General features: G+C 34.2%; 4 protein-coding genes across 4 annotated transcripts; 2 read left to right on the top strand and 2 right to left on the bottom strand.

Annotated features, from left to right (window-relative positions):
- The first annotated feature begins 18,766 nt into the window (after positions 1 to 18,766).
- Positions 18,767 to 22,517, top strand: LOC139903913 (nucleosome assembly protein 1;2-like). Its single transcript, XM_071885837.1, is given in 12 exon segments — positions 18,767 to 18,931; positions 19,023 to 19,066; positions 19,176 to 19,271; positions 19,535 to 19,627; positions 20,178 to 20,259; positions 20,337 to 20,398; positions 20,499 to 20,683; positions 20,774 to 20,951; positions 21,328 to 21,371; positions 21,517 to 21,531; positions 21,533 to 21,731; positions 22,213 to 22,517. Coding segments are annotated over 12 exon segments (1,140 nt in total). The 5' UTR covers positions 18,767 to 18,861; the 3' UTR covers positions 22,285 to 22,517.
- Positions 22,518 to 29,502: 6,985 nt separating this feature from the next.
- LOC139842943 (ubiquitin-ribosomal protein eL40 fusion protein-like) lies at positions 29,503 to 47,428 on the bottom strand. The gene is made up of 7 exons (XM_071833040.1): positions 47,254 to 47,428; positions 46,929 to 47,161; positions 37,990 to 38,097; positions 37,771 to 37,857; positions 37,085 to 37,196; positions 29,678 to 29,735; positions 29,503 to 29,541 (listed from the first exon to the last, which is right to left on the bottom strand). Exons 2-7 carry the CDS (start codon positions 46,987 to 46,989, stop codon positions 29,503 to 29,505), a joined length of 465 nt encoding a protein of 154 aa, XP_071689141.1. The 5' UTR covers positions 46,990 to 47,161; positions 47,254 to 47,428.
- LOC139904665 (uncharacterized) lies at positions 43,204 to 45,635 on the top strand. Its single transcript, XM_071886597.1, has 3 exons — positions 43,204 to 44,187; positions 44,260 to 44,418; positions 45,618 to 45,635. Exons 1-3 carry the CDS (start codon positions 43,204 to 43,206, stop codon positions 45,633 to 45,635), a joined length of 1,161 nt encoding a protein of 386 aa, XP_071742698.1.
- Positions 47,429 to 47,571: 143 nt separating the features above from the next.
- LOC139842942 (uncharacterized) lies at positions 47,572 to 50,878 on the bottom strand. Its single transcript, XM_071833039.1, has 5 exons — positions 50,595 to 50,878; positions 49,205 to 50,089; positions 48,504 to 48,875; positions 48,113 to 48,268; positions 47,572 to 47,967 (listed from the first exon to the last, which is right to left on the bottom strand). Exons 1-5 carry the CDS (start codon positions 50,607 to 50,609, stop codon positions 47,728 to 47,730), a joined length of 1,668 nt encoding a protein of 555 aa, XP_071689140.1. The 5' UTR covers positions 50,610 to 50,878; the 3' UTR covers positions 47,572 to 47,727.
- Between the last annotated feature and the right edge of the window lie 21,211 nt (positions 50,879 to 72,089).

Below are 72,089 nucleotides of genomic sequence, written 5' to 3'. Positions count from 1 at the left end.
AAAGAGTGAAACATTACGTTTTAGGTTACTTTTGGGGAATTTTAAAAATTTTTATGGCCTAATTCGTGATTTCAAAGAAGCCAAAATTGTTTCACATGTTCATTATCATTGGACATGAAATCCTACTAGTTCAAAGAACTCAATAGTAGGTCACCTGTACCAAAACGGGTGTAAACCATGAGAGAGCGGTGATTGCATAGCGTGATTGTGACCGAATCACGTGCCAGATCAAAAACTTTTGGTTACTTGGTATAGCAGACTTCCGAAACTATATCATTTTATTATTGCATCATCTAATGGTGTGATACTGTGGGAAGAGGAGCCTCGAGCTTCACCAGTGCTGTCCTTTTTAGGAGCAATAGCTACGTGCTTGTGTTTGCTTAGACAACACAACCCATAGCCAAAAGCTATGGAACCCGAAGGTTTTCGGGATTTTTCAAAACCGGTGTCAATTGAAACAGATTGGCACTTTCGAGTGACTCGGATCCACTCATTAAGGAAGTAAAGTCTTCCGACCATTCCACTTGGTACGTATACCTCTTAAGCGTGTCATTTCATTACCCATCATATCACGATGAGGTACTGTTAGAGGAGAAAGTCTTGAACTTTCAAAACATGTTCATTATTTTGAATGTGAAATCCTACATGAACATAAAAGTTCGTACGTAGGTCACTTGTACAAAAACGGGTGTCAACCGTATGAACGGTGATTGGATCGTGTGGTCGAAGCCGGGCCATACGTTAGATCAAAAACTTTTATAGGGCGATCCTCATTGTTTCTCCTAACAAGGACAATGTTGCGTCCGACCACCTAATATAACCACACAGGATGTATCCAGTCCATCCTAAAGGGAGTCAACTCTCCCGAACGACACACTTGCTGATTTATTTCAGAAGTTGTAGTCCAGACCAGTTGTAGGGTGACGAAAAATCTTGAAAAGTCATTGCTAAAATCGACTGGAAATCTACCAGGCCTCAACATCAAACAGGAAAACTGGTAGTCGAAGCTTATCTCAATGAGGGAGATTTGCTAGCCAAATGGGAAGCGCACCATGATACACAAAATGTCAGTGATTGATCAGATTCCCAGTGGATAACCTCCGGAAAGGTAAGATATCAGCTTTTAAGCCTGATGAACCTCAATCTTTATGGTTGACTTAACAGATTAGATGATTACCTCATAATTATCGATGATATCCGGACGTAATGTGTATCCTGTGATGACCCGGAAATTTCCGATCAAATTTAAACTTTAATCTTTATATGTTCCCGACACGATGAGCAAAAATATGTAATGTTGAGTCTCGAAATTTTGAAAACTATATTCATATAATCAATTACCCTTTGACCATGCCTAGCGATTCACGAACAATTATATATACATATACATATGTGTGATTATTAAATTGAGATATATTATATAAAACATCGAACGGATTAGTGGATATGATTATAAGCTATGAGATCTATTTTATGAACCTGGAAGTACTATTAAGGTATTGAATAGATAATACTTTACATGAATATATTTGTTCGATGTAAGTTTATCGACGAGATTAAAAGATAATATCAAATGATTGAATTATCAGATACATTGAATTATGATTAAGAGTATCTGTTAGGAGGTCCACTTTGAATTAGGTAACCCTTATTATTAACCGTATTCGAAAAATGGTAAAGTGAGTTATAAGTAAAGACAAATGTGTCAATTAACGAGAACTAGCCAAATGTTAGTGGAGTTTTCTGTTCGACTTTCTATATAAACGTTAACTAGTTAACCTTCCTATTATTTAGAGTGAAAGTGAAACTTTGGGAATATAGTTATATTATTTAGAAAGTTTAAGGAAAACAAACTAAACGTTGACGCATAAGGAAATTATATTTTTTTTAAAGTATAAACGTTATAGGATATAATATTATAAACGATCTTCAAATATACTTTGAAATATAATTAAAATCTAAATATTTTATTAAAGTATTTCAAACCTATATATTATAAATATATTTTAATTTATTCAAAAGACGTTTTGGTTTAAGTTAATGTTATTAAGTATACTTTGATAACTAACGAGGGTATGAATTATAAAAGTAAATGACCAAAACACTCAAAAGATTAAGTTACACTCCGAGTGGGTTAGTTTTTAATTAATTTAAGTCTAGTTATTAATAAAGGTACATGTCACAAAACGTTTAATTTAAAATAAAATATTTTGACAAACAACGAGACTTGGATTTATAGAAGGAAATGACCACAACGCTCAACTTTATAAGTTATATTTTTATAAAGGTAATTTATTGTTATGTAAGTCTAATTTTTGTAAAAGGTACACGTCACGTAATATAAAGGGCTAGTTTTCTAAACGTACGAAAGTGCGCCCGAAAAACGGAAAGTGGTACATGAGTCGTGAGACCATGACCGTGTCATTTTTGTAAAAATTATATTTTTATCATGAGCGTAAATATAATATAATATTTAATTAATTCTAAAGATTAAATATATTATATATAAAATATATATAAAGTTATAAGTGATACGTAATATGTAAAATAGGGTGTCGGCAAGATTAAAACAACGGATGCAAGCTGTAAGGCAATATGAGATGGCAAACTTCTATAAATGCACAAGTTCATTCTCATTCACTTCATAATACTACGTATCATTTAGATTAATTATATTATTATTATTATTATTATTATTATTATTATTATTAATATATTTATTATTATTATTATTATTATTATTATTATTATTATTATTATTAGTGTTATTATTAGTATTTATACCTAAAATACTACGACGAGGTCATGAGCGGGTCATTTCAAGACAAGTTTTATGAGTAGGATAGGGCTAAGGAAATTATGAGTTATGGCTATGGAGGTGATGGGTATTGTTCATGGGTATGCTTGTGAGGTTAAACTAGTGTTTGTCATCTCCATTGCGTCTACGTACCTTTCCTCCAATATTGAACCTCAATATTGATACGTGAGTACTCCTAATTTAATTTTTACATACTAATAGTGTATCCCTGACTAGTGCTCGAGAAAATAGGATTATGCTTATTTGTACATTTGATATTACCCTTAGATAGGTTATGTTGAATCTTAAAGGTTGTTATACTAGGGATGAAATAAGGTATAAGATATGCATGTCATTGGAAAGCTAGCGAAAAATTAAGAACTTTTCATTTAGATATCGAATGAATTCGATGAACGGTTAGAAAGTTATGAATTAAACAATTAATTTCGTAATTAAAAATGCTGTTAATAATTAGTGAACTAATTTTCTGGGTAATAAAAAGTGGTTATTTGGATTCTACTCGTCGAGTAGATGAATTTTCATATAAAGCACGTCTCGTTTCGTTGAACGGTTGTCAAGTTATGGATAAAAGAAGTTTTGTAAATTTTGATGAAACGTCGATACGGAAACTGAAATTCTCGATGATCTGCGTTGTTTCAGATTAAAACAAAAATACCACTGAATTCTTTGCTGTAAGGTCTAACAAACGACTCTGGCCGTTTGTCAATTTGAGTCTCGACGATTTTTCTAAAAATCGTCAATGTTGACTGTTTGATCACATTTTAAAATTCTAAAAAGAGCTGAAACTTTTTATTAAAAATGTCAGTTTTGTATCAGTTGTCATGGTCGGCCTGATGTATGTTTACTTTTACCAAAAATCATGTTATATCTTTGTGGTAACGAGAATTTGAAGGCTTTGACCGTTTGTCAATCCGAGTTTCGAGGAATTTTCTAAAAATCTCCAAAGTAGGCTACTCGGTCACTTTTGTAAATTTTATTAAAGCTGAAAAATTAACTTTGAAACGCCGAAACCGCGTTGGCAACTACGAGTTGTCTAGTTTTAGTTTACTTCTGTAAAATTTATGCTTAATCTTTTTGGTAATGTGTAACTTTTATCCTTGGACCGTTTATCAATCGGAGTTCCGATAATTTTTCTAAAAATCGCTGAAGTGGTCGTTTAGTCATGTTTGACCGAAAAATCTTTTTTTTGTATAAGTTATTGTATTTTTGCATGCGACCTCGTTTTTACTTTAACCTTTGACTTTTGACCTAACTGAGCATGGGTAATATAACATGTTACTATACTGTTGAGTCAGACTCGAGCATTAGGATTGTGGTACACTATGACTTGGCCTAAATTGTTAGACAAATATTGACCGTCATATAAATATATATAATTAATATAGGTTCGTGAATCCGAGGCCAACCCTACACTTGTTCAATGATGTTATATGTATTTTTACTACAAAATACAGTATGGTGAGTTTCATTTGCCTTTTTACCCTTTATATTTTTGGGCTGAGAATACATGCGCAATTTTTATAAATGATTTACAAAATAGACACAAGTACGTGAAACTACATTCTATGGTTGAATTATCGAAATCGAATATGCCCCTTTTTATTTAGTCTGGTAATCTAAGAATTAGGGAACAGACACCCTAATTGACGCGAATCCTAAAGATAGATCTATCGGGCCCAACAAGCCCCATCCAAAGTACCGGATGCTTTAGTACTTCGAAATTTATATCATGTCCGAAGGAGGATCCCGGAATGATGGGGATATTCTATATGCATATTGTTAATGTCGGTTACCAGGTGTTCAATCCATATGAATGATATTTTTGTCTCTATGCATGGGACGTTTATTTATGAGAATTGGAAATATGAAATCTTGTGGTCTATTAAAATGATGAAAATGAAATGATTACTATAAACTGATGAACTCACCAACCTTTTGGTTGACACTTGAAAGCATGTTTATTCTCAGGTTTGAAAGAGATCTTCCGCTGTGCATTAGCTCATTTTAAAGATATTACTTGGAGTCATTCATGACATATTTCAAAAGACGTTGCATTCGAGTCGTTGAAGTTCATTAAAGATTATTATTAAGTAAATGACAGATTAGGTCATTTATAGTTTGGATATTATGAAATGGTATGCATACATGTCAACTTTCGATGTAATGAAAGATTGTCTTTTAAAAATGAATGCAATGTTTGTAAAATGTATCATTTAGAGGTCAAGTACCTCGCGATGTAATCATATGTTATTGTATTCGTCCCTATGGATTGGGTCGGGTCGTCTCATGTGGTATCAGAGCGGTGGTCTTAGCGAACCAGGTCTGCATTAGTTTGTCTAACTGATAAGTCGTTAGGATGCATTAGTGAGTCTGGACTTCGACCGTGTCTGCATGTCAAAAGTTTTGCTTATCATATTGTGTCGAAAATTATCTTCTTATCATCTGTAGGAAATTACCTGCTTATCATTCTTAAGTCTAGACGCGTTTTTCTGCATTTATTGCATAATAGTGTATAGACGAAATCCTATCTTCACATATCTGTTACTGTGAACTTTGACTGACATTTTTCAAAGATTCCTCCGTAATTTATGGGATTTTGGTAATATATATACATATGTAAATTATGTATTGAAGAATACTAAATCTAATTCCTATAATCTATTTCATATCAAAAATTCATTCCCTTGATCATACGAGATGGAGCCCTCAACCAGTTCGAACTCCTCAGATTACGACAGCTATTCCGATATGGAGTTTCATTCGAGCTCTGACAACAGTGTGACCGGAATGGACCAACCAATCAGCCATCATCTATTCTGGATGAAATGGGGATGGGTTCGTAGTCTCCTCAATCATTGGCGACAAGAAGAAGGTGATCCCTTTCATCCACCAAATTGCCCTCTTGGCAATGAACCTGAAGCACTTACCGGCGAACCTATTCGAGAAACTATTTTCTCTCTCATTTCCAGAGTATCTCGCCACGATTATATACTACACCAAATTTGAGATTATATTTATCCGCTCGTCCGAACCGACCATCACCCCGGTGTGATAGAAGAAGTCAACGAGCTTCGTGCTCGGGTGGTGGCTTTGGAAAATACGGTGCGGAGGTTACAAACATCATCAGCAGCACCAGCAGCATAACCGGTACCACCAGTAACATCCACATCGCAAGCCTCAAAACCATAAGCTCCAGCAGCATCACCGGCATCAACAGCACCACCATCAACAACAGGATCATTACCACCACCAACAATCACATCCGCATCACACACCTCAATATCCCAATCTATATATCGGATATCAACGTCACACGCACCAAAGATACCAAGGAGTACCAACAACAACAAATGATGAAGTATTGATTCATAACTTCATCAGAGAAACATTCTGTGGTGATTATGTAATCTCTAAAGTTTTAGAGATTATCTATCTCAGCCTTAATCAAAAACTAGATGAGTGGACAGAGATGATAGAGAGAAGAACCGAAACCCTAACAAGACTAGTGCGTAAGGTACAAGCTAGACTTGTTTTACCAACAACATCAGCAGTACCAATAGCCTCACCAACACAGTCAAATGCTGTCAACATCGTGAGAATCGTCAACACCTCCAACCTCACAAGCTTCGCCAGTTCAAGAATCACTGTGGAAATCATTACGAATTAATAACGAGTATATTGTATCAACGAGTTATGAAGTATTAACTCAGTTCCTCCAAAGAATTTATATGTATATCCTATATATATATATAAAAAAAATAAATAAATAAAAAAAAAAAAAATTTTTTAACCATAATAAATCTTTCTGTACTAAGCTATTATGTATGGAACTTAACTATCCGGTTAATTCATATTACTAATATGCTATGATGTACAGTCTTCATTAACAATTTAATCATTGTTAACCACAATCTCTGCTTCAATTCAACGAATTCCGTCTCATAATAAGTCAAGTGTATCATTCAATAACATGTTTGATTTTACACTTTCATCTTCGATGCACTCGAAACTTACTGGAAAACAACATTCGTACCTTGCGAAGTTAGCAAGAGTTCTATTAGCATCAGCATGATTCACTAAGGAAATACCTATAAATATTGAAGTATTGACTACATTAGTGAAATACTCCGCAAAGATTATGAAATCTCTAATGTTTTAGAGAAAATTCATTTCTAATTCAAGCCGAAAATCAAAGGAGCTTAGTATGATATTAACTCATTGAATCTGTATTACATCTGAAGAAAATATACTCACATATATTTTCATAAAGATTGTAATGAAAATTCTTGTTCAAAATATTATTTGAGAAATTTTTTTTTAACGGGTAGGTAATACCCGAGAGATATATAAAATCACAATTAATATGTTATGTTCTTCAATTCTGATTTGACAATCATCAACTATACCAATATACATTCTTTTATAAAAATCAAAACAACCATACTCATTCGAATCTAATTACATATTCTGATTTTTGGGAATTTCAGAATTCAACTCGAGATACAACTAAAATCATCACTCTTAGATCCTTACAATTTTTCAAAGCTATACCTTGACTTCAAAACTGTGATAGAACATCACTTTTAATCGTAACACTCAGATGAATATGAAAATCATTCGGGATTCAAGACGATTTCATCATTTAGATATTGACTATGACAATCTGCAATTAAAACCCTTCGAAATTCTAGAAGACACTTCAAATAATAAACAATTGAGATGATGATCCAACCACACGTTACCCGAAGTTTTGTACCTGAAAAACTCTCGAAACCAAAGTCATAATCTAACATGTACCCACGTCGAATTCTTTATCATTTATTAGCAAAAACAACATTTCGATTCCTTTTCAAAGTAGCCAATTTTGTCACAGCTCCAGCAAGTCAACTTCGATTTTTCAGTCGGACCAGTCTTATTATAACCTTGATAGATACGTTGCCCTTTCGTCATTATTACTGGGGAATCTTTCATATTCCACCCTATTACCACCAGCGTTTAATCATCTAAAACACGATTCTTCTGAACCCACCTCGGATTGCTAACCAAAGATTCAGATATTAGCATTAAATGCAGAGGAAACATAAAAATTGTAGATGGTTTAAACGGTCAAAAGTTTGATGATAAAAGATAGTGAGATGGTAAAGCTCAGAAAAAGAAAGGATTTGGTACTGAAAAACGGATTGAGCAAAGTATGAAGGAAGCCGTGGACAAATCACAGAGACTGAATCTGCCTTCAAAGGATCCAAATGATTCAGTGCCTGCTAAACTCGTTAGCAAACACCTTACTTCTTATTCTAAACCTTCACAGACAGATATTCTTCATCATTATCATATCTTAAATGTTATAAGATATCTTCGTATCTTCCATTATACATATTCTCCATATATTTGGAGATATTTTCACAACTATTCTTATCAAGTATCATTTATCTCTCCGTAATATCTGCAAACATAAAAGAAACCGTGTTAGTTTCTAAATTCTGAAAAATTCGAATATGAATGTTTTTGAAGTAGTGTTGGGAACTGATGCATGAGTTAGTATAATATAATGACACTTGATCAACGTCATTATATTACAGTAATTCATGCTGAGTTTCTAATGGATGTGATGATTCACAGGACATACCGTCATCATGTACCATTTACACGACTCTTACATTCTATCTAATCTCTAAATATATCAAGAAAATATTTCTTAATGATTCGGTCTTTTTCAGGGTATTTTGGTAATTTAACAAATCAGGATTTACCATTACCCTTTCCTTCTTAGAACAATTACTATATTCCTTCTTAAATCCATACATATGAATTCCGGACCATTACAAGAGCTATTTAATCGCAAGAAGAAGAAACGAAAGGACAAAGCTTCGAAATGGAAATGTGGGGTATAAACCGCAGCAAATAGAAGAGAGCATTAACTGGGGATGACGATGACTATAGAAGACGGAAGCAGGGACATCGAAATATAAGGGAAGGTGTAAAATCTAACAACAACCCGGAAATTACAACCCGTATATATCAATGCATATAGCAATGTAAAGACATGGAAGAACTAGAAACACTATAAACCCAAGAGTATAGTAGAAGTAAATAGATTCTTCCGGTGGCAGATTAAAAAGAAGAATGAAAGATATGAAGGTTAGGAGTATATCAAGGATCAGGATAGGATGGAGCATAATTAATGAATACTTTAAAGTATGAATTGAGGAAGGAAGAATAGGAGATGTGAGTTGTAAGGAAATGGAGAGGGTGGATTTATAGAATAATATTCGACAAAGAAAATCAAAGCAGATTATCGCGTTTAACCAAAGAAGATCTGAATCTCCTTAATTACCGAAGAACCAAATCTTATTACGAAGATTTTCTTTAAATCCCTTAAATTCCGGAAATCAATCATGACTACGTCATCAGTTAAAACGCTTCTATATTTACTCATTCCACTCTTTGCTAGCTTCACTTATAATCTTCGCATAATCAAATTGGGTTATCTATATTACTCGATGATGATAAAACTCTATGTATCAGCTTACATTCGTCATAATAACATCCTTACTGTTAGTCATGACGAACTCTATCAAATTTCGGGACGAAATTTCTTTTAACGGGTAGGTACTGTGATGACCCGGAAATTTCCGATCAAATTTAAACTTTAATCTTTATATGTTCCCGACACGATGAGCAAAAATATGTAATGTTGAGTCTCGAAATTTTGAAAACTATATTCATATAATCAATTACCCTTTGACCATGCCTAGCGATTCACGAACAATTATATATACATATACATATGTGTGATTATTAAATTGAGATATATTATATAAAACATCGAACGGATTAGTGGATATGATTATAAGCTATGAGATCTATTTTATGAACCTGGAAGTACTATTAAGGTATTGAATAGATAATACTTTACATGAATATATTTGTTCGATGTAAGTTTATCGACGAGATTAAAAGATAATATCAAATGATTGAATTATCAGATACATTGAATTATGATTAAGAGTATCTGTTAGGAGGTCCACTTTGAATTAGGTAACCCTTATTATTAACCGTATTCGAAAAATGGTAAAGTGAGTTATAAGTAAAGACAAATGTGTCAATTAACGAGAACTAGCCAAATGTTAGTGGAGTTTTCTGTTCGACTTTCTATATAAACGTTAACTAGTTAACCTTCCTATTATTTAGAGTGAAAGTGAAACTTTGGGAATATAGTTATATTATTTAGAAAGTTTAAGGAAAACAAACTAAACGTTGACGCATAAGGAAATTATATTTTTTTTAAAGTATAAACGTTATAGGATATAATATTATAAACGATCTTCAAATATACTTTGAAATATAATTAAAATCTAAATATTTTATTAAAGTATTTCAAACCTATATATTATAAATATATTTTAATTTATTCAAAAGACGTTTTGGTTTAAGTTAATGTTATTAAGTATACTTTGATAACTAACGAGGGTATGAATTATAAAAGTAAATGACCAAAACACTCAAAAGATTAAGTTACACTCCGAGTGGGTTAGTTTTTAATTAATTTAAGTCTAGTTATTAATAAAGGTACATGTCACAAAACGTTTAATTTAAAATAAAATATTTTGACAAACAACGAGACTTGGATTTATAGAAGGAAATGACCACAACGCTCAACTTTATAAGTTATATTTTTATAAAGGTAATTTATTGTTATGTAAGTCTAATTTTTGTAAAAGGTACACGTCACGTAATATAAAGGGCTAGTTTTCTAAACGTACGAAAGTGCGCCCGAAAAACGGAAAGTGGTACATGAGTCGTGAGACCATGACCGTGTCATTTTTGTAAAAATTATATTTTTATCATGAGCGTAAATATAATATAATATTTAATTAATTCTAAAGATTAAATATATTATATATAAAATATATATAAAGTTATAAGTGATACGTAATATGTAAAATAGGGTGTCGGCAAGATTAAAACAACGGATGCAAGCTGTAAGGCAATATGAGATGGCAAACTTCTATAAATGCACAAGTTCATTCTCATTCACTTCATAATACTACGTATCATTTAGATTAATTATATTATTATTATTATTATTATTATTATTATTATTATTAATATATTTATTATTATTATTATTATTATTATTATTATTATTATTATTATTATTAGTGTTATTATTAGTATTTATACCTAAAATACTACGACGAGGTCATGAGCGGGTCATTTCAAGACAAGTTTTATGAGTAGGATAGGGCTAAGGAAATTATGAGTTATGGCTATGGAGGTGATGGGTATTGTTCATGGGTATGCTTGTGAGGTTAAACTAGTGTTTGTCATCTCCATTGCGTCTACGTACCTTTCCTCCAATATTGAACCTCAATATTGATACGTGAGTACTCCTAATTTAATTTTTACATACTAATAGTGTATCCCTGACTAGTGCTCGAGAAAATAGGATTATGCTTATTTGTACATTTGATATTGCCCTTAGATAGGTTATGTTGAATCTTAAAGGTTGTTATACTAGGGATGAAATAAGGTATAAGATATGCATGTCATTGGAAAGCTAGCGAAAAATTAAGAACTTTTCATTTAGATATCGAATGAATTCGATGAACGGTTAGAAAGTTATGAATTAAACAATTAATTTCGTAATTAAAAATGCTGTTAATAATTAGTGAACTAATTTTCTGGGTAATAAAAAGTGGTTATTTGGATTCTACTCGTCGAGTAGATGAATTTTCATATAAAGCACGTCTCGTTTCGTTGAACGGTTGTCAAGTTATGGATAAAAGAAGTTTTGTAAATTTTGATGAAACGTCGATACGGAAACTGAAATTCTCGATGATCTGCGTTGTTTCAGATTAAAACAAAAATACCACTGAATTCTTTGCTGTAAGGTCTAACAAACGACTCTGGCCGTTTGTCAATTTGAGTCTCGACGATTTTTCTAAAAATCGTCAATGTTGACTGTTTGATCACATTTTAAAATTCTAAAAAGAGCTGAAACTTTTTATTAAAAATGTCAGTTTTGTATCAGTTGTCATGGTCGGCCTGATGTATGTTTACTTTTACCAAAAATCATGTTATATCTTTGTGGTAACGAGAATTTGAAGGCTTTGACCGTTTGTCAATCCGAGTTTCGAGGAATTTTCTAAAAATCTCCAAAGTAGGCTACTCGGTCACTTTTGTAAATTTTATTAAAGCTGAAAAATTAACTTTGAAACGCCGAAACCGCGTTGGCAACTACGAGTTGTCTAGTTTTAGTTTACTTCTGTAAAATTTATGCTTAATCTTTTTGGTAATGTGTAACTTTTATCCTTGGACCGTTTATCAATCGGAGTTCCGATAATTTTTCTAAAAATCGCTGAAGTGGTCGTTTAGTCATGTTTGACCGAAAAATCTTTTTTTTGTATAAGTTATTGTATTTTTGCATGCGACCTCGTTTTTACTTTAACCTTTGACTTTTGACCTAACTGAGCATGGGTAATATAACATGTTACTATACTGTTGAGTCAGACTCGAGCATTAGGATTGTGGTACACTATGACTTGGCCTAAATTGTTAGACAAATATTGACCGTCATATAAATATATATATAATTAATATAGGTTCGTGAATCCGAGGCCAACCCTACACTTGTTCAATGATGTTATATGTATTTTTACTACAAAATACAGTATGGTGAGTTTCATTTGCCTTTTTACCCTTTATATTTTTGGGCTGAGAATACATGCGCAATTTTTATAAATGATTTACAAAATAGACACAAGTACGTGAAACTACATTCTATGGTTGAATTATCGAAATCGAATATGCCCCTTTTTATTTAGTCTGGTAATCTAAGAATTAGGGAACAGACACCCTAATTGACGCGAATCCTAAAGATAGATCTATCGGGCCCAACAAGCCCCATCCAAAGTACCGGATGCTTTAGTACTTCGAAATTTATATCATGTCCGAAGGAGGATCCCGGAATGATGGGGATATTCTATATGCATATTGTTAATGTCGGTTACCAGGTGTTCAATCCATATGAATGATATTTTTGTCTCTATGCATGGGACGTTTATTTATGAGAATTGGAAATATGAAATCTTGTGGTCTATTAAAATGATGAAAATGAAATGATTACTATAAACTGATGAACTCACCAACCTTTTGGTTGACACTTGAAAGCATGTTTATTCTCAGGTTTGAAAGAGATCTTCCGCTGTGCATTAGCTCATTTTAAAGATATTACTTGGAGTCATTCATGACATATTTCAAAAGACGTTGCATTCGAGTCGTTGAAGTTCATTAAAGATTATTATTAAGTAAATGACAGATTAGGTCATTTATAGTTTGGATATTATGAAATGGTATGCATACATGTCAACTTTCGATGTAATGAAAGATTGTCTTTTAAAAATGAATGCAATGTTTGTAAAATGTATCATTTAGAGGTCAAGTACCTCGCGATGTAATCATATGTTATTGTATTCGTCCCTATGGATTGGGTCGGGTCGTCTCATATCCTCCTAAGCACATTATTTTCTTACCGACATCTCGCGATGTTAGGTACCGTGGGAGGCTTGGCTTGACCAATTGCGGGGTAGCCCGTGCGTTTTTAGCACACATGTTCGCTCGATATATCTTTCGTGCTCGGCTCCCACTTGATTCCCGGTTTCTTTGAAGACTATATATTACGATTCATTTTCTCTACCTCATTATTATGGTACGCAATTCGAGACTATATTTAGCTACTTTGTTCATTTAATTGTTTGAGGTTTGGGAAGTTAATTTTGGGAAATGCAAGTGGGAGCCATGGTTGATATTTACTCCAAAACCGTACCCACGCTAGTTGCTTGATTAGCTCATGTTCGTTTGGTTCTACACATACTTTTGAAGATGTATTATATGGTAGAAGATTATTTTCGAGTCGGTATTGCTTGAGGACAAGCAAGACTCTAGTGTGGGGTGATTTGATATTGCATAATTCAACTACGTTTATCTTAGCAATATCCGTCATATTTTGGTCCTTTGGATATGGTTTGAAGGCGTTTTGATGACATTTATGAAGAATTGAGTTCGAGAGCTACAAAGATGATAAAGTTGAATATTTAAGCGTTTTAAGGTGATTTAAATGGAGAAGTCTGTATTGCAAAAGGCTATAATTTTTGTGTTTATGTTTTCTTGAGATGCTCCACAAGTTGACGTCTACAAGTGAACAAATGGATGTAATATTCTAAGCAACAAAAAAGATGGACCTTTGTTGATTATTTAATTAATGGGCTGTGTAGTCCCAGTTTTTCAATGGATTAGAGGATCATGTAGTAGATATGGACTGGACTTTTACACATGCGAACATCTTTCAAAAAAATTAGCTACAAGAATTAAAACCTAGAGACTTGTGATATAAATATAAATAATCGGATGAACTGAAAAAAGAGAGGGTGCTGCGTAGGTGGTTTGACGGCTCTCACAGCCGACCCGTTGAGGGTTTTTGCTCGATATTTAACAAGAGAAAAGAGAAGGCACAAAAATAAAAAAATTGTTGGTCAAACAGGTGGTCCCACCCTTGTTACTTCTGTCGACATTCAAGAAGACAAGAGGAAGGAGTTTTCAATTGTTGGTGTACAAGCAAAGTGGTGGACCCTCCTGGGTATTGAGTTTGATCAGAGAACAAAGGAAAAAGGAACTTGGTTTAATTTGTAACTCTTGTCTTTTACTCCTTCAGTTTTACTCATACTCCTTACTCATTATTTTTTTGGTGATATTTTTTTACGACACATATTATTATAGCTACTTTAATTTATTTATTCATGTCTATGTGGATGATAAATTTTGTATGCATTATTAATTTGTGTTTGTCTTCAATCTATAATATGATCATGAGCTAAATATTTTATGTTCATCTAGATTAATAACCTTAGTGTTGGATGATTTATTTTATAGTTATATGATTTTTGCATGATAAATTAGAGTTTGGATAAAGAACCACACTTGTGGGTGTTAGATGTATGTTATGAGATTGATTAGTGTACTTGTTTGGACAAAGGGAACCCTGTTTCAATTTAGTACATTAATTTTCAATTGATTTGTCTTAATTAGTTGGGTGCTTACTGGACCAAGGGGGTAAATTGAGTAACATATGTTGAACAAAACAGGGGTGAATTGTGTGGAGCGAACGCGTAACCAATTTAATCTAAATCTCTAAATTAATTAATTACTTAGTCACAAGCAACGAGGTCTTTGGTGAGAGGGAACCCTAAGCCGATAAATCCTAGCTTGAGTGTTCGTAAAAGAGAACTCTAAACGAACTGACTTAGTAATTACATGCATTTTATCTCTATAACTTGTGCTTAATACTATATCACCTTACACTGAGGGTAAAAGATCTAGGCGAGCATTTCTTTGTCTATTGAATTCAAAACTATCTTTAATTTGTTTGTTGAGTCTGCATTTATTTTTCTATAAACTTAAAAACACAAAAATATTGTTTTTTATTTTATTCACCTTCTATTGACAATCCAGTCGTTAAAAGGAAAACCCCTATCTTTGTCATTTTCTTATTTCTATAAGTCTAGTTAATTACATTTAGTTTAATAATCTTAAATTGCACTTAATACTGTCCTTGGAACGATCTTGGATTTTACCAGATTCTATACTGCTACACGATCGGGTACACTGCCCGTTAGTGTGTAATAATCTCTTTAACCGGTATTTTCCTTATATAAATTATAGACGCGATTTTACACATCAATGGTTAAGAGTGTTGATGTCGAGTGAGAGGTCTTGGGTTCGAGCCTAGTCTGAGGCATTTTTTTAAGGAAAGCTTTAGAGGTAGTTATTTGTTATTATTATTATTATTATTTTTATTGTTATTTTTTTTTTATTATTATTATTATTATTATTATTATTATTATTATTATTATTATTATTATTATTATTATTATTATTATTATTAGTATAAGTATCATTATTATTTTCATAATTATTAAAACTATCATTTTTATTAAAACTATCATTTATCATTATTATTATTAATATATTATAACAAATAAAGATTTTGTACATAAAAATATATTTTTCTACGTATACTATAGTTATATTAATATTACCTATAATTATATTTTAAACATAATAACATCTTTATTATATATATATACAAAATAAAATATATAAATAAAATATATATTGGAAATTAGTAACAAAATCTGTATAAACTACAACCCTAAATATATAAATATTATATAATTAATAGATGGAATTATTTGATTACCATTATATGTGTTAATATATACATAAATGATATAGGTTCGTGAATCCGAGGTCAACCCTACACTTGTTAAATGACGTCATATGTATTTTTACTACAAAATACAGTATGGTGAGTTTCATTTGCTCCCTTTTTAAATGCTTTTGCAATATATATTTTTGGGACTGAGAATACATGCGCTACTTTTATAAATGCTTTACGAAATAGACACAAATACTGAAAACTACATTCTATGGTTAAATTATCGAAATCGAATATGCCCCTTTTTATTAAGTCTGGTAATCTAAGAATTAGGGAACAGACACCCTAATTGACGCGAATCCTAAAGATAGATCTATCAGGCCCAACAAGCCTCATCCAAAGTACCGGATGCTTTAGTACTTCGAAATTTATATCATGTCCGAAGGAGGATCCCGAAATGATGGGGATATTCTTATATGCATATTGTGAATGTCGGTTACCAGGTGTCCAATCCATATGAATGATATTTTTGTCTCTATGCATGGGACGTATGTTCATGAGAAATGGAAATATGAAATCTCGTGGTCTATTAAAATTATGAAATGATTATTTATGTTAAACTAATGAACTCACCAACCTTTTGGTTGACACTTGAAAGCATGTTTATTCTCAGGTACGAAAAAAATCTTCCGCTGTGCATTTGATCATTTTAAAGATATTACTTGGAGTTATTCATGACATATTTTAAAAAAGACGTTGCATTCGAGTCGTTGAGTTCATCAAGATTATTATTAAGTCTATTATAGTTGAATATATTATGAAATGGTATGCGTGTCGTCAACTTTCGATGTAAAGTAAGTTTGTCTTTTAAAAACGAATGCAATGTTTGTAAAATGTATCATATAGAGGTCAAGTACCTCGCGATGTAATCAACTATTGTGAATCGTTTGTAATCGATATAGACTTCGTCCAGATGGATTAGGACGGGTCTCTATATTTTTTCTGTGCAAATTTCGCAAGATCATCAATACTTCGGTTGTTTTCATTCGCTACTTAAACAACATTTTGATCTTTTGTATGTTAAAACAGCAACAAAGCAAAGACGGAATGATTCTTGCGAATTGTTCTGCTATTGGCATGGAACCATATGTACATCTAACACCAGTTTCCAAGGTTCTTTTTTTAACAATATGTTTGTGAAAATGATTTTGTGCGTTTTTCATTATAAGTTTTGTAATGATTGATTCGGTTTTCAATTGTTGGCAGTTGCTGGTTCTCCTTATGATACTTGGCAACGTTAAAGGAATAAGAAATGGTAATGGATTAGGTTCTCTTAAAGATTTTCGAATCAAGTATCGATAAGTTGCAGTAAGTAGTTTCTTAGTATTGCTTCTATAATTATATTGTGCTCATTCTGCTAAATGTCAGGTACCACCAAAAATCATAATTGATTTAGAAATTTAACCATTTGTTCGACATTTTTATAGATATGGACAGAACATTTTCAATGAGAGGGTTACAGTTGCTAATAGCCATGTTGACAGGTACTATCGAACTCAATTTGTTGTGTATATGTGATGCAACCTTTGTTGACTGTTTGGTTCAGTAACTAATTCTATTTTTATAACTTCAAGTAGCCGATATATATTACTATATGTTTGCTTTATTAGAGCTGATTGTTAATGTTGTTTGGAATATGGAAGAATGAAACGAGTTAATATGCAACATTATACAAATCTTCTAGGTTTTTATGGTCTCCTCATTCAACTGAATTGGGTCAAAATGAGCAGAAAGCTGGGTCGGACTGAAATGATCAAGTACTTTACTTTATTATTTCAGATTTCAGATAGATACAGATTGGTGGATAGAGAATGCATGTGGTCTTATGGGCTCGCAGGTATTAAACACATGAAACTTATTAAACACAACTTTGTTAGTTCTACTCGAATTGTGTCTATCGAACTGCCTCTAATGTTACGTATTTTAGATTGTCAAAGAAAACAGAGGCTCAAGTTTCTTACAGAGGTACTATTCAGGTTCGAATTCTCCATGAATGGAACTTTTAAGTAGGGTTTGATCCCGTTATCTATGACGTCGTCAGTGGTTTCTCGCACTCAAATAGTTCTCTTTATCTTTCACTTTAGCTTAATGATTTAGGTTTGTTGTATCATTTTTTTATTAATTTTATATTTTTGTTTTTATTATTTGAAACACATTTTTCGGGTATGTAATGAATACTCTGGCATGTAATTTAACTATATGATAAGACCATCAACAAATGATGGTCGTTTTTGGATGCCACTTCGGTTTGTATGCCCCAAAAAACATGAAGTAAAATGTGTCGTCTAAATGATTACATACACAAATGTATACATATATGATTGTCGTTTTTGGAGGCTATAATTGTTTTTGGCTGTAGTTTGTATGCCCCAAAAAAATGAAGTAAAATGTGCCGTCTAAATCGATAGTTGCGTTAAAATCGCATAAACCTTAAAGTAGCAACGCGCGAACCCTCAATTCTTGTTATTAAACACTGATAACATTTTACAATGTTTGGTTGTTAAAATTTAAAGCATAGGGACTACATTGCACATGTATGTTATTAGAAGGCATCTGAGGGTTTTTAAGAATACCTCAGGTTTTACAACTATATACGTACAACATATACGTACAACTATACGTACCTACATAAAATACATACATGTACTTATATATATTAGGTCATAACTTAACCCAAAACCTCTTCCATCAAGGGTTTACACTATTCCACCTCTTCAACCTCACTTCCAATTTCTAGGGTTTCATTAGGGTTTCCTTTTCTCTCGCCATGAGCAACAATAAGAAAGAGCAGCTAGACATGTCCGATCTCGGCGCTTCGTTACCGGCCGCCGCCGCCGGTACGGTCAACTTTCACCGCCGTTAACTTCTAAATTAAAGTACTTTTTCTTACAATAACACTAATTGAATTACTTTTCGTCTATTTTGTAGCGCTTAGTGCTGAGGATCGTGCTGGTCTCGTAAACGCCCTCAAGGTTTATATTATTCATTACATACGGTGGTTTATAATAACGATGATGTTTGATTTTAGTTTACTGATTTTATGGATTTTATTTTGTACTTTTATCAATGTCTTATTAACAGAATAAACTTCAAAATTTAGCTGGGGAACACTCCGATGTACTTGAGAATTTGACTCCGTCAGTTAGGAAAAGAGTTGAGGTTTTAAGAGATATTCAGGTAAAAGGAGAATTAATTGCTTATTATCATTAATTAGTTGCAGATGTTAATACACTGGTATTATTGTTACATATTGTTGAATTATGGATAGTTATATATGACTTTTAATATACATGTATTTATGTTTAATATTTAATATAGTTGTGAATGGCTGTATGCTGCATTTAGTTGTACATATTATTATGCATTTTAATTTAATGACAAATTGATGAACCAGAACAAATAACTTTGCCTAATGCTAACTGTTTCTGTTTCGTTTTCAGAGCGAACATGATGAGATAGAAGCAAAGTTTTTTGAAGAGAGAGCAGCACTGGAGTTGAAATATCAGAAACTGTATGAGCCATTATACTCAAAGGTATGGATATATATTTTTCCGCCGACTTGTGTATATGATATTGTTTGTTATATATCATGATAAATTAACAGCCTTTGTGGTTAGGATATGTAAGTTGTAAGATGGGATAATTAACATTTTAGAAGTGTACAAACAGATGCAAGTTGAGTCACTTAATTACGCATTTCTCTCATGTGACATGTTTGAATCAAGATTTAGATATGAAGTGTAAGAGAGTATATAAATACTTATTTGCAGGGAAGCTTTATAAGACTTATACAATAGCAGACAAAACTTTGACAATGATCTTATTTCTTGTTCCCTTAAATCTTGACCGTAACCGTTGCTTGCAACAACCTTGAATATAATGTTTTTATAATATAGGCAAAAACGTCTTAATTTTTTTGGTATCAAACATATAGACACATATAGCAATACTGAACACATGTAGCAATGAGCTGAAAGGTGTTTGTAGTTACTTGACAGGCCAGTTGGGCTGTTTTTGAAATGTAGGTTATAATTTGCTCTATATACGACAGTGTATGCTAAATAATGATGTTCTGAAATGCAGAGATATGATATCGTGAATGGTGTTGTTGAAGTCGATGGTGTAAAGGATGAAGCCGCAAATGACCAGTCAACTGATAAAGAAGGTAACATAGTTCGTATATGATCTGACCTTTATTACCGTTTTTAGAAACCTGCTTCATTATTTTTATCAATTTTTCAGAAAAGGGTGTGCCTGATTTTTGGCTAACTGCAATGAAGACCAATGAAATATTGGCCGAGGAGGTATGAACTTGCTACTAAACTCTACTCTTTGCTATATAATTTTCTATATCTGTGGTGTTTGTTTATGGACTAAACTGAGTATAAAACTGGCATTAATTAGATCTCAGAACGAGATGAAGATGCTCTCAAATATCTGAAGGATATTAAGTGGTGCAGGATGAACGACCCTAAGGGTTTTAAGCTTGAGTTCTTTTTTGATACCAATCCATATTTTAAGAACTCGGTTTTGACGAAAGTGTATCATATGATTGATGACGATGAGCCTATTCTAGAGAAGGCAATAGGGTAATCCTTTCTATACGCATTTCATTTCACAGTTATATTACTATTATAGCAAACTTTTTTTTAACCCCATGTTATACTTGTAATTTGCAGGACAAGTATCGAATGGTTACCAGGGAAATGTTTAACACAGAAGATCTTAAAAAAGAAGCCTAAGAAGGGGTCAAAGAACGCTAAGCCTATCACAAAGACTGAAAAGTGTGAAAGTTTCTTTAATTTTTTTAACCCTCCACAAGTACCTGAAGATGAGGACGATATTGATGAAGAGGCGGTAAGATCTTTCTTTAACTTTCATTTTTGGCTGTTGATGAGAGGTTGAAATGTCAACCCTTTCACTTATGAATGGTTCGATTTGTGTTATATATCATTAATATAGGTTGAAAGAGGTCAATTTTAACACGTTGAAAGATGTCCAAAATGTATTTTGTTAAAGCATTAAACTTCCTAAAACGTTATCAATACTTTTTTAAATGGTTTACCTTTTCATTTTCTTTTAAAAAATATTCAACATTCTGTTTGTTTATAAACTTTTAAGCCAAAAGGTGTTCCAAGTCCAAAGGGACCCTGTCTATTTGTAGCCAACCAGGCCAATTGTTGATTGATGTATGTATGCTAAATGTTACCATTATATACCCCTATCATTTCAGGCTGAAGAACTTCAGAATCAAATGGAGCAAGACTATGACGTTGGGTGAGTGATACAAACACCTTAACGCCACTTATATTTTTTTTTTTTTTTACTAAGATAACATTAAAGCCAGAAACTGGCTCTATGGCACCATGTATCTGCATCGGAAATCCTCACACCTGATATGATCATATTACTTGCTATGCAGTTCAACCATACGAGACAATAATCCCTCATGCAGTTTCCTGGTTCACTGGTGAGGCTGTCGAAGAGGATGGGTTTGATGGTATTGAAGAAGACGATGAAGATGATGACGGTGAAGATGATGAAGATCTTGATGATGAAGATGACGAGGATGACGAAGATGAAGATGACGAGGATGACGAAGATGAAGAGGAAAGCAAGAGTAAGAGGAAACCCAAGGTAAAATTTTGTTCGATTTCCTTTTTGTGCCAACACACAACTTTACATCATATGCCATATATAATAGTACTACCAATACATAATACGTTGTTTTTTATATTTTAATGCATGTAATATTGCAGTATTCTGCAGGCAAGGTATGGGTATGAATATGATATGGTCTTTTTTATTATACAGAATACTATTTTTTAGAGGTTGGAAGGCAAAATGAGTGGGTCGGGTGTGATGTGCAACATATAAGAGGGTTCTGCTGTTATGGGAATAGTGATAAATTTTTAGTTATTGTCAATACTTTGTCCATTGTTTTGAATTGAATGTTATAATAACTTAATCGTAAAATATGTTTTCAAGAATTCTTTATCAGTTTTCGTTTAAAAGTTTTCATGCATTTGAGTGCATTTTGTGTCTCCTCTAGTGTTGTTGAATTTATATTTAGTAGGAGATGAGTCGTTTTATAAGTTTGTCGATGTTGAATTTGCAGAAGGGAAGCATTCCACAAGGTGGTGCTACCGGTGAACAGGGTGAACGACCTCCTGAATGCAAGCAACAGTAACTCTTTTAAGTGTTGGTTTCAGAATTTTGGTCTATTATCTTTAAGTTCGTTTTCTTTGTGTACGAGGGGAGTCCTATTTAATTGTTAAAATGTCAAGTTTGTATGTTAGGTTATGATCTTGATTGCTCTGAAGAACAATTTGAATATGTTTTGTTTGTTTCATCTTGTTGGGTATGTTTCTGAAACTTCTGTACCATTTTTGTTATAATTATTGGATGTCTTGCCTTTTAGTAGTGATGTAGTCCAAGTGAACACCATTATGTGTATTGGTGGGTTGGATGTTAAAAAATTCGCTTTGATTTACTGCTCTGTTTACAATCCCTTTGAATCCACTTCTTGATTCACAATCGAGAGTTTAGCACCATCTTCCTCTAAATTTGATACAATATCTGATTACACCAACTTTCTTGACACTTCAAGAACAACAAATGCTCCCTAATCACTAGAGTATCAAAATTATTCTTGCCACTACAAAAATGCAAATGAAATCTTTTTCACTCAAGAACTACAACATAAAACTAGTGGAGGACCCGCGAATTCGCGGGGCTATGTGAGTGTTTGTACAGAAATAATGTTTATAATTATTGTATTTAATGTATGTGAGTGTTTGTACAGAAATAATGTTTATAATTATTGTATTTAATGTAAGTAGTTATGTTAGTTGTTCTGTATCCAATGTATGTACTTGAAATTTAAAATCCAACCATATATGTCTTTAAAAATTTTTAAAAGTTGAACATAATATAAAATACTTAAACAGTTATTGTAGACATATAAAAAGCATTGGTAATGAAAACCAAAAACATATTTATTATATAAAAATCTAGAAGGAAATGTAGTCATTGAAATGCAACATAAAAACAAATTAAAAAGTTTGTTTTAGGCGTTTGACTCGTGTGGTTGCACTATCAGACCACGTTTATTGTAGCATGAGTATTACGTGTTGAAAAAACACATGTTATATTTATTCAAAAATTTGACAATGCATCAAATAAGAATGGTTGAATCTTTGGTATTTTGAGAGATGCAACTGCATCAAATGTTTGTCGACTTGGTGTGTATTCAACAAGAAGGTTATTTAGGGTTGGACTCTTACGCCTAACGGAACTTGAATTCGAAAAACATTGTCGAACAAAATTCTTTTTTTGTGAAATGACAAATTAAATATAAAATCATGAATCGTAAATACATATCCAAAAAAATAATTGTATAAATTAGTATATATGTGAAGTCTAAATTATAATGTATGAATTTGACTACAGATTTTCAATGTATATAATGGTTTTCACCTGGTATGGTATCGGTGGTTGGAAAACAATGACCTCATCTAAAAGGTTGACTGACTCAACTTCTTCAAGTTGTTTTTTGTTAATCACCTCCATATAGACCTTTATAAAAGTGACCATAAGATAATGGACTGACACAAATACAACCCATTTTTTTTTATCATTCAATATTACCTATCCACATTCAAGATCAACAACCAAAAATTAATTATTCAAAGTTACATATCCCAAAGTGAAAGCAGAAAATTACTATCACATCCTAAAAAAGCAAGTTTTATACTTAACTGTACCCATCTATTTGAATAGATGGCTTCAGAATTTTTAAGATCAATCAACTTTACATCATTATTAGCCTACTTATTTTGACCCCTCTAAGTTTTATACTCAGCTGTACCCATCTTTACAATAAAATCAGTCCAACTCTACCTGCATATCTAGATGGATAGTTCAACACTGGCATTCCTAATACATATAATTTGTGCTTCTCTTTTTGGATCAATCTATACATGAATACAAAAACAGTAAAGAACATATATACGACTGCCATGAATCGATGTAATTGAGCAAATAGAGTAGCACACATCACCAAAACTTTGAATTGAACCAAAATCATAGTTTACGTCTTTAAAGAAAGAACAATAGTAAAACAACTTAATAACTTTCGGAATATTTACTTTCAGAATATAACATGAGGCCAAAAAACGCATTAAAATTTGGTAAGAACTGAAATAATATACTTCCGGATTTAGAGGTTGAAGTTGTATTCGTTGACCCGATCACATTTGCCACACTTGAAATCCAGAGACGGTATATAAAAATATAAAAATTGTGCATTAATCAAAACATGTAAACAATAAAACAAAAGATATTATCCCACAAAAATAACACAAACAACAAATCATACCAAAGGAGGCAGATGCAAGATTATCCATACGTTGTTCACCGGTTGTAGACCTCAGATTACCTTGTTTGTATCTCAAATCCGAAGTCTATTATTAATCTACTGAAACTCTAGGTTGTATAGAACTGCTACATAATAATCAATCAGGGCAGTGAAAATCAAGCAGAAAAATCAAATATACAAACAAAAATTGCACTAAACAGAAAAAGATAAATTTGTAAGTAGCCCCAGAATTGAAGATTAATCGAATACCTTTTCTGTAAGTAGCCCCAGGTTGTAATGCTCCCAAGCGTAATGAACCCGAATTTGATTAGTATCAACAAAATGGATGGTGAAAATTTGAAAACACATTTACTCATTTAGTTCCACCACCCTTAACCATCTAACACGATGGTGGGTCTCTAGGTTAGCCTACATTCGAGTCACCCAAAAGTCCTGGTCAAAAGTCAGACACTATGTAAAGGAGACGACAAATTAATACTCCGTAAGCATTAAACTTTCAACGTATTACTATACCAGATCGACATTGATTCAAAGCTACCTAATCAATTTTTGTAGCGATTCACATTGTTGCCATCTGAAGAACAAAATTTTCATTGAATCAAAGGTATTTGCTGATCAGTCAGATAAAGGGTTTAAGTAGTAAAAAAAATGAAACAAACCTCTGATTACCTCCTAAAAACATACCCTATAAATTACATTAGTTGAGTTTTCACCAATTCCCATTAAAAATTGAACCATATAGACATACCTCGTAAATTATGCAAAACTGAAGATGCCAACATATCGTTACAAAAGGTTACATCAGGCTTTGCACCCCTTAGATTTGCCATTTTCAGCATTTTCACCAATATTACCTTATTGTTTCTCTTCTTGAAACTCCCTCGATATATATATGCAAGTTCCTACATGTCAGTGGCGACTTATATATATGTGGTAATTCTAGCCCATTTAGTAATAGTAAACACTTAGTAATAGTAAACACGGGGTTCGCCAAGTCTAATTATACACTTAACAACATACTTATTCATTCATTATTAATATATACAATTATTCTAAGATATAACTTTTTATCTAGTTTTTAGACACCTTAATTACCACCCATTATCTTACCCACTACAATAAATGCTACCACCTAATGATACAACACTTTTCATCAAAGTCGGACAGAAGATCAATAGACCTATTGAAATGAAATATTATGCTAAGGTAGAAGTAGCATCTTTTCCTAATCTTGTCGAAGGTCAAACGGGTCAAAAGTCACCTAAATTGTATTGAAAAAGTTTTCAATGAAACATATTTTTTTGAGGCATATAAATTATACTTTTGAATATTAGACATATTTAGATACTGAAGAGAAAAGAAACATAAATGCTAGTGACCTGTATTACTAATTACCCATTCTAACCCAACCTTTTTATGGCCCACTAATTTTGGCACCCAATGCTAAAGATTAAAATGTACTCTTCGGGAAGAAAACTTGCCAAGAGATTTTCTACAGGTGATGCAGAAGAGAGGCCTAATATCCTACTAAAAACAATTGCAAAAATTTAAGTCTTACTAAACAATCTTACAAAAGTGCAGACTATAATCGAATGATATTGTGAACTAAAACACGTTCTTGACTATAATTAAATGTGCACCATTTTTAAAATGATGAAACTGACAATTGATCCCATCTTTCTAATCTCAAAAGGATGAACAATAAAAAGAAAAAAAAACAAACAATTGATTTGTCTGTATTTTTATGAAGAAAAAAACACAAAAATCGGAGTAGGAATTTGTTAATGGAGTTGGGGATGTAAAAGAGAGACAAAGAAGGTTTGGTTATGTTTGATGATTGTAAGTCACAGAACAACAAAAAAGGATTTTTTTTCTAGACTATGTAAAAATTCAATACACATGAACTTAATAAAATATGATTGAAAATTATGCCAACTCTATTTGCAAGATGCTATCAATATGAGTTGATTTGATTAAAAACAAAACTAACCGCAAGTGGTTCTTTAGTGCTGGATCTTTCACTGTCCATAGGGCGAAGTCCAACTATACCCCGAGAAAGATATTTTGAGTCATGCTTTCTTAAGTGCCAAAATTCAAGATCATGTTTTAACACTATTTAAAAATCTTTTAAACTCAACAAAGTCAAACATATAATATATCAATTTAAAGCTCTTCGTGAAAACTTTAAGCCTAATCTATTATTTTTCACCAGTAATTACTCATTTTTAAATAACAAACTCGCAAAGTAGGCCCGAGAGTAACCTTTGACACTTTTATCGAGATTGTATAAAAGGTCGTCTAAGAAAGTAAGCATAAAGAAAACAACATGGGCTGAAAAAGTTGATACCACAAGTATAAATTAACAAGTATATGGGTCAAATAGGCACGTGTGACTTGTCCCAAAAAGTTTCAAAGTTTTACCATTTGTGATCAAAAGAGTGACCTTAGCGGTTGTAATAATCATCACGGTCTTCTCATATCCTCCATTGTTGATTGTCTAGATGCAACCCGTAACGATAATTCTTGACATGACAATAATGTTCGAATTTAGTGCATTAGATAAATTAGTCACCTTGAGAAGTTCCATATAGTTCGAATTTCAAGGCTGATAAAAAATAATACATAATTACTTCTCATATAGCATATCAACATAATCCTTATGATGATGATAATTGAGAAATATACATGTACCAGTTTGCTTTCACCCCCGAGCGAAACTCATTGTTTGTTAATAAAAGAAATACTTATCCGGTAATTAGCTCTCCAATAAAGACTGAACATAGAAACCTGAAAAACATTTAACAATGATAGGTTTTTGATGTTTTATACAATGACGTAAAAAAAATGTAGACTGTCACTACAAAAATGTTTACCTAAAGCAAACTCTATTCTCGTTGTCCATATATTCGTGATGATATCTTATGGTACCTCGCATGTGTAAAAAGTATAGATTTACAAATATGGTTAGAAAGTATTATAGAAGGTCGTAGAAAGTCATATATTGCCTTGAAAATAAAATTTGAGTAGGAAGCGTATCATGCACTTGACCTTCAAACTGAAGCATCAGGTAGTGCAACTAATACTAAAGTTCATAATTTTTCAGATTAACTGCAATTAATCAGCCTAATAATCATAAGTCAATAGGTAAATTGCTCATTTTTATATTACTAAAACCCAAATATCTAACTACAAACAATGACAATACTAACCCGAAAAATTCTTAATTAAGGGAAGGTGCATATATACCAACATATCCATCACCTGTACAATTGTACCCATAAGGTTGAAAACGTGTGCTAATCAAAGTCTTGTCAAGTTCTTACTGTTGAGTCTGCAACATTCGAGCTTCATTTTCTTTGTAAGAAACATCTTTCTTCGGGTTACACGTGCAAAACATAAAAGCTACAAAGAAAGCACGGTATTGAAGATTGTAGTTATTGTGCCTAAATCTAAGAATAAGTTTGAAAATGATAAGATCAAAGCTTTTTAATGTAACCATAAAACAACTGGAGGATGAAAAATATATAATTCTCTATTGACCCATTGATTATTCGATATAAACCCAATATAAGTTTATTTAGCTTATGCCAATTTAAGTTTCGTATTCGAGAATTGGAAAGGAGTATAACCAAGATTCTCTTATAAATGAATCAAAGTACTGCTTAGTAGGCTGTTACAAATTACATGGTAGTTAATTGCACATTTGGTTGAATCAATCTATCAATTCACAATAAATGCAGAGAATATGATAACACTGAGTTTTTCCACAATATATGATAATAAGTATATACAATAAGTTTTTCCACAATACAAATCAATAATCACAAACACATAAAATCATTAATTAGAAACAAAATAATTGGGAAACATATAAAATCAAAACAGTAATGGATCTCAGTATATCAATATACTTATTAAAACCTAATCGATTTCATGAATGAATATCAGTTTAATAGATCGAATAAAGCAGAATTCGAAATAAGATGAACAAATTACCTGAGTAAATAGACGTGAGGTCAAAGATTAAAACGGAAATCTTCAAGTAATAGTCGAATATGGCTGATTGATTTGAGAAGTTTAACCGATCGAAATTACCTACTACACCTGGAATTAGAAACTGAAATTATAACAACAAACTAAATTAAACTGGCGATTTGTGTGAACCCTAAATTAAACTGACGATTTGAAAATGAATAGATGGTTATGATGATGAAGATGAAGAAGCACGATGATGATGGTTTAATTGAGAGAATGGAAAATGATTTTTGAATCGAAACCCTAATTGAATGCAGGAGTGTAGCGTAAGAAGGAAGAATGATGAAGAATGGAGCGTGTAAATGCAAATCAGGTTTCTTTGCTTGAACCCTAAAACCGATGCCCAACCTCGCTTGTTTAATTTTGATAAGGGCATTTTAGTCTGATTAGATGCTAAAGAAGGTCTAATCACGTGATTAAGTGTATTATCCTTATTGTATGGTTAAGATGGATGGAGATTAATAAATTGGATGGCTAGGATTTATTTTTAAAGGGATTTGTCACTCAATTGTGTATTTACTTTAATATATAGAGAGAAGAGAAGAGATGTATGTAGTTCACAAAAAAATGTAAGGAATACTGACGAGCTCACTACAATTCATCTCTTTGTTAAGATCACTCTAATGTTACTGATATATATTTCCTTGAGATTACTTTTTATTCTTTAGAAGAATTGCAAGAGGTAAGTTGAATTGGTATGCAAATGATATGGTCAAAAAGAAATATGCTCAGAAAAAATACGAGTTTATAACCGTGTATGGGTCAATGCAAATGTTGTATAGCTTTTGGCCTTCCTTTTAATCCATTCATGTTGAGTCAAAATCAAGTTCTTGGCATCTTAACAAGATAAGGGAGCTTTGAGGTTATGTTTTAAGTTTTAGAATTGAAAAAGTCTATAAAAATACTCAAAAGCAATATAGTGATACTAGATGCATACAACAAGATGCATACGTAACAAAATAACCAGATAGTTCCTCTTCCAACTAACAACACTCATGGCTCGTGCCACCGGAGCTTCTTCTTTGGCCTTAGCTGCAAACACATTAAAGCCAAAAAAAAAAAAAAAAAAAAAAAATCAACAGATAAAACAACCGGATAAAGCACATACTACAATGTTAAAAGCGTGTACAAAAAAGAAAATTAGAATTGATGTGGATAGAAAGATTACTTGGGTGCTGTGACACTTCCTGCAGTTTACAGCCCTTGGGTGTAGGCGCGCATAACACCTAACAAAATAGATTTCATACATAAAATGACATAAAATAAGTCAATTCACCAGGTAGCGTGTCTGGCGCTCAGCAGGCTCGTTCTCCCAGATTTACCCTCTGCGGGAGAGTCCAAAGGATTCGTTCGTAGGGGGTTCCTGAGTCACCAAAAAAAAAAAAAAAAAAAAAAAAAAAAAGTCAAATAATTCACATATATTTAGGAATGCGCACAAAAGAAATAGTAAAAGGCTAATGATGAAATTTCTATATCTATCTATTACCCTTATATATTAAAGGCTAAATCTGACGTTCCCTTTATTAAAACAATCAAAACGACATCCCACCTCCCTTGAAACCATCCATCCCTTTCAAAACCACCTTCATTCATTGATTGATAATAATAGCACAAGGTCCCTTTGTAGTTTAGTTTTCAAAATTGGTATTCATTTGTCGTTTTATTACAAAGGTAGGCCATTGAATGTAAAATTGGGCCTTGGCCCATTGACCAAATTACTACGAAAAGTTTAAAAGAAACCCTCCCACATATATAATTCAACAAAATAAAAAATCACTAACATCTAACAATATTCATTTAACATGTCATTAAGCTTAACCAATTAATAAAAAATTGGACAAACGGAAAAACATGCGAGTAAAATAAGCTCCTTCCAAAATCAATAAAGTTTATAAGATCAATACAAGAGGGCACAAAATATAGATATTTGTTATTATTATCATTATCAATATCAATTATACTATTTCTCATGAAAAATTACTATTCACGATGACGCTAACGTAAATACCCCCAACTTTGAGGGTATTTTGGTAATCCCAATTACTTTTTTTTTAACATATCTTTACTTCATTTTTTACTCTCCCTTTATCATTCTTTAATTTTTTTAACGCTTAGTTAACTGACCGTTAATCGTTGTTTTTTAATGTTCAATTAACCGATCGTTAATCCGCAACAAAGTTATTGTTGTTATAATAATAATAATAATATAGATATGGATAGTCAATTTTGGTGTATACATATAGTCAATTTTGGTACACAAAGTATGTATTTTTATATTGAGATTTTAGGCTATAAATACTCATGAATGCAAGCATTAAACTTGCACCATTTTCTCACACTTACAAAGTGTTTCTTTCTTTCTCTCCATTATCATCTTTGTTCTTACACTTCATTATTAGTATTCTAAATCAAGAATCAAATCACTAAAGGTAGTTATAAGCCTACTGAATTATAACATCAAGAATCAAACCACTAAAGGTAGTTATAAGCCTACTGAATTATAACATCAAGAATCAAACCACTAAAGGTAGTTATAAGCCTACTGAATTATAACATCAAGAATCAAACCACTAAAGGTAGTTATAAGCCTACTGAATTATAACACGTTATCAGCACGATAATCTTAATACTAAATATGGTTGGCTCTGCCACCAAAATGATATATGGTCGGTTATACCACCAAAATGATATATGGTCGGTTATACCACCAAAATGATATATGGTCGGTTATACCACCAGAATGATATAGGTCGGTTATACCACCTGAAAAAATATATGGTCGACACTGTCGCCAAATTTTCATTTATGTTTACTAATATTTATATTTTTGTTATATAACATTTATTTATGATTGCTTACACATGGTCGACACTGTCACCTACTTATCATTTATGTTATATTAAATTTATGTTTAATGTTTATATACTTATGAATATAAATTGACTCTAATTTATCATGATGTTTGTTTTAATTTTTGATAATAGAAAATGTCAAATCTGGAAAAGCTTAAATTTACTCCTTTAGAATCAACTGGAAACAACTACATGCCATGGGTTATAAAAGTAAAAATGCATCTTAAATCAATGGGCATTCTTGAAACCATAAATGAAAACAACACTTGTTCTGAAAAAGAACAAGCTACGGCATGTTGCTTTATTCATCAACATATTGATGAATGCTTACAAAATAATTATGTGACTGTAGAAGATCCCCATGTTTTATGGGAAGGTCTCAAAAGCAGATTCAATAATCAAAGAGAAATTTTACTTCCAGCTGCAATGGAACAATGGAGAACATTAAGGTTTCAAGACTTTAAGAAAGTAAATGAATACAGCTCAGCTCTGTATAATACATGTTCACAACTTAAATTCTGTGGACATGAAATTAGTGATGCAGACATGATGGAGAAAACTTTCTCCACAATGAATGCTGCAAACATCACAGTGCAAAGAAATTTGAGAATGCTAAAGTTCAAAACATATCCTGAACTTAATTCATATCTCTTAGTTGCAGAGCAAAATGATGAGCTATTAATGAAAAATCAGCAATCCCGTCCTACTGGTACACTTGCAATCCCTGAAGCAAATACTGCAAATAATTATAAACAGGGACAAGGACGCGGGCAAGGTCGTGGTTATAATAACCATCACCATCATCATGCCAAAAGCCATAACTATGGTAGAAACCATCCTTATGGTAATGGTAATGGGCGTGGACGTGGTCGTGGTCGTGGCCGTGGTGGTCAAAGAAATAGTAATCCACGAAAATATAAATATCAACCACAAAACAAGCCCATTAAACAAGATGTTGAAGAAAATTCTTCTAAAAATTCTGAAGAATCTTGCTACAGATGTGGTAGAATGGGCCACTGGGCTAATACTTGCCGAACATCTAAACATCTTGTTAAGATGTATCAGGATTCGCTGAAAGGTAAAGAAAAGGAAGTAAATTTTGTGGATAATATTGATCCAACAGTCACTGAGAAACCATCTGATTTATATGAAGATTTCTTGAATGTTTAAGTTGTGTGTCTTTTGAAAAATAAACGATTTAATATCGTCTGTCTTTGTCATTATGTTTGCTAAATGTTTCAGTACTATCTATTTGCGTTTAAAATATTGTGTAATATTAATGTACTCACTATTTATTTCTTATATATGAAGTTCAATATGAATTTTGCTGGAATACAACATCAATCAAGTGGTGGAGATCTCTGTATAGCAGACAGTGGAACTACACACACTATACTTAAATCCGAGAAATATTTTATTGATCTAAAACCAACGGAAGGAACTATACATACAATATCAGGACCTGCTAACTTGATAAAAGGGATAGGAAAGGCAAATTTCATACTACCAAATGGTACAAAATTTTTAATAAATGATGCCTTATTTTCTCCCAAGTCAAGCAGAAATTTATTGAGTTTCTCCGACATATACCTTAACGGGTATGATTATCAGTCAGTGACAACAGAAAATGAGAAATATTTAAGTATCACTGACAAGAGTCATGTGGTTGAAAAACTGCCAAGACTTAGTTCTGGATTACATTATACACATATAAATGTACCAGAAATACATATGGTAGTTAACGAAAAATATATTGATCCTGGTGTATTCAGTTTATGGCATAACAGATTAGGCCATCCAGGATCAACAATGATGAAAAGGATTATTGAATGTACTCATGGACATCCACTAAAGGATAGAAAAATCCATCATGATACAATGGTTCCATGTACATCTTGCTCTCTTGGAAAATTGATAACTAGACCCTCACCACTTAAGGTTGAGAAAGAATCACCAATGTTTCTTGAAAGAATTCAAGGTGATATATGTGGACCAATTCATCCACCATGTGGACCATTTAGATATTTCATGGTTCTAATAGACGCATCTAGCAGATGGTCTCATGTTTGTCTGTTATCAAGCCGTAATGTGGCATTTGCAAAATTTCTTGCCCAAATTATTAAATTGAGAGCTCATTTTCCTGATTACACCATTAAAAGGGTGAGACTTGATAATGCTGGTGAATTTACATCTCAAGCATTTAATGACTATTGCATGTCTATAGGAATTATTGTTGAACATTCTGTTGCTCATGTGCATACACAAAATGGTTTAGCCGAGTCATTGATTAAACGTTTACAGTTAATCGCTAGACCATTGATAATGAGAACAAAACTCCCTGTATCTATATGGGGTCATGCAATTTTACATGCTGCTGCATTGATTCGCATCAGACCAAGTGCAAGTCATAAATATTCCCCCCTACAACTTGCTTTTGGTCAAGAGCCAAATATTTCCCATCTTAGAACATTTGGTTGTGCAGTGTATGTTCCAATTGCGACACCACAACGTACAAAAATGGGTCCTCAAAGGAGGTTGGGAATATATGTTGGATATGAAACATCTTCAATATTAAGGTATATTGAACCTATGACAGGTGACGTTTTTACAGCACGTTTTGCTGATTGTCATTTTAATGAAACATTGTTCCCTAGATTAGGGGGAGAAATGAAAAATAAAGAAAATGATGTTTCATGGTGTGAACCTCAATTAAAGTATCTTGATCCTCGCACAAAAGAATGCGAGACAGAAGTTCAAAAGATAATGCATATACAAGAACTTGCAAATCAATTGCCTGATGCATTTACAGATACAAAAACGGTGACAAAATCATATATACCAGCAGTAAATACTCCAGCTCGAATTGAAATTCCAAAAGCTGGCAATAACGTCACTCATGAATCTTTGCCACGTCAGAAACGTGGAAGACCAATTGGTTCAAAGGATAAAAATCCTCGAAAAAGAAAATCAGCTGATAATGAAGTAAAAGAAAGTGTTCAAGAAGAACCACAAATCAGTACTCCTACTGCAGAGGAGATTGATGATGTCAATACAGAAATTGCAATCAATTATGCATATTCAAAAATATTATGGAACCGAAATGAAATGAAAAATCTTGATGAGAAATTTTCATTTAATGTTGCATATGACATCATGAATAATGATGATGATCCAGAACCAACATCTATGGTTGAATGTCAAAATAGACATGATTGGGCTCAATGGAAAGAAGCAATACGAGCTGAATTAGAATCACTCAATAAAAGAAAAGTTTTCGGATCCATCATTCTCACTCCTAAAGATGTGAAACCTGTAGGATACAGATGGATTTTTGTCCGAAAAAGAAATGAGAAAAATGAAGTTACAAGGTATAAAGCTAGACTTGTAGCTCAAGGTTTTTCTCAAAGACCAGGAATTGATTATGAAGAAACTTATTCCCCTGTTATGGATGCAATTACTTTTAGATACTTAATCAGCCTGGCAGTTTCTAAAAATTTAGAAATGCATCTCATGGATGTTGTGACTGCTTATCTATATGGATCACTTGATAGTGATATATATATGAAGATACCTGAAGGATTTAAGGTACCAGAAGCATCAAATGCAAAACCCAAAGAAATGTATTCGATTAAATTACAAAGATCTTTATATGGGTTAAAACAATCGGGACGTATGTGGTATAACCGATTAAGTGATTACTTGATAAGCAAAGGGTATACAAATAATCTTACTTGCCCTTGTGTTTTCATTAAGAAAACAACATCCGGATATGTGATCATAGCTGTTTATGTTGATGATCTTAACATCATAGGTACAAATAAAGAGATCCATGAAGCCATTCAACTTCTAAAGAAAGAATTTGAAATGAAAGATCTCGGAAAAACCAAGTATTGCCTTGGTTTACAAATTGAGCATATGCCTAATGGTTTACTTGTACATCAAACAACATATACTGAAAAGATTTTGAAACGTTTCAATATGGACAAGGCAAAACCATTAAGTACTCCTATGGTTGTTAGATCACTCAATGTTGAAGCTGATCCATTTCGTCCATGTGAAGATCAAGAAGACATTCTTGGACCAGAAGTACCATATCTTAGTGCAATTGGAGCTCTTATGTATCTTACAAATTGTACAAGACCTGACATTTCTTTTGCAGTTAATTTGTTGGCAAGGTTCAGCTCTGCTCCTACCAAAAGACACTGGAATGGGATCAAACACATATTTCGATACCTTCGAGGAACTACTGATTTAGGATTATTTTATTCTAACGAATCAAAACAAGATTTGGTTGGTTATGCAGATGCAGGTTATTTATCTGATCCACATAAAGCTAAATCTCAAACTGGATATGTATTCCTAAATGGAGGTACTGCAATATCATGGCGTTCTCAAAAACAAACACTTGTTGCTACATCGTCAAATCATGCCGAAGTGATTGCATTACATGAAGCTACTCGAGAATGTTTTTGGTTGAGATCAATGACACAACTCATTACTGATTCTTGTGGACTAGAACGCGATAAAAGTCCAACAACTATCTATGAAGATAATGCAGCTTGCATAGCACAGATGAAAGAAGGGTATATCAAAAGTGACCGAACAAAACACATACCACCTAGATTCTTCTCATACACTCAAAATCTCATTAAGGACAACCAGATTGAAATGAGATATGTGCAATCTAGCAAAAACTCTGCTGATCTTTTCACGAAAGCACTTCCAACTGCTATTTTCAGAACACACGTTCATAACATTGGCATGAGACATATTCAAAAGATGTAACAGCTGAAGCGATGTCTACTTGAGGGGGAGTCAACTCCATGCTGCACTCTTTTTCCCTTAGCTAAAGTTTTTTCCCACTGGGTTTTCTTTAGCAAGGTTTTTAACGAGGCAGTAATTTATAGTTGATCTTCAACAAAATAAAATTGCTATCCAAGGGGGAGTGTTATAATAATAATAATAATATAGATATGGATAGTCAATTTTGGTGTATACATATAGTCAATTTTGGTACACAAAGTATGTATTTTTATATTGAGATTTTAGGCTATAAATACTCATGAATGCAAGCATTAAACTTGCACCATTTTCTCACACTTACAAAGTGTTTCTTTCTTTCTCTCCATTATCATCTTTGTTCTTACACTTCATTATTAGTATTCTAAATCAAGAATCAAATCACTAAAGGTAGTTATAAGCCTACTGAATTATAACATCAAGAATCAAACCACTAAAGGTAGTTATAAGCCTACTGAATTATAACATCAAGAATCAAACCACTAAAGGTAGTTATAAGCCTACTGAATTATAACATCAAGAATCAAACCACTAAAGGTAGTTATAAGCCTACTGAATTATAACAATTGTTTTATTATTTTCTTTTTACTTCCTTTTTTCCTTCCCTTTAATTCCTTTATACTTTATCGTTTAATTGTTCGACCGTTAACCCTTCTCTAAACGTTGAATTAACGGCCCGTTAAACGACGAAAACAATCCCGCAGCGAAACGCGGGATATTATCCTCGTTAAAACTTAAAATCCAATGGTAAAAAGATGCAAATAATAATTTTATAGACAATTCCCTCATCTTTTCAATGATTCTGCATCTAGAGCTCACATTTATTTTAAGCACCTCAAATACCCCAAAATAACACAAATATGATATATACGCAACAATGGATCATCATGAAAATATATTGTATGAAGATTTAGAGAACCTACTTGCGGCAAATTAACTTGTCCTGTACGTACTTTCTGGCCAAATTCCCCAAATAAGGTGTAACAGTATTACAATGTCCTCCCCTCAGCCTCAAAACCAAATGAAGAGTTGATTCTGAACAAAAAGCTGTATAATTAAAATCGGGGGCGGACTTATGAAGGGGCAGGGTAGGGCGCCCGCATCAAGTGGATTTGCAATTGTTAGTGCAAATGTTTTGGGTTTTTCGATTTTGTCCCCGTGGAATTTTTCTTTACCCCAAAACCCTTCATATTTTGCGCCAAAACCTCCATATTTTGCCCCAAAACCTTCGTATTTTTTTTTCAAAAACCTCCAAATTTTGCTAAAAAAACTCTATATTTTGCCCCAAAACATCCATATTTTGCCCAAAAAAATCCATACGTTTAAAAAAAGAAAAATTTTCCCTCGGTGAAAAAATTTTCTAGCTCCGCCACTGATTAAAACTCTATTTACACTCAAACAATATTAACATTAAGATATATATCATCATGCATTCTTTTAACTAAAACAAAAGTTAATGAAGGTAGGGTGTATATAATAACTGCTATTAATAAAGATATTCTAGATGATACAAACTCTCTTTAATCAACGAATTTACATGTATTTAAAAATACTATTTGTGTTAATTTCAACAGAAATCAAGATTTATGTAAATTGTAAATAAAAGAACCTTTCTGGATGTTGTAATCAGCAAGAGTTCGGCCATCTTCAAGCTGCTTTCCGGCAAAGATCAAACGCTGCTGGTCCGGAGGAATACCTATTATAGGTATAGAGATCATGATGATACAAACTCTTTAATCAACGAATTCAACTGTATTTATATGCATAATTAAAATGAAATTATTGTTATTACTCCGTATTATGTTTTAATGTAAGAGTTTATTTATACCTTCCTTGTCCTGAATTTTGGACTTGACATTATCAATAGTGTCGCTGCTTTCAACCTCTAGGGTTATGGTTTTACCTGTTAAAGTTTTCACGAATATCTGCATGTTTCAATCTTACAGCGTCGGGTGAGAGTAAATTAAGATATTTATAGTTTTATGAGTGTGGGTTATGAGGAGAGATTTTTGGGCCCTTGATAGAAAACTTGTTAATCAAGTTCTGTCCAAAAAAACGTGTTGATAAGCTCTTTTCCAATAAAAACTTGTTGATCAAGTTACATTTTGTGCATTAATTAAGAAATATATGATGATTATAATATTTTATAAGAAAAAGGTACATGTGGTATGTTCATTTTATCATAAAAAAACCTAAACTTTAAATTTTGCGTGGTTGGTACCTGTGGTTTGAATTTGTTACTTGGTTAGTATGCTTGTTAACATTTGTTTAATAATCAAACGGCAGCCCTCACATGTGCCACAAATGTGAGGGTATTTTCGTCCCTTCAATCAATTACTTACATACAAATAAATTGTGCACGTTCATAATCTCGCATGTTAAATGACAACGTATGTTTTCTTCATCAAAAAGCCACAAACCCCAAAGAACCCTAGAGTTATTGTGAACAATGTATACAAGATTATACAAGATGAGAAACGAGTTAAACTCATTTGATGTCAACTTAATATATGGTACGATTTCTAGTTCAGTTTTTTTCCCCATGTTACTACTGTTGCATTCATATACTGTTAATTTTTTTTGTTCATCGAAATTTTGATCAGGTTTTGGTTTAGTTTTTCCCTGTTACTGTTACTGTTACATTGGCTAAACCTTAAATTTCATTTTTTTTAATGTTTATGATGTATTGTATGCACTTATGGTTTCGAACCTTTTATTTTCTAGTTCTTGAATGATTTTGACTTAAGTTGACTTCTTTGGTTTTGAAATCTTTTATATTGTATGCACATTTGGGATTTTATTATTAATTTTTATGTTTTTATAATGTTGATTGATGTTGACTTCATTGGTTACAAACAGTTATAAGCAGTTAGGATTTTTGGGTTTAACATGTTGTAGGGTTTGGGGTCAAGTTCAAAACAATCTGTTGTTTACACAGTTTAAATACCATTTTTAATAGCACTATTGTTATTGGTAAATCTGTTGTTAAATCTGTTGTTAAAAGCATTTGGTTAGGGAAAAAAAAAAAGAAACACTTGGGTCAACTAGTTTTGAAAATTTGGGTCTAAGTGACCACCTTGAATGGTAAAAAGCATTTGGTTAAAAAGGAAAAAAAAAAAAAAAAAAAAAAAAAAAAAAAAAAAAAAAAAAAAAAAAAACATTTGGGTCAACTAGTTTTGACAATTGGGTTTAAGTGACCACCTTGAATGGTAAAAAGCATTTGGTTAAAAAGAGAGAGAAAAAAAGATTTGGATATAAACATTTGGGTCAACTAGTTTATGGTGCTGATATTAGTGTTTATCTTGGTAGTGCCTTTACATGATACTATGGTAAAAACAGTCGGAAAAAAAACATCTAATGTTGACTGATTTGGGTCTTAATTACCCTTCATGTTAATTCATTTGGTTAAAACGGTTAAAAAAATGAAGATGACTTATATGGGTCATAAATACCACTCATGGGTGGTCGTGTAAAAAACAGTTAAAAAAAGAAAGAAAAAAAAAGAGGTTAAATGATCTTGACTACTTTGGTTATCACTAAAGAAGTTTAACTGTTGACTTTGTGACTAAAGAGTTTGGCACTAAAAACTTGAAACCAAAAGCAATTTAACTGTTTTGGGTCTAAATGTCCACCATGAATGACACAACAGTTAAAATCATTTGGTAAAAAAAAAAAAAAAAAAAAAACTGATACAAAGCTCCTTAATTGTTGACTGATACAATTGTAAACAAATGAATGACTGATGTTGTTAAAACAGTTGAAAAAAAACATTTGGGTCAAGTGGTTTATACATTTTGGGTCTAAATGTCCACCATGAATGACACAACAGTTAAAGCATTTGGTGGAAAAAAAAAAATTTGGGTCAAAACAGTTACAATTATTTGAGTATGGTAAAACAGTTACCATTTGTATTATGTATTGCATTTGGGTTTAGATTACCATTAATGTGTTGCATTTCGTTAAAACAGTTACAATTTTGACTGAATCTGACTATTCGGGTCTTACTTACCACTTTTAATGGATGTTTTTTTGAATGTTTTGAGTACAACACTTACATGAATGACACAATAATTAGAAGCATTTGGTTAAAACAGTGAAAAGTGCACACCATGTTTTTAAATAATTAGGTTGACCAAATGCTTCTAAATACCAAGTGCACAACTGTTTGACAGAGCTATTGCAGACCAAGTGCACACCATGTTCTTGACACAGCTATTGCATACCAAGTGCACAAATGTTTTTTTTAAAGGCATGAATATATTTTATTAATAAACTAGAAATCAAGGATACAAGATGGCATATGAGAGCATGCCATGACCACTATAAAACACATTACAAAGAAGCTGTATAATGTACATCTAACCGAGAACATTTTTTGTACAACAACTATGACCTGAACAACCTGAACATTTCAGAGGCAATGACGAAATTAACCATGATAAGTGCATTAGTGATTAGCAGCTTGTATTTCAACTACAAGTTGATTAAGTGCATAAGTGATTACCAACAAAACTAGAAACTGTAATTCAAGTGTACAATATGAACACAATAGATAAAACCAATACTTAGATTCATATATTCGAACTAAAAGACAATTCATTAAAACCATTGGTTCTTGCATTACACAAAAGACAATCATAACAATTACACCAAAAAATTACAAATTCAACATTACTAATCAACTATCTACCCAACTAAAAGAACATACATAATAAAACAAGCAACAAGAACATAATTATCAGCTTCATCTTCTTATCTCGACTCTTTAGCATTTTCACCTCGGCTTCAAGATTATTTTTGGCCCTCAAAAGCCCTGGTATACAGCTGCTCTTACACAAAACCAATCGACCATTGTAATCTTGGAATTTGGAAATAGGAGGAAACTCGACGATTAGGGTTTATGCTTTTTCAATTTGGGGAATTTTCTTAACTGAATGTGTCGACCTATTTGTATGTAAGTAATTGATTGAAGGGACAAAAGTAGCCTCACATGTGTGAGTTTGATTATGAAACAAAAGTTAACAAGCATACTAACCAGGTAACAGATTGAAAATACAGGTACCAACTACGCAAAATTTAAAGTTTAGGTGTTGTGATAAAAAAGTGAACAAACCACATGTAACAAGGGTATAATTTTTTCATTTTATAATCTATACATAGATAGTATAAAAGGTTTGAGTCATCCAATTTAATAATTGACGCTCAATTGACCAATCACAAATAAGATTAAATATATATATTTTATTATGATTTAAAAAAGTTAAATCTATTCATTATACATAGGTAGATGAAGATATCAAAATTTAATTTTTTTTTCTTAAAAAAATGTAAATTTTCAAAATTAAACACAAAAATATTTCAATTTATTACTCTACACACACACACAGATATATATATATATATATATATATATATATATATATATATATATATATATATATATATATATATATATATATATATATATATATATATATATATATATATATATGATAGTTTACATTGAGAGCTGATATTATCGTACGTAATACTGGAATATATTTTAACAAAACTTGTCAATATATTTAATACTTTTTTTTCCGCGTGTATACGCGAGTTTAGTGATTTATGAAGTGATTTTATAACATTCAATTTCAAATATAAAGTGATAGTATAAGATTAGTTTTATTTATACTTATTTATTGTTATTAGTGATTTGTTATAATAATTAATAGTAATAAATAAATAACATACTAATACTAATACTAATACTAATACTAATTATAATAAATATTAAATTAATATTTATCGGTGGCCCGTGTTAATACACGGGCATGAATGCTAGTTTATTATATACGGGAGGAAGCGAGTTTTGAAGCTCTAATATCAAAATGGAAGTTCAATTGATCAGGATTTAAAATTATTACTAGGTTTTGAGCCCGTGCGTTGCACGACTGCTCAAAAATCATTTTAAATGAGTCACTTATTTTATGACGTTTGATGTTATATTCTCATTCTGATCAACACATGAATGTACCAATAAGCAACATATAAGATTTTTTCCCCCCTCAATGCATCAAATTAACAGTTGGAGTGATTATTTCTATAGGCTTAGAAAAGTAAAGTGATAAACACGAGAATTTGAGATTCAAATAAGACTCGACGGGTAAATGATTTAGTAGAGTGCTTAATGCACCATACTGCCCACTGAACCCATTAGATCAGAACCATAATACATTAAACAATGAGTTAATAAAGAAAACAATGTTAATTGATGGCTCATGGAGTACATATAATGAGATTAAATTTGGGATTATCACCAAAATACCCTTTTTTTTAAGCTTGTTGACTGACAGCTCTAAAAGAAAAAAGTTTGACAATTTGCCCTCGCAAGGCGCAAGACACCTTGCGTCTTTGCGACCTTGCGTCTTTGCGATCTTGCGACCATGCGACCTTGCGTTACTGACAAACGCAACAAAGAGACTTGCGTCCTTGCGTATTGCGTCTTGCGTCTTGCGACTTGCACCTTTGCGCCTTGCGTCTTGCGTCTTATCCAGATAAGATTTTCATGATTTCGCGGATAAGATTTTGTACGATTTTTGTACTATTACGGATAACTTTTTCAATTCATATAAGGTATTACCAGCTCTATTTTCACTTCATTTCCACCATTTCAACATAAATCATATAATTTCAAGCGTCATTAAGGTAACTTTCTTTATTTTAAATAATGAGTTTTAGTGATAATGAAACCTTTGTTATTCATATATGTTGTGGTGGTTCTTTTCAATTTATTAATAACTTACCTATGTATTTGCCTCTAGATTGTTTTAGAACACGATTAAAACTCCCAGTTGCTCCCCAAAAACTAATTACTCGAAGAATATTGTTAAAAAATGTTCTTAGAAAAATTAATTTGCCACCTAATGCTCCTGTTTCAATGAGATATGTTGTCGATAATCTTGTTTTTGATATTACTGATGATTATGAAGACTTTCGTGATTTTCTACAACATGCAATATCAAATGCTCCTATTAATATTTACATTGTCGACAAAGTTACAATGCATCAACTCCCAGAAAACTTACAGTCAGTGCAAATCCTACCAATACACAATGTCCATCAAAACCTACCAACACACGATGTCCAACAAAACCTACCAACAAACGAGGAGAGCACAAACCTTCAGACACCCAATTTGGAAGAAGCACGACCTGAAGTACCACCTCCAAACACAGAAGAGTTTGATTTCTTCAACTATGGAGTTGAGAACGTATGTAAAATTAAAAAAACAGATCACCCTTTTGAATCAGTTGTCGCGTCTAGTGCTTCGGAGGAAGAAAATGACAGAGAAGATCAAGATGAAGATGAAAATGAAGAAGAGGAAGAAAAAAAGGATGTATTCTGGAATATGCCACTTTTATTGAGTGAGCATGACCAAGAGACTGAATCTACGAGCCAAATAACAACCAGTTATAGAGTATCCGATTTGATTAAAGTTCGACAAACTTTTTTAAACAAGGATGATTTTGTAAACCATCTATACACAAAATGTCTTGAAGAAAACTTCCAAATTAAGCCTGTAAAGTCTGACAAATCTCGATTCACTGCTAAATGCATGTTGCCAAATTGTGAGTGGAAATGTAGTGCATACAAAATACGCCACACTGACAACTTCATCGTAAAGAAATTGCATGACGTACACACATGCTCACGTACCCAAATTATGGGAAATAATAAACATGCTTCCAAAAAGGTGTTAGGAAGTATTCTGATGGAATCGTTCAAAGCTGCAAATCGAGACTATAATCCAAAAGATATACGTGATGATGTTGGCAACCGTTTTCGGGTGAGCATTTCTTACAATCAAGCATGGAGAGCCAAGTGTCATGCAATAGAGATGCTTCGTGGCAGTATGGATGACTCGTTCCGAATGCTTCCCATTTATCTTCATAACATTAAGATTCATAACCCAGGAAGCATGACAAATGTGGTGACTGACAATGAAAATAGATTCGTGATGTGTTACATGTCCTTTGGCGCAGTTGTAAGTATCACTCATCCTACAATTGTTTTATCTTAAACTAATAGCAATCTCATTTGATTTGTTTGCGTGCAGATTCGATCATTTGTCCAAAATGTTCGCCCTATTATCATCGTTGATGGTGCACATTTGAAAGCTGGATACTTGGGTACAAATTTAGTCGCTGTTGCAATGGATGCCAATAACGGAATTTTGCCATTGGCTTATGGAATTGGTGAAGGCGAGACAAACGAGGTTTGGTCATGGTTTTTTGGCAATCTAAGAGATCATTTAGAAAGTTGTGGTATGAGTAATCGTATGTCAGAGATTACCTTTATTTCTGATCGTGCTCCTTCAATAGCACATGGTATTTCAAATGTGTTTCCTGAAGCCTTTCACCCTTTTTGCGCACGTCATCTATTCATGAACATAAAAACGATGTCCAACAAATTCAAATATTTTGAATGGCACTATTGGAAAATGGTTAAGGCTTATCGTTTATCAGATTTTCAAGATCATGTTAGTGTATTTCAACGAAGATTAAAAGCGTCTCACAAGTATCTAAATGACGTTGGTTTCAACAAATGGTCCAGAAGTCATGCTGGTCATGTTAGGTATGCATACCTTACTAGCAACAGTGTAGAGTCTATTAACGCTCTATCCAAACATGCTCGCAAACTACCAGTTTGCATGTTATTGGAATTTTTTCGCGCTTCTATACAGGATTGGTTTTTCAAACATCACAACAAAGCAGTTAGTCTCACTTCAACGGTTACTCCATATGTTGAACGTAAATTAGGTAAGAGGACGAACAAATCAAGAAGATGGCAAGCATTTCCATCGACAAACAATCTAATAGAGGTGCGTGATGGAAGGAAAAACGGCCTCGTTAATCTAGAAGATAGAACATGTACATGTGGGCAATGGCAATTATCAGGCATACCTTGCGGACATGTATTGGCAGCAGCACGACTCTTCGGAGTGGAAGATGTTACATGTTATGTATCACATTGGTTCTTGTCTCAAACTTATATAAATACATATTCCGAACACATCCTTCCTTTGCCCCATCGATCCGAATGGTCCGATCCAGGGCCCAAGATCTTGAAAATCGTAAAGCCCCCAATTCAAAAGAAAAGAGCACCTGGACGCCCAAAAAGTACCGATCGGATTCCATCTCAAGGTGAAGAAACTGAAAAGAAAGTAAGAACATGTACTCGTTGCAAGCAAGCAGGTCATAACCGAACAACATGTAGCGCTTCTTATGACCTAACCGGTGAATCTACTTCTCAGAGGGTTAAAAAAACAGCCTCAAAATCAAAGTCAAAGTCGAAAGAGAAAGTCGAACCTTCGCAAGCTTATCAGTCTCAATTTTATCAAACGTACGATTTAGACCAGAATTAGGGGACCAGAATTAGTTGCTTGTTTATCAGTCTCAGTTTGTTGTTTATCAGTCTCAGTTAGTTGTTTAAATATGTGTCATAAATTGACCTACATAGAGACGCAAGAACGCAAGAAAAATCTTGCGTATGTCATCAAACACACGCAAATACGCAAACAATAACTTGCGTCTGTCTTTAAAAAAGACGCAACTTTTCAAACAATACCTTGCGTATGTCATGAAACATACGCAAGCACGCAAACATCAACTTGCGTATATCTTTTAAATACGCAAGAACGCAAACAAAACCTTGCGTTCCTTCAAACATACGCAAGAACGCAAACAAAACCTTGCGTAAGCCATTTAAAGAGACGCAAGGACGCAAACAACACCTTGCTTCTGTCAAAAAACCAGAAGCAAGGACGCAAAAAAGTCCTTGCGTCTGTCCCAGATTATTTACATACAAAAATTACATGTTTTACCTAAAAACTGTATAATAATTACATCTACAAGTTAACTAATTAACAACCTTTGGGTCCTCTGGTGGTGGTGGTTCCTGTGTATCAAAGCGTGCACAGAAGAATGTTCTTGCCATTCGAATTCTATAGTCCTTAGCAGCCTTTTTAGGGTCTCCAATGTTGTCAATCTGATCCCAACCAAAAACTATCCTCTCCATATGAAGGCAGACCCAAACACCACAATCACCATGGCCACCACTCTGCATTGGCACATACGGTGCATCCTCGATCATCAACTCTACATCTTCTCTGTTCTCATAATAGTCAACAATTTGTGAGTCCTGCTTCTTGTTAAAGTAATCAATAGCCTTCAAATATAACGGCAAGTTGTCTGATAAGTTTTTGAAGACAGCCTCGAGTTGACCTTTTTTCAAACAACCCTTTAAACTATCATAGACTAATACTCTCTGTTCATCTAAGTTCAAAGTGAGTAGTATAAAATGTTCAGGATCTGAAAAATGTACTGGAATCAAAATCTGCAACAAAAGAAACATAAAAAGTCAAGAAGGCAGGACGCAAGGTTGACCTTGCGAGACACGCAAGGACGCAAGGTAGACCTTGCGTCAGGAGCAAGGACGCAAGGTCTACCTTGCGGGTGGACGCATGGACGCAAATTTTACTTTGCGTCCATAATGAAGACGCAAGGTTAATCTTGCGAGGGTCGCAAGGACGCAAGAGAGTGTTTGCGAACGGACGCAAGGGCGCAAGATTTGTCTTGCGCCTATTACAGTTTACTCAAAATGTATAGTTTATATAAAAAAAAAGGACTAACCTTATCACATTCAGCCCAGGATGGATAAAGGTCATCACTACCATCCCCAAGACCAATCAAATACATATAATCTGGGGGATTGAATTTAATGATCCCCTCTGCTTCAGGATTAGATGTATCCCCCTTCTCCTCCTCATTTTGAGTGTCATCATCATAAAAGGACTTGAATTTCTCCAGTTGATTGAGGAAACCCAATGGCATAATCGTCCATCGAGAACTACATGTATAATCTGCAATCGGAAACTGAGGACTCGAGGACATCTGGCTAGCTCGGGGCAGAAACCTCTGCCGAAATCTCAACAGGAAGGTAGCCCATCCATCAATATGCTATAATCAGATCAAGTTGATTATGAATGTTATAAAGCTAAAAACAAAACAAAACAAAACATGCATAAGTTTATAATTATTAACAAACTTACTATGTTTTCCAAATAACCAGAAAATGCAATTCCCAATAAACGTTTCCAAAACTCAGTATCAAGGAAGAGGAAGGTTTCATTTTGGAAAATGAACATGCAACGCGTATCTTGCTTATTGAGGATTAGTGATTTCAAATCTTTTGCTGGCCCCACATGCTTCCTTTGATCTCTCCATGCACTTGGTGGTGGTGGTTACAAAGTTCCTTGATCGTTTATAAATTTATCAACCATTGACCAAATTTCCTCCTCACCAACCCAATCCTTTTCCTTCCTTTTTCTCTTCCTTTCCTTTTTCTGAAAAAAAACAATTAGTAATAAAGACGCAAAGACGCAAGAATTGTCTTGCGTCGGTGTAATGCAAACGCAAATACGCAATACAGTTCTTGCGTCCATCAGTGAAGTATACGCAAAGACGCAAGGTAATCCTTGCGTCCAACAATGAAGAAGACGCAAAGACGCAAGGTGATCCTTGCGTCATTCACTAACATCATGCTGGTCTGCTTGTTTTTCTGCTTCATTAACCAATGGCAAATCAACTCCTTGCTCAATCTCCTCAGACACCAGAGCCACGTTCTCATCTTGTTTATCAACAGCTTTTTCAGCCCCTTTTTCAGTAGGCTTTTCAGTTTCCATTGGCAACACATTCTCAGCTTCTTTAGTCCCTTGATGAGAAACTTTCAGCCTTTTTACTCTAGAAGCTACTTCGTCAGACAACTGTATATAATATATGAGTCAGCAAACATACGCAAGGACGCAAGATATATCTTGCGTATACCAAGACGCAAAACGCAAGGTCTTATAAACATCAGGCGCAAGGACGCAAGGAAAACTTTGCGCCTGGTGAATGTTATAGATATACCTTCTCCAATGGTTTTCTGTAGCCCGGTGTTGTGAAAGGGGAATTTAAAAAATGAGTGGGCCTTCTTTCTCTTTTCCCACGTCTAACAACCCTCGGAGATGTATCATTGTCAGAGAAAGATCGAGGATCCACATATGCATCCTCGTTATCAGCATACTATAATGAACAAAACGCAAAAAATAAGAAAAGTAGCCATACGCAAGGTCGCAAGTAAGTCCTTGCGTCTGAGTTAGGGACGCAAGTACAACCTGCGCCTAAATTACAAAAAGACGCAAGGACGCAAGATGGTACTTGCGTCTGATATAACATCAGGCGCAAGGACGCAAGTAAAACCTTGCGCCATCATAACAGGCAAGACGCAAGGTCGCAAAAAAAACTTGCGCCAATTTACCTGATGTTCCTGGTGTTCCTGTTCTTTCAAACGTTTTTCATGATCATCAAGCTTCTTTTTACAATCAGCCAACTCCTTTTCTTGATCATCCACCCTGTTAGTCAACATATTAACCATACGCAACAATTCCTGCAATTTGTTGCCTTTTTGTGTTGGATGAGGGTCCGAGGTCTGCTCTGACTCCTCCTGCAATAATTCCTTCAAACTACCACCCAAATCCTCTTCAACTTGATTATCATCTTGTGTATTTTTCTCGTCTTCAACAACATCTCCTTGAAAGTAAGAGGAACTCTGGATCCACCATTGACAACCTCTCTCTGTCTCAGATGGGTGCAGGGAACGAAAAGGTCTTTTTCTCTTCGGACAATCATCCTGAAATGAAGTTATATTAGTAAAAACAAAAGGACGCAAGGACGCAAAAGTAATTTTGCGTCTAGACGCAAGAACGCAAAGATCATCTTGCGAATAGACGCAAGGACGCAAGAGTAAACTTGCGATACATGCAAGGAGGCAAGCATGATTCTTGCGCCTGTAACAAGTATAACCCACGGTTCACACGCAAGGACCCAAGGATATCCTTGCGACACACGCAAGGACGCAAGGTGTATCTTGCGTCCTCATGCGACACATAAAACTGCTCTGTTAAAACAGAAACTGCTGTATATACACTATATAAAAAGCTCTTGGAGATATTAACTAACCATTATATGTAGAAGTTTTAGGTAGTCAGACACTGTAAAGGTTTCAGCAGATGAACGCTTCCAAAATAATGCTCTTGGTACTCCATCCTTATCAGTTTTGGTTGCAAAACTCTTAATGGTACGACGGTATGCCTCGAGGATCCAAATCTTAAATGCCCACATAAAACCAGCCAATGTGTAAGCCTTTCCACCCCCACTCTCTAATTGGCTTTCTCGAACCTCAAAACCTTCGCTCACCGCTGAGTAAGTAGCATCCCAAATACGAGACCCCCATGGGTACACGTTCACCTTATTGAAATCTTCAACCAACCATAGAAACTGTTTACTAACCACATGTTGCCCCTGCTTCCCCATAAACGCTCTCTCTACGATCAAAATTATAGCTAGTCGAACAATATCATCGTCACTAACCTTGGGAACCTTTACATCACCTTGTTTTTTGATAAGGATGTTTTGTATATCACTAACCAAAATGTTGCTGGCATCGGGACGTTCTGGAAAACAACGTCGTCTAATGGGTGCGGTCTTAGATTCATAATTTCGAGGGATGTAATGTGCCATGTCCGTCTGGCTACCAAACATAAAGCCGGTGACTAAACAAAATTCACGCCGACCAAATCTAATCATAAAATTAGGAGAAAAATGAAACCATATATCTTGTTGCTCTTCAGGGTACTTACTAGCATCTAATTTTTCTGAACGCTCACATTTCCGTTGGAGCATGGCATGTACTAGGCCAGGATCATTACCCGTGTATGAAAGATCTAACCAGGGACCAAAGCATGTACTTCTAAATAATTTTTCTTGTCTCTCAGTCAACATTTTCTTGACCTGAGGAATCACGGTCAACATATTCTTCATGGTCAATTTACCTTCCACATAGCCCTGTAAAAGTCAGAAGAACAACAGAAGAAAATCACATAGACGCAAGCAAGCAAGACAGAGATTGCGTACAAGGCCGCAAGGACGCAAGGTTAACCTTGCGTAACAGATGTGCAAGACGCAAGGATGCAAGGTTAACCTTGCGTAACTAATGATCAAGACGCAAGGACGCAAGGGTTACCTTGCGTGCACATGCAAAGGTAAAATTATAGCAAACGTAAGGTCGCAAATATCACCTTGCGTACATTGTGAGGCATACGCAAGGACGCAAGGATTGTCTTGCGTCTACATAGCAACAGAGTTACACAACTTGAATCTAGCAAAAATTCCTGGGTATCGTACGCAATCTCAATAATATACAATCAAAAACACAAAATACAAACAAATTTCGTTGACACATTTTTTCGAACAGTTGGCGTGCAAAGAGTGCAAAAACTTTGTTTTAGCACATAAATCTAAGCACTATGAAGTAGATCGAATAATATAACATAGATCTAAGAAATCTAACCTGTTCTTGAGACATAGTGAACGATGATGGTGATTCGATGATGTTGGTGGCGTAGAAGCTCGCTTGTACTCGGGAAGATCGAAGATGGAAGGATGAAGAAGATCTAGTAACGATGAAGATGTGAGGAGGATGACGTGAGGATGATGATGAAGATTTTGCGAGTGATTTGCGAGTGTTTGGATCTTGCGAATGACGAGCGAAAGGGCACCAGAGAGGAGTTTGCGTATGTGTGTGGGAACAGTGAACGCAAACTGATCATTTAACTAGTTCTTTTACAGCTACACGCAAGGTCGCAACGTCGCAAAGACGCAAAGACGCAAGGTCGCAAGGTCGCAAGGACGCAAGCTGTCTTGCGCCTTGCGAGGGCAAATTGTCAAACTTTTTTTTTTAGGGCTGTCAGTCAACAAGCTTAAAAAAAAAGGGCATTTTGGTGATAATCCCATTAAATTTTAGTAGCTTTCGAAGATGCCTTAAATAACTGTTAGTACATAATTCAGTGTTGGTTTATCTCGGGTTCATGGAGCATAAGAGTAAAAGATACATAACATTTGGTTATGGAAAAAGATTTGAATTTGTGATATTTAGTCAACCAATTTGATTTATGACCCGTTCTAAAGTGGGAAGGTGTTAGATTAAAGGATTTTAAAATCTTCAAAGTTTAGTAAACAGTTGTATGTTAACAATTGAAGAGCAATGAGAATTTAAAATTTTGAGAACATGGTAGCCTATTCAATGAATTTAAAAGTGATTGTTGATTTCTATTATTTGAAAGAACATCCCTCCATGCCCAAACCAATAAAAATGCAAATGAAACATGGTTGTTAATGCTTATACAATTCAAATGGAAACTACAAATTAAAAGGATGATCCATTAAGCAACGTGCATCAAGTATGCACATTAGTAGTTTTGTAATCGTGAATAACATTAGTAGTTTTGTAATCGTTATTAATACTTTTTTTAAATGGTTTACCTTTTCCTTTTCTTTTAAATATATTTAACATTCTGTTTGTTTATAAACTTTTAAGCCAAAAAGCGTTCCAAGTCCTAAAGGACCTTGTCTATTTGCAACTCATAGGAAAAAATGTCCTGCTTTGACTCATTACTCAACTAGTCCAATTGTTAATTGATGTAGGTATGCTAAATGTTACCATTATATACACCTATCATTTCAGGCTGAAGAACTCAGAATCAAATGGAGCAAGACTATGACATTGGGTGAGTGATACAACACCTGAACACCATTTATATTCTTTTTACTATGATAACATGAAATCCAGAAATTGGATCTGTGGCACCATGCATCCGCATCGGAATCCTCACAACTGATATGATTATATTACTTGCTATGCAGTTCAACCATACGAGACAAAATTATCCCTCAGAGTTTCGTGGTTCACGGGCGAGACTGTCGAAGGGGATGGGTTTGATGGTATTGAAGAAGACGATGAAGATGATGATGGTGAAGATGATGACGAGCTTGATGATGAAGATGACGAGGATGAAGAAGATGATGAAGAAAGCAAGAGTAAGAGGAAACCCAAGGTAAAATTTTGTTCGATTTTCTTTTTGTGCCAACACATAACTTTACATCATATGTCATATATAACAGTAGTACCAATACATAATACATTGGTATTTATATCTTATGATGTAATATCGCAGTATTCTGCAGGCAAGGTATGTCGTATATAATATTAATACAAATACATAATACATTGTTATTTATATCTTAATGCATGTAATATTGAATTATTCTGCAGGTAAGGTATGGGTATGAATATGAATATATTGAAATGACCCGTTCATATACATTATAAACGATTCACAATAGTTGATTACATCGCGAGGTATCTGACATCTAAATGATACATTTTACAAACATTGTATTCGTTTTTAAAAGACAACCTTCATTATATCCAAAGGTAAACAGGCATGCATACCATTTCCTAATATATCAATCTATCAATGACTTCTTATCAATCTTGATGAACTTAATGACTCGAATGCAACATCTTTTGAAATATGCCATGAATGACTCCAAGTAATATCTTTAAAATGAGCAAATGCACAGCGGAAGATTTCCTTAATACCTGAGAATAAACATGCTTTAAAGTGTCAACCAAAAGGTTGGCGAGTTCATTAGTTTATCATAAATAATCATTTCCAATAGTATAATAGACCACAAGATTTTATTTTTCATAAATAACATTACACTCGCAAGTGTATAAAAATTCATTCATATGGATTGAACACCTGGTAACCGACATTAACAAAATGCATCTAGAATATCCCCAAACATATAAACATCGAAGTACTAAAGCAGTTCAAATTCTCTGACTGGGGCTTGTCAAGGCCCATAGATCTATCTTTAGGATTCGCGTCAATTGGTGGTAATTATAATAAACACCAATCCTTAGGCTACCAAGTTCAACAAGGGCGATATCTGATATAACGATTCAACCATAGAATGTAGTTTCGATTACTTGTGTCTATTTCGTAAAGCATTTATAAAAGCGCATGCATTCTCAGTCCCAAAAATATATATCGCAAAAGCATTTAAAAAGGGAGCAAATGAAACTCACTATACTGTATTTAGTAGTAAAAATACATATGACGGCATTGAACAACTGAACAATGCAGGGTTGGCCTCGGATTCACGAACCTATATCATTTATATATATATTAACACATATAATTGTAATCAAATAAATTCATATATTATATCTTAAATTATATATCTTATATATTTAATTTGTATATATTTAAAATAGTAAATATTTATATAGTTTAATATTATATTTAAAATCAATAATTTATTATATGTAAATATTTATATAAATATTTTAATATATATAATTATATGTAATATTATGGTAGTTGTAATATATATACTCTTATATAGAAAAATATTTATTTGTTATAATAATATTGTTAATATAAAAGTAGTAATCATAATAATAATAATAATAATAATAATAATAATAATAATAATAATAATAATAATAATAATAATAATAATAATAATAATAATAATAATAATAATAATAATAATAAAAATGAGTAATAAGTAAACTACCTCAAAGAAGTAGTCCTAAAAAAAATGCCCAAGTCCGGGTTTGAACCCGCGACGTCCCGATAACATCCTTAACCACTACTCCATTTCAGTTTTTCTGAAATAATGTCACCTAAATATATATGTAGCTCGTTCTTTCTGTTTCTACTTCTTCTTCTTCTTTTAAAAAAATATATAAAATGCCACCAACAGGGCTCGAACTCGAGACCTCTCGTCTCACAAACAAAAGCTCAACCACTGCTCCACTGCTTACCTTCTTGAAATATTTCGCAGGTATAATAACTTAACAAGTAGGAAGCTGTTTGTTTTTCTTCTTCATCATCATAAACTCAAACCAAATCATCTAAACTTTCCATTGTCATTATTATCTTTATCAACCCTAATTATCATTCTAATCTAATCACCATTGTAACCATCGTAACCCGTATCATTTATGCATCACGATATCAATTATCATTAGTTCGAACCCTCATCATTATCATCATTCAAACATAACATCATGTACATAAAATCATAATTATTATCATCCTAAAATTATGACATTCATCATCATCTTATGCTCTATCCACCATCTCACATTAGATATCGTGTTTTTAAATCATCATCATCATATCTTAAGTTTTTAATCAGACAAGGAAAAGGAAAAATGAAATGAAGTTGTAACGTGAAGCAAGCCTAGTGATGTGCGAAAGGTGGTATATGAATTAATGTATAAATTAGTGTTGAAAAATACCGATTAAAGATTACTACACATTTACGGGTAGTGTACCCGATCGTGTAGTAGTATAGATAATGGTAAAATCCGTGTATCGTTCCAAGGACAGTTATATGTGTAAATTAAGATTGTATAAACTAAATTGTGATTATGGTAAAATAAATGAAATCAAACAAATACAAGATATTGGGTTGCCCTTTAACGATGGGCAAATCATTAAAGGAATAAGTTTAAAGACAATATTTTTGGTATTTTAGGTTTATGAAGATGAAAGATAGTTTTTATATCAAATTAAACAAATATGCTCATCTAGACTTTTTACCCTCGATTGTTGATTGTTGTTTTAGGATTAAGACCGGATTAATTGACTACGCATGAGAACTAATTAATTGGTTTACTAAGAGTAGTCTTGCGCAAACACTCAAACGGGATTACACGACGCAAGTGATGTTCTTGTCATCTAAGACCTCCTATTTGTAATCAACTAATTCAATTAGTCTAAAGACTTGAATGATGATCATGCCAATGATGTGTTGATCACGATCCACTCCTACGTTAACTAATGGTTTAGCTTAGTTCATTCCCTTGGTCCTGTTAAATGCCCAATTCACCCAACCCAAGTAATCAATTTAGTGTAATAATAGGATCCTTATAAACGTCACTAGATAAGGCAAATTACTAACACCTATTAGTTATATGGAATTGAGTAATGAAAATATGTATAACAGATTCTAGGGAATTGATCGTTCTCCTAGACAACTACACATATCAAAGTATTTACAAGAGTCGTTCTTACATTCCTATATAAATTAATCGTTTGAACGCAACTTACCCCTTTTGGTAAAAGACGGGCAAACACTTGTCACTAGGTGCAAATCAATATACTAAATCAACAAGATGGTGTTTCTTAGTTGAACAAGCATACTAACTAATTGAATCGAAAAGATTAAACTTAACAAGAATGGTTCTTGTATTCAAACATCAAACTATCATGCATAAGAACAATCAATCAACAAAGGTAAACAATCAACATCTCGATTATTAATCTAGACAAACATAAAAAGAACTAGCTAACAATCATATTTAAATACAATAACAAACTGAAAACAAAGATAGAATTCATTGAACTAACAAGAATCGACCTCTTGAAGCAATCTTGGATGATGATCCTGATGATTCTTGATTCCGGATTGAAATGATGGATTAGGTGATCCTGGATTACTCCAAGGATCACCTTGAATCGTAACCTCTGCCTCTGAAAATGACTGTGTAGTGGTGTCTTTTGAATGAGGCAGGACAGGGTTTTAAAAAGAGAATAATCTGCACCGAAAGTGGAGTGCGCCGAGCGCACTATTTGGGGTGCGCTGAGCGCACAGTTCACCAACCCTGAAAACACTTTACAGCTCGACTTTACGCGTTCAATCTGCTTTACAGGCTGGAGTGCGCTCAGGAGTGCGCCGAGCGCACTGTAGCAGCGCGCACTATTTCTACAACTCCCAGAATTCTCTGATCAAAATTTGGACGAGTGAGCTGAGCGCATACCCGTGGCGCACTCCTTGGCGCACTCTACTATTCATCGACTTTTTGACTTGTTTTCGATCTCTGAGTAGTATCATCCAAAATCTTCCATATTTCTTCAATTACACAATGATTCTAACTATTTTACAATAAAATGGAATACAAACGAAAATACTACGTTTACACACGAAATAAACAACGATAGAAATTGATATTGCGACTAAAGATATGTCTAATTTGAGCAATATCAAATCCCCCACACTTAACTCTTGCTTGTCCTCAAGCAAGTCTTGTTTCAAAAATACTAATACAGAACACAAAATAGAATACACACACATTTATTGGAGAACACAATAATAGGAATCACACTCACATGATATAGTACACAAGTTTACACTAGTCACACGAAGTACACGAAACACACACGTTCTTTTGGAACACAAACTCACGCTATATGAAACACATGTTACACAATTGGGAATACACACTCATTGAGGTACACACACAATATATGAAACACACGCACACATTTGGATTGCTCGGGAGAAATGAACTTTGTTGTAAGTTCCAAAAAATTTGGATCCTTAGGGAAAATTGGATCTTGTGAAAATGTTTTATGATTTTGAAAATGTCATGCTAGTTTTTACACTAGACACGTTTTCCGGTTTTAACCTCAAATTCCGGTTGAGGGTAACTGAAAACCAAAGTCTCAGTCGGCGATTAGCAAGCTATCCGCCCCCATGATTGTAGTATCATGGAACTCTTAACCGGGCACCCCCTGACGCGATATTAATATCGGTCTTTCATGACAATTTGTACGTTTTAATTCAAGGGTTAAAACTGCGAAGACTAAGCTATCGTGTGGGACAGATCCTACTCCAGATTATTCACCGTAATCGGTCTTACACTGGATAGCGACTTGGATTTACCCTACCAAGTTTATTTTCGGGTTTGAAAGTTCAAGACTTTCCCTTCCCACTTTACCTTTATATCGTGAAATGATATTGGTATGAAATGACATAGTTTAGGAAGTTTGCTATATCAAGTAAGGTAACATTCGGAAGACTTTACTTCCTTCAAGGATGGACTTGATACATCCTTTAGGTTTAGTGACATTATTCTTTTTCCTTTCAAGCCAAAAGTATTTTAAACATTTTTCTTAGCAAAATTTGGTGATAGTAATTTGAAAAAATTGGTAAAATCCCCCACACTTGGCTTTTTCTGTAACACCCCGTTTTCCCGTGCGCGTCTAAAGGTACGTACTTAATCAATAGTACGCTTATAACTTACTCGTCATGTGATTAAATGAACTAAAGTGTTAGTTTAGTGTAAGTGCATATATGTATATGTGTGTATATATATAGGTATATTCAAATGCGTGCGTGTACGCGTATATGAATGTGTCGTGTTTGGTGTCGAGTCGTGTGAGACTTAAGGTCGAGGTTTAGACGTGCATAGGAAGGGTGAAAGTTGTTGTGCTTGTGTTTGAACCTTTGTTTTATGATTTGTTGTCGAAGTGACCAGGAACAGGCCAATGCCGCGCCGCGAGGAATGGGGCCGCGACGCGACAATCAAAGCAAATCCAGATCAGAACTTGAGTTAAGAAGGGTGGTTTTTCCTTCTTTATGTCGCGCCGCGGCACATCTGTAGTTCAGACTCCGAATTCCACTCAAATTAAATAGGGTTTAGGGGCAATTTGGTCTTTTCACGTATAGATCAGATTGGAGCCTTTAATCTCAACCATTTGTTCTCTATTTCTCATTTTCTTTTCCATTTTCTTCCACATATTCCTCCCAAAACATAAAACCCACTAAGTTTAATTTTGAGATTTGAAGGTGAAGAGTTGTGAATCAACCCTAAGAGCAAGAATTAAAGTAGTTCATCGTATCTCTAGCTACACGTTCATAGTCTTGGTAAGTTCTAACTCTAAGTTTTGAGTTTCATATAGTTTAAGCTAGGTTTTGGTTCATATGGAACTCGTGTGACCCATTTGAGGGTTAAATGGGTGGTTTTTGGGTTAGATTGTTGAAAGGAAACCCTAATTACCATAACCTAGGGTTTGGTCTAATGAAATGGGGTTTGTAAGTGTTAATGGTGTTGTAAGCATTAAATACACTTGTTAAATATTGTTGAGATTGTGAATAGGTCATGTTTGACAAAGTTTGAATGTGTAAGTGTCAAAATGGGTCATATGAGTCAAAGTTGAACTAATTGGGTTAAATGGGTATGAAATACACCAAGTTTATGTTAGTTGATGTTAATAGACCCTAATCACTAGCTTTTAGTGATTTATGACAAGGAATGGTCATTAATGGGCGGTTTTGGTGTAGTGAGTCATTTAATGCAATAAGGTCATTAAATGCTCAAGGGATAGAAGTTGGCATTTAATACAACTAGATTGTATGTTAATAAATGCATAATGTAATAGTACGTTACATTGAAGGGTTGCAAGCTCGGTTAGCTTCCACAAGAATCTTGAGGTGAGTGGAATGATTATGCATATGTGTATATAATGTATTTACTTGTACGATATTCGATGTGGGTTTAAGTTCGGGCAGTCGATACCACATCGGGTCAATATATGATATGGATTTAAGTTCGGGCATTCGATGCCATGTCATGTATGTGTGTGGGCGTGTAGCGTGGGTTTAAAGTTCGGGCGTTCGATACCACATTACACGTGATGGGTGGGTTTAAAGTTCGGGCGATCGATACCACTCCGGGGTTAGTGTTATAATTCGTTGTACGCTAACGGTTGTTGGGAACACCAATGGGAAACTCGAAGTACCATTCCTTGTACTATTGGTTAACCATGGTTATGTGTTTGTTGCATGGTGTTTTCACAATATTCGAGTTATATATGTTATCGTTGTGCTAGCTTGTGGTCTTGGAGATTTAGCGTCATGCCTTGCGTTGGTATGTCTTTTAAATTGCTAGCGTGTATGAGGTAATTGTGTATGTGATTGCATGTAAGTAGGTTATATATGTATGTGTATAATTATTGCATTAACTAAGCTTTGCTTACCCCTCTCGTTGTTTATCTTTTTAGATGCAGGCGCGGGCAAGGGCAAGGGGGTCGTTGGGCACTAGGTGTCCCTTGTTGTTGTTATGTTGGAGCTTTTGGAAGTTGGCCTAGTTTTGGGTAGTTTAGTCCCAAACCATGCTCGGAACGTCGTTTGGTTTATAAACTATCATTTGTAATGGGTCAAACTTGTACTAAAATTTATTCGTAGCCCTCGTGCCTATTGTAAACAATTAATTGTTGTGCGTTTTAAATAGAACTCGTGAAATGGGTTATATATTTAATTGGCGTGTAATTGTGTAGTATATATAAAAAAAAATTATCGTAAGGATTACGGGTTGGGTTGTTACAAGTGGTATCAGAGCGTGGTCTAAGGGATTTAGGTGACTTGAGATAGGCGCCTAGACTTAGACTTTTGTGTTGTGGAATTATATGCGGGACTTGTAGGACTACGGGTCGGTGCGGGCTTTGATTAGTTCTTTAATGCATAGGTGGACTAACTATGCTATGATATGATATTACTAATCATGTGTTATTTTTTTGAACATCGAGCGAGATGGTTGTGATACGTTTGAGCATGGCACGCACGTTTGCAAGTTAAGTCAAGCGAGGATGTGCGACAAGTATCGAGCTAGATGTGGTGCATGTGCGGTCATATGCATAGGTATATATGTGTATTAAATTGTTGGTGATGTCTAATCCATTTTTAATCTTTAGAATGAAGACGAGAAACGGAACGAATACGAATGGCAACGGTGGTCCTTCTCATGTGGAGGAAACGGACGAGATGACCACCAAAATAGAGGCCGCTCTAGAAAACTATGTTTCGGTTTTCTCTCGAAAGGTTAAGCAAATTCTCGAAGAGTCGGTTTCGGAACAAATTGTCGATATGATTCAAGAACGGATGACTAATGCCGTTAAAGAAGAAGTTTAAAGGAGGTTTTCTAGACCTCCAAATGTGGGCGAGTTGGAGTTTAGCTACAAGAACTTCTTGGTGACTAAGACTCCTCACTTTCACGGGGATCCCGACCCCATGAAGAGTGCGGCTTGGATTTCCGATGTTGAAGGTTGTTTTCGCACGACCGAGTGCCCTCCACAAAATAAAACAAGGCTTGCTACTAGTTTGTTAAGGGGCCATGCTAAAGATTGGCTCGATGGCAAGATTGATATGGTGGGTGATGCGGCTTTTGTGGGGTTATCTTGGGCGGATTTCAAGAAGGAGTTTTTCCTTGAATATCGTACGCAAGCGGATCTTTTCAAATTGCTCAACGAGTTAAGGAACATGCGTCAAGGGTCTATGGACCTAAACACTCTTAAAACCAACTTTCTCGCTAAGGCACGTTTTTGTCCCGAGTATGCGGGAAATGATCAAATGCTAATGGAAGACTTTCATGCAACCCTTAGAGATAATTTAAAGGGTAAAATTAGTATCGGTCATGTTGAAACTTTCGCTAAGCTTTTGGCGGTGGCAAAAGGGTTTGAAGCGCAAGCTCCGAGTCCGGTTAGTTATGCGCCAAGTAAAAGAAAGTTTGAAGCTTCTAGTTTTTCGAACAAGAAGAGTAAGGGAGCAAACGAAAGTGTCAGTAGCGTGAAGAGGGCTGCTTCTAGTGGTCACATGGTCACATGTTTCAATTATGGGCAAAAGGGTCACTACTCTCGTGACTGTCCAAAATTGCCTACTAATACAATCACGTGTTTTAATTGTCAAAAAGAAGGGCACCGGAAGTCAGAGTGCCCCGAACTCCGAAATGACCAAGTTAAGAGAATGGAGAAAGCGGCGGGGTTGGCTAGGGGACGTAATTATTTGATGACCAATGACGAAGCCAAGCAATCCAATGAAGTTGTTTCAGGTACTTTCATGGTTAACTCTAATCCGGCAAGGATTCTATTTGATAGCGGTGCAAATTTATCGTTTGTGTCTCCAAAATTTGTGCCTAAACTTAATAAACCGTTAGCTAAGTTAAGTAATCTGGTAGAAGTCGAAATAGCGGATGGCAAGACGGTGTTAGTGGTTGATGTGTGTAAGAATTGTAATGTCGTGTTTGGTTCCGAGAACTTTAATATTGATCTCATTCCGATGACATTGGGTGATTTTGATATCGTGGTTGGTATGGATTGGCTCGATCATAATAGAGCCGATATTGCGTGCCATGAAAAATCTATTCGTGTGAAGACCCTAAGTGGGGGAGAGTTAATTATTCATGGTGATAGACGTGGAAGACTTGTACCGACATGCACTTTTGCACGGGCACGTCGTCTCGTTGTTACCGATGGCATGGCTTTCCTTGCTCATGTTGTTGATACTCGTGACAAGCCACCACCCATTCGTGAAATTCTGGTGGTGAGTGAGTTTGAAGATGTTTTTCCGGATGAGTTACCGGGTGTTCCGGCGGAAAGATAAGTCGAATTTCGCATTGAGTTGGTTCCGGGAGCTACTCCCATTGCTAAAACTCCTTATCGTTTAGACCCGATGGAAATGCAAGAATTGTTGAATCAAATTCAAGAGTTACTTAAGAAGGGTTTTATTCGACCGAGTGCTTCGCCATGGGGTGATCCGGTTTTATTCGTGAAAAAGAAGGATGGAAGTATGCGTATGTGCATTGATTATCGGGAGTTGAATAAAGTGACGATCAAGAATCGTTATCCATTACCTAGGATTGACGATTTGTTTGACCAACTCCAAGGTGCGACGTATTTCTAAAAAATTGACCTACGGTCCGGCTATCATCAAATGCGGGTCCGTGAGGAAGATATTGAGAAAACGGCCTTTCGAACACGTTACGGGCATTTTGAGTTTGTGGTATGCCTTTTGGTCTTACGAATGCGCCGACGGCATTCATGGATCTTATGAACCGAGTGTGCCAACCTATGTTGGACAAGTCGGTAATTGTGTTCATCGACGACATACTTGTCTATTCGAAGAGCATGAAGGAACATGAACACCATTTGCGTAGTGTGTTGAAGACGTTGCGAAAGGAGAAGTTGTATGCTAAGTTCTCAAAATGTGAATTTTGGCTAAGGGAGGTTCAATTCCTTGGCCATATTGTGAACGAGAATGGCATTCAAGTAGATCCGGGGAAGATAGAGATGGTGAAGAGTTGGGGACAACCGACTACGCCTACGGAAATCCGAAGTTTTCTCGGATTGGCCGGTTATTATCGTCGGTTTATCCAAGACTTTTCAAAGATTGCTTCTCCATTAACTAAGTTGACAAGGAAGAGTACGAGATTCAATTGGGAGAACGAGCAAGAAATCGCTTTTCAATTGTTGAAAGAGAAATTGTGTCAAGCTCCGGTCTTAGTATTGCCGGAAGGTGTAGATGATATGACGGTTTATTGTGATGCTTCTTTGAATGGGCTCGGGTGTGTTCTAATGCAACGAGGTAAAGTCATCGCTTACGCCTCTCGCCAATTAAAGGAACATGAAAAGAGATACCCGACTCATGATCTCGAGTTAGCAGCGGTGGTCTATGCTTTGAAAATTTGGCGTCATTACATGTATGGTGTCAAGTGTACGATTTATTCGGATCACAAGAGTTTGAAACATCTTTTTGATCAACGGGATTTGAATTATCGTCAACGTAGATGGATGGATGTGGTGAAGGATTATGATTGTGAGATACTTTATCATCCGGGCAAGGCGAATGTGGTCGCGGATGCATTAAGTCGAAAGAGTCACCACCCGGCGTTACAATTGGGATTGTTACGTATGATTATTACTAACGATTTTCTTGAAAAACTTGGTGTGATTCAAATAGAGGCTTACGTTCACAACAAGCATACAGAACGAATTGTGGGGCAATCGGAATTCATTACGATGGGTTTGCGTAGTTTATTGTCTTTTCAAGAAAGAGTGTGGGTGCCTAAGATGGGTGATTTCCGAAAGGTGCTTCTTGATGAGGCGCACAAGTCTAAGTATTCCATAGATCAGGGTGCGACAAAGATGTACCATGATTTGAAGAAAGATTATTGGTGGCCGGGCATGAAACGCGACGTTGTTAAGTATGTTGAGCAATGCGTCACGTGTTTGCAAGTTAAAGCCGAACACCAAAAGCCGTATGGTAAGTTGCAACCGCTAGAAATTCCGATGTGGAAGTGGGAGCATATTACCATGGACTTTATTACCAAGTTGCCGAAAATGGCAAGAACCCAATTTGACACTATTTGGGTGATTGTCGATAGATTGATGAAGAGTGCGTTGTTTCTTCCTATTAAAGAAGCAATTTCGTCGAAGGCACTCGCGAAGATGTTCATTAAAGAGGTGATATCGAGACATGGCGTTCCCGCGTCTATCGTTTCGGATCGGGACACGCGTTTTACTTCTCGATTTTGGAAGAAATTTCATGAAGATATGGGTACGAGGGTAAATATGAGTATGGCGTACCATCCTCAAACGGACGGTCAAACCGAATGTACGAATAAAACATTGGAGGATATGTTACGTGCGTGTATCATTGACTTAGGTGGTAGTTGGGATGAACATTTACCTTTGGTGGAATTCTCTTACAATAATAGTTTTCACTCTAGTATTGGAATGCCACCGTATGAGATGTTGTATGGTAGAAGGTGTCGAACCCCGATTTGTTGGGGCGAAGTGGGACAAAGGGAAGTCGGGAGCTCCGACTTGGTATTGGAGACAAATGATAAAATCGTTATGATTCGGGAACATTTGAAAAAGGCGCAAGATAGGCAAAAATCTTACGCCGATAAGCGTAGACATTTGATCAAATTCCAAGAAGGTGATATGGTGATGCTCAAGGTTTCGCCATGGAAGGGTATTATTCGGTGTCGGAAATGAGGAAAGTTAGCTCCTCGGTTTATTGGGCCGTTTAAAGTTTTAGCTCGTATTGGTGAAGTCGCGTATCGTTTGGAATTACCCGAAGAACTTGCGGGGATCCATAATACATTTCATGTTTCCCATCTCCGAAAATGTCTTGCGGATGATTCTTCATGGATGCCTTTAGACGAAATTGAGCTAAACAACAAGTTAGAATACATTGAAGAGCCGATTGCTATACTCGATGAGAAGGTAAAAATGTTGCGTAACAAAGAGGTGAGGACCTTTAAGGTCTAATGGCGTCGTAGTAAAGGTTCCGAGTTTACTTGGTAGCCCGAAGAATTTGTGTTGGTTTATCTTCCCTCGTGTCATGCGGCTTGGATCGCGAGGACGCGCTCCGATTTAAGTGGGGGAGAGTTGTAACACCCCGTTTTCCCGTGCGCGTCTAAAGGTACGTACTTAATCAATAGTACGCTTATAACTTACTCGTCATGTGATTAAATGAACTAAAGTGTTAGTTTGGTGTAAGTGCATATATGTATATGTGTGTATATATATAGGTATATTCAAATGCGTGCGTGTACGCGTATATGAATGTGTCGTGTTTGGCGTCGAGCCATGTGAGACTTAAGGTCGAGGTTTAGACGTGCATAGGAAGGGTGAAAGTTGTTGTGCTTGTGTTTGAACCTTTGTTTTGTGATTTGTTGTCGAAGTGACCAGGAACAGGCCAATGCCGCGCCGCGAGGAATGGGGCCGCGACGCGACAATCAAAGCAAATCCAGATCAGAACTTGAGTTAAGAAGGGTGGTTTTTCCTTCTTTATGTCGTGCCGCGACAAACGAGCCGCGCCGCGGCACATCTGCAGTTCACACTCCGAATTCCACTCAAATTAAATAGGGTTTAGGGGCAATTTGGTCTTTTTGCGTATAGATCATATTGGAGCCTTTAATCTCAACCACTTGTTCTCCATTTCTCATTTTCTTTTCCATTTTCTTCCACATATTCCTCCCAAAACATAAAACCCACTAAGTTTAATTTTGAGATTTGAAGGTGAAGAGTTGTGAATCAACCCAAGGAGCAAGAATTAAAGTTGTTCATCGTATCTCTAGCTACACGTTCATAGTCTTGGTAAGTTCTAACTCTAATTTTTGAGTTTCATTTAGTTTAAGCTAGGGTTTGGTTCATATGGAACTCGTGTGACCCATTTGAGGGTTAAATGGGTGGTTTTTGGGTTAGATTGTTGAAAGGAAACCCTAATTACCATAACCTAGGGTTTGGTCTAATGAAATGGGGTTTATAAGTGTTAATGGTGTTGTAAGCATTAAATACACTTGTTAAATATTATTGAGATTGTGAATAGGTCATGTTTGACAAAGTTTGAATGTGTAAGTGTCAAAATGGGTCATATGAGTCAAAGTTGAACTAATTGGGTTAAATGGGTATGAAATACACCAAGTTTATGTTAGTTAATGTTAATAGACCCTAATCACTAGCTTTTAGTGATTTATGACAAGGAATGGTCATTAATGGGCGGTTTTGGTGTAGTGAGTCATTTAATGCAATAGGGTCATTAAATGTTCAAGGGATAGAAGTTGGCATTTAATACAACTAGATTGTATGTTAATAAATGCATAATGTAATAGGTACATTACATTGAAGGGTTGCAAGCTCGGTTAGCTTCCACAAGAATCTTGAGGTGAGTGGAATGATTATGCATATGTGTATATAATGTATTTACTTGTACGATATTCGATGTGGGTTTAAGTTCGGGCGGTCGATACCACATCGGGTCAATATATGATATGGATTTAAGTTCGGGCGTTCGATGCCATGTCATGTATGTGTGTGGGCGTGTAGCGTGGGTTTAAAGTTCGGGCGTTCGATACCACATTACACGTGACGGGTGGGTTTAAAGTTCGGGCGATCGATACCACTCCGGGGTTAGTGTTATAATTCGTTGTACGCTAACGGTTGTTGGGAACACCAATGGGAAACTCGAAGTACCATTCCTTGTACTATTGGTTAACCATGGTTATGTGTTTGTTGCGTGTTGTTTTCACAATATTCGAGTTATATATGTTATCGTTGTGCTATCTTGTGGTCTTGGAGATTTAGCGTCATGCCTTGCATTGGTATGTCTTTTAAATTGCTAGCGTGTATGAGGTAATTGTGTATGTGATTGCATGTAAGTAGGTTATATATGTATGTGTATAATTATTGCATTCACTAAGCTTTGCTTACCCCTCTCGTTGTTTATCTTTTTAGATGCAGGCGTGGGCAAGGGCAAGGGGGTCGTTGGGCACTAGGTGTCCCTTGTTGTTGTTATGTTGGAGCTTTTGGAAGTTGGCCTAGTTTTGGGTAGTTTAGTCCCAAACCATGCTCGGAACGTCGTTTGGTTTATAAACTATCATTTGTAATGGGTCAAACTTGTACTAAACTTTATTCGTGGCCCTCGTGCCTATTGTAAACAATTAATTGTTGTGCATTTTAAATAGAACTCGTGAAATGGGTTATATATTTAATTGGCGTGTAATTGTGTAGTATATAAAAAAAAATTATCGTAAGGATTACGGGTTGGGTTGTTACATTTTCGTTAAGACTTTTATTTCAATTTTTTTTTAAAATTTCCCATTAAATTACGAAAATGAGTCAAGTTGAATACTGTTTGAATACCCGCGAGAATTTGTACTATCCCCCACACTTAAGATTAAGTAATGCCCTCATTACTTAAAATCAGTAAAATTTAAATTCGAGAGGGCAATAGTGAGAAAAAGGAGTTCGAAAAACCTGGGTACAGAAACCTGGACATCGTGGAATATAGGCGAGCGATGGCGAATCCTTCATTCCTTGATCTTCATCACACAAATTCTAATTCTATAGGTACCTTGCTGAATTTTAATGCTAGTGTCACTAAAACCTTGAAAAACATCGTGCACTTTTATTAACACATCATGCACTCGACTCGACCTCAAATTTAATGCCTAGTGGGGTTAAACTCCCCCACACTTTATCGAACGAAACGTGAAGTCGGTGGAAAAAGTTCCACGAATCAGAATAGTGAGCCAATCATTTACACCTTGGGTGGTGTATATTATATGTGATAATTCCTTTTTTAGTTTCCCGAAAAAGGATAACCTAACCCGAGGGTTAACACATGACTCCCTTTCAAGTGCGGTTTTCAGTAAAACTTTTATTCTTATTGGTGGATCTTGGTCAAATGGGTCTTTATAGATTGTCTTCCCCAAATTGACATCCTCTAAAATAAGCGTGGACCCGCTGTGAATCTCAACTATTGAGCGGGGCTCAATTTCCAGCTTCAATTCCTTTAATTCTTTAGTTGTAGGTTCATAACCATTAGCCATGAGAACGAGTAGCAAACCGTCTTCCTCCTTTACCACAATCTCATCTATATAACTAGAAGAGTAAGAATGTAACTCGGGGAAATCCTGCAAAAGCTCAGAAAGTGGATCTAAACGAGTACATTTTTCAACTATCAGTTCGTCTTGCAAAATAGATTGTGAAGTTATAAGTTGTGGAGCTAGACTGGACTCTGTCACATTTGAATTTTCTTGAAACAGAATCAATGGTGAATAATGATCGGCAGCAAATTGCATAGTGGGTAGGGGACTCGAATGTTTTACGTTCGGATTCATGCAACATTGCCAAGACCCATAAAAACACGGGCAGAAACCTTCGGCTATCATCCTCTCTTTCATAGACATGTTTTGAGTGTTAACCACAACTTCATCTTCTTCTTTTTCTTGGTACCCCTCGTTGGTAACACTAGGAGATAAATATAATTCGATTAGTTTCCTCCGTTCTACTCTCATTCTCTCACCCATTGTCATATTCCTGTGGTCAACCATTTTCCTGCAACTGACAAAAACTAGAAAAGAATAAAAGCACCGACACTAAACACTGATAAAAAAATAAAATAATAATAAAAAAATCTAAAAATAATAATAATAATAATAATAATAATCACAACTTAGTAAACAATTCTTATCTTGACACAACTGTCCCCGGCAGCGGCGCCAAAAACTTGATGTGCGAAAGGTGGTATATGAATTAATGTATAAATTAGTGTGGAAAAATACCGATTAAAGATTACTACACATCTACGGGCAGTGTACCCGATCGTGTAGTAGTATAGATAATGGTAAAATTCGTGTATCGTTCCAAGGACAGTTATATGTGCAAATTAAGATTGTATAAACTAAATTGTTATTAAGGTAAAATAAATGAAATCAAACAAATACAAGATATTGGGTTGCCCTTTAATGATGGGCAAATCATTAAAGGAATAAGTTTAAAGACAATATTTTTGGTATTTTAGGTTTATGAAGATGAAAGATAGTTTTTATATCAAATTAAACAAATATGCTCGTCTAGACTTTTTACCCTCGATTGTTGATTGTTGTTTTAGGATTAAGACCGGATTGATTGACTACGCATGAGAACTAATTAATTGGTTTACTAAGAGAAGTCTTGCGCAAACACTCAAACGGGATTACACGACGCAAGTGATGTTCTTGTCATCTAAGACCTCCTATTTGTAATCAACTAATTCAATTAGTCTAAAGACTTGAATGATGATCATGCCAATGATGTGTTGATCACGATCCACTCCTACGTCAACTAATGGTTTAGCTTAGTTCATTCCCTTGGTCCGGTTAAATGCCCAATTCACCCAACCCAAGTAATCAATTTAGTGTAATAATAGGATCCTTGTAAACGTCACTAGATAAGGCAAATTACTAACACCTATTAGTTATATGGAATTGAGTAATGAAAATATGTATAACAGATTCTAGGAAATTGATCGTTCTCCTAGACAACTACACATATCAATTAAGCTATCCGAAAGTATCTACAAGAGTCGTTCTTACATTCCTATATAAATTAATCGTTTGAACGCAACTTACCCCTTTTGGTAAAAGACGGGCAAACACTTGTCACTAGGTGCAAATCAATATACTAAATCAACAAGATGGTGTTTCTTAGTTGAACAAGTATACTAACTAATTGAATCGAAAAGATTAAACTTAACAAGAATGGTTCTTGTATTCAAACATCAAACTATCATGCATAAGAACAATCAATCAACAAAGGTAAACAATTAATATCTCGATTATTAATCTAGACAAGCATAAAAAGAACTAGCTAACAATCATATTTAAATACAATAACAAACTGGAAACAAAGATAGAATTCATTGAACTAACAAGAATCGACCTCTTGAAGCAATCTTGGATGATGATCCTGATGATTCTTGATTCCGGATTGAAATGATGGATTAGGTGATCCTGGATTACTCCAAGGATCACCTTGAATCGTAACCTCTACCTCTGAAAATGACTGTTTAGTGGTGTCTTTTGAATGAGGCTGGACAGGGTTTTAAAAAGGGAATAATCTGCACCAAAAGTGGAGTGCGCCGAGCGCACTATTTGGGGTGCGCTGAGCTCACTGTTCACCAACCCCGAAAACACTTTACAGCTCGACTTTACGCGTTCAATCTGCTTTACAGGCTGAAGTGCGCTCAGGAGTGCGCCGAGCACACTGTAGCAAAGCGCACTATTTCTACAACTCCCAGAATTCTCTGATCAAAATTTGGACAAGTGAGCTGAGAGCACACCCGTGGCGCACTCCTTGGCGCACTCTACTATTCATCGACTTTTTGACTTGTTTTCGATCTCTGAGTAGTATCATCCAAAATCTTCCATATTTCTTCAATTACACAATGATTCTAACTATTTTACAATAAAATGGAATACAAACGAAAATACTACGTTTACACACGAAATAAACAACGATAGAACTTGATATTGCGACTAAAGATATGTCTAATTTGAGCAATATCACCTAGAAACCCAATTATAATCAGGCTAAACAAGTCCATCTTAAATCACGGCCCAAGTGTCACTACTAGGATCACGGCCCAAATCACTTAGCAATCCATCAAATAAATAAAAAATTCTGTATAATACTTCGGCTAGGGACAAAAGAAAAAAAACGGACATGCCAGCCATATAATCCACTAATCGGTGGATTCCACTTTAGTTGTTATTATATTAATTGATTTGTATGAAGATAACGTGCCATTAATAATTGTCGGTCAATAAAGGAACAAAGAAAAAAATACGTAATCACCTTCATTCCTTATAACCCTACGGTTGCATTAGTTTTTATGAATAGAAGGAAAAAAATTCACAGCCCAACCTGCTTTTCACTTCATCATAGTCATCTTTCTTTAATCATTCTTACACTCGTTACCCATACTCACAGTACAGGTATTGTACAACAATATTTCGATCCATAATTGGGTTTACGAAGGTGATGATGTTGGTTTTGATCAGAAATCGAAACAGCAGCAGATAGGGTCAGAAACGTAAGCTGCATCGTAATAGATTCAAGAAAATGGTGGTGTTGATCGACTGAGAGGAAAAGAAAGTAATATAGGAACGAAGACAAGCAACAAATATAGAGTGTTTGATGATTAAGTTTCATGAAAGAAAACGGTGGTGAGGTTGAAGGTTTATAAAGGTCTCATGGGTGTTCACGGTTGTATGAGGTGAAGAAGGTAATAGACGGTTGTTCTTGATGATAGTCGAAACAGAAGCTCAAAAGTGGCAAGGTAGTGATGGATTCAAGGGTGATCGAAGGTTTCAAGGTTGGTTGATGATGAAGGTGTCGAGATCATGGTGGTTATCTCGTGGAGAAAATAGTAGCGATAAGAGTGGTGATTAAGTATCTGTGTGTAAGCAGAGACTTGAGATGATCGATTGGGTTTTGTAGAGTTACTGAGTGTCGGCAAAGAATCCCATACAAACAGAAAAAAATAAAAACTGATGTCGATACAGATTATTCGCTTGGTACAGAAATATATTAAAAAAATAAAAGGAAGAATTGATGGCTAGCTGAATTTGGCTGTTAATGTGATTACAAAGTCGTGATTTGTACTGGCAACAATTAGAAACAGAAAAACAAATCTACCATAGTTTGATTAAGATTGAAAACTGATTACATGATTTATCTATATTTATTTATGTATGAACCGTATTTATAAATATATTTGTATATGTATTTATATTTATACTGTATCCGTGTATATATATATATATATATATATATTTATATATATATAATTCTGATATATATCTTTATATATTTACATACTAAATTTTGTAATATTACATAATAATATAAATCTATTAATAAATTTAAGAATGTTATTAATTTTAATAATAATACTAATACTAGTAATAATAATAGAATAATAATAATAATAATAATAATAATAATAATAATAATAATAATAATAATAATAATAATAATAATTTTTATCAAAATTATACTAATAGTAAGAATAAGAATAAGAGTAATTATATAATGATAATAATAATATTGTTGATGATACTATTAATTACAATAATATTAGTAATAATATAATAATTTATTTATATATATATTTTCATATTAATATTACTAATATAAATTTTAATATTGAAAGTAATAATAATATTACTACAACAAATATAAATTACAATTAAACTTATTATATCAAATATTAATATTACCTATTATCAGTTATGTAAAATTAATATTTAAATATTGAATTTATATATATATATATATATATATATATATATATATATATATATATATATATATATATATATATATATATATATATATATTGATAACAACTTAATAATTCTATATATTATTTTGCATTTTTAATTCCAATTAATTAAAGTGTATTTTATATAGCTAGAATATTATATATATATATATATATATATATATATATATATATATACATATTTATTTACACACAATTGTTCGTGAATCGTCGGGCATAGTCAAAGATTAATTGAATCCATGTAAACAATTCAAAAATTTTGAGACTCGGTTTAACAGACTTTGCTTATCGTGTCGAAATCATAATAAGATAAGGTTTAAATTTGGTCGAAAATTTCTGGGTCGTCACATATATGATATGGTCTCTTTTATCATACAGAGGTAGAAAGGCAAAATGGGTGGGTCGGGTGTGATGTGCAACATATTAGAGGGTTCTGCTATTCTGGGAAAAAGTGATAATTTTTTGTTATTGTCAATACTTTTGTCCATTATTTTGAATGTTATAAGAACTTAATCATAAAATATGTTTTCAAGAATTCTTTATTTGTAACGACCCGTCAAAATCGCTATTGACGCGATACGTTATTCATTGATTCCATAGTGAGGTTTTGACCTCTACATGATACGTTTTAATAAAAATATTGCATTCATTAAAATAAGTGACTTTCTAAACATAGAAAGTTATAAGCATGTGAGCGATTACTTAAGTATAAGTAAATCCCCGAAAATACATAAGTCTTTATCTTACA

The sequence above is a fragment of the Rutidosis leptorrhynchoides genome, chromosome 4 (assembly GCF_046630445.1).
Source record: "Rutidosis leptorrhynchoides isolate AG116_Rl617_1_P2 chromosome 4, CSIRO_AGI_Rlap_v1, whole genome shotgun sequence".
Taxonomy (NCBI): Eukaryota; Viridiplantae; Streptophyta; class Magnoliopsida; order Asterales; family Asteraceae; genus Rutidosis; species Rutidosis leptorrhynchoides.
Note: the sequence above shows the minus strand (reverse complement) of the source record. Positions and strands in the feature narration are given on the sequence as shown.

Bases quoted from the DNA above. Each gene is read 5' to 3' on its own strand.
- LOC139904665 (XM_071886597.1), top strand. From the start codon at position 43,204: ATGCATCAACTCCCAGAAAACTTACAGTCAGTGCAAATCCTACCAATA. The intron at 44,188-44,259 runs GTAAGTATCACT...GTTTGCGTGCAG, and splicing joins ACATGTCCTTTGGCGCAGTT to ATTCGATCATTTGTCCAAAA.
- LOC139842943 (XM_071833040.1), bottom strand. From the start codon at position 46,989: ATGATGATGACACTCAAAATGAGGAGGAGAAGGGGGATACATCTAATC. The intron at 37,197-37,770 runs GTTCTTTTATTT...CTTTTTGTTCAG, and splicing joins TGATTACAACATCCAGAAAG to AATCAACTCTTCATTTGGTT. The intron at 29,736-37,084 runs GTAGGTTCTCTA...CTATTTTGTTAG, and splicing joins GACAAGTTAATTTGCCGCAA to GTGTTATGCGCGCCTACACC.
- LOC139842942 (XM_071833039.1), bottom strand. The intron at 48,876-49,204 runs GTTAGTTAATAT...ACTTCATTTCAG, and splicing joins TAAAACTTCTACATATAATG to GATGATTGTCCGAAGAGAAA. The intron at 47,968-48,112 runs GTATATCTATAA...TATTATATACAG, and splicing joins ACAGAAAACCATTGGAGAAG to TTGTCTGACGAAGTAGCTTC.